General features: G+C 41.6%; 3 protein-coding genes across 3 annotated transcripts in view; all 3 read right to left on the bottom strand.

The window, feature by feature from the left end:
• The window catches only part of LOC144694243 (extracellular calcium-sensing receptor-like), an 11,858-nt gene extending 5,527 nt beyond the window's left edge, over nucleotides 1–6,331 (bottom strand). The window contains exons 1-4 of the mRNA XM_078564587.1: nucleotides 6,126–6,331; nucleotides 4,919–5,210; nucleotides 3,762–4,592; nucleotides 233–460 (exon numbers count right to left, since the gene is read on the bottom strand). Coding sequence (XP_078420713.1) covers nucleotides 233–460; nucleotides 3,762–4,592; nucleotides 4,919–5,210; nucleotides 6,126–6,331 — 1,557 coding nt within the window. The remainder of the gene's footprint in view (nucleotides 1–232; nucleotides 461–3,761; nucleotides 4,593–4,918; nucleotides 5,211–6,125) is intronic.
• A 13,073-nt stretch (nucleotides 6,332–19,404) lies between these two features.
• Nucleotides 19,405–46,725, bottom strand: LOC144694242 (extracellular calcium-sensing receptor-like). The gene is given in 7 exon segments (XM_078564586.1): nucleotides 19,405–20,309; nucleotides 20,404–20,527; nucleotides 43,600–43,827; nucleotides 44,057–44,394; nucleotides 44,397–44,880; nucleotides 46,015–46,303; nucleotides 46,595–46,725. Coding segments are annotated over 7 exon segments (2,445 nt in total). The 5' UTR covers nucleotides 46,672–46,725.
• On the bottom strand, nucleotides 40,538–41,708 carry LOC144694276 (extracellular calcium-sensing receptor-like). The gene is made up of 2 exons (XM_078564614.1): nucleotides 41,549–41,708; nucleotides 40,538–41,451 (listed from the first exon to the last, which is right to left on the bottom strand). The coding sequence occupies exons 1-2, from the start codon at nucleotides 41,706–41,708 to the stop codon at nucleotides 40,538–40,540; spliced, it is 1,074 nt and encodes a 357-aa protein (XP_078420740.1).
• Nucleotides 46,726–72,089: the final 25,364 nt, after the last annotated feature.

The raw sequence follows: 72,089 nt of genomic DNA, 5'->3' as shown, positions 1-72,089 counted from the left end.
TAGCACGGAAGTAAGAGTTTAATTGTACTGGTGCAATTTAGATCCAAGTCGCCAGATAGAAGGCAGAATATTAGCAGGATATTGTGCCAAATACCATAACATTCAACTATATGCTGCATGTTAACAAAATCAACTGTAACTTACATTTTTACGGTTGTTTGTAGCAAACTAGACTTGAATAAGCAGACAGTTACCATTGTGAGGAATGTAGTTATGATGTTGATAAACGTACCTTGTTATTTCCGTCATTCCACACAATAGCTTCTTTATTTAGGGCGATTGACTGGCCGGAAGTTACAGAAGCATCGTAATAGCCAACAGTTACCACAACTGGGTAACCATGGTTATTGACTTGCCAGTTTATCAAGTCATACATAGCAACTGGATCTCCATTAGAATCAAAGTAGATTTTATCGCCAGAACTAGTTGTGAAATTAACTGACTGCATATAATGAAGGAGCTGCAAAACAGAAGGCGGAGGGGCATGTTAGTGGGGTGGTGAAAAAGGCATATGTTGCACTTGCCTTTAACAGTCGAGGCATAGATTACAAAAGTAGGGAGGTCATGTTGGGGTTTTATGGAACCTTGGTGAGGCCACAGCTGGAGTACTGTGTGCATTCTGGTCGCCACATTATAGGAAGGATGTGATTGCACTGGAGGGGGTGCAGAGGAGATTCACCAGAATGTTGCCTGGGATGAAACATTTAAGTTATGAAGAGAGGTTGGATAGACTTGGGTTGTTTTTGTTGGAGCAGAGAAGACTGAGAGGCGACCTGTTCAAGGTGTACAAGATTATGAGGGGCATGGACAGGGTTGATAGGGAGCAGCTGTTCCCCTTCGTTGAAGGGTCAGTCACAATGGGGACACAAGTTCAAGGTGAGGTTCAGGGGGGATGCGAAGAAAAACTTTTTACCCAGAGGATGGTGACGGTCTGGAATGCGCTGCCTGGAAGGGTGGTGGAGGTGGGTTGTCGCCCATCCTTTAAAAAGTACCTGGATGAGAACTTGGCACGTCATAACATTCAAGGCTATGGGCCAAGTGCTGGTAAATGGGATTAGGTAGGTAGGTCAGGTGTTTCTCAAATGTCCGTGCAGACTCGATGGGCCGAAGGGCTTCTTCTGCGCTGTGTGATTCTGTGATTCAGTAGAACATGTATTACTTGATTGAGAATGAGGCACACATTTACATTTTTGTATTGCAAGATAAAAATGCCAAACTTGAGCACTATATCCAGATAAAATATAATAAGGTCGGTGATGTCATTGTACTAACATAAAGTAAAGGGAAATGAGAAAGCCCATCAGAGCCATCAATATTCAAGATAAAATCAATGTACATTAAAAATACTGAGTTGCCATCGACAGGTAACTCTGTTCTAAACTCAATGGGCTCTAGTAGATTTGGCAAGTAGAAATAACTTCTGAAAACATTTCTCTTCTAAATGTTATGTTTCTCTATAAATATCACTATCATCTCTTTCAGGACACTCTCTAGAATTACATAGAAATTATAGCACAGAAACATGAAATTAGTTCCAACTGATCCTGCCGGTATTTATGCTTCATGTGAGCATCATTCCACTTCGCTTTATCTACCCTTAGCAGCATAACTTTCCATTCCGATTTCCAAGGTGGCAAATGGCACCAAATTCGGAAATGCTGTAAAAGGGGATGATGCTATTATCAACCTTCAGGAGAACATAGGCTGGCGAATCACAGAGTGATTGCAGCACGGAAGGAGACCATTCGCCACATTGTGTTCGTGCGGGTCCTCCGCAAGAGCAGCTCAACTAGTCCCACTTTTCTGCCATCTCCCCATAGCCCTGCAGTTTATCTTTCTCTTCACGTGCTTATCCAATCCCCTTTTGCAAGCCCCAAACTCCTTTAGGTACATGCTCTTCGCATTTTGGTTCCCAACACTATTTACCTCCCTCTCCTGTTCTCTGACTCCCGCTGTCATTTCACCTGTTGGTTTGCGGCATTGCTTTTCCTTGGATTCAATCTCCAAAATAGGAAATTTAGCTCTGAGAAGTGTGAGGAGATTAACTTTGCCTGGAAGATGAGGGGAGGCTATCTACATTTCTTGAACGGAGGCCCAACTAGTCTCCACTGGGTTGATACTCAAATACTTACCTTAACCTGAAGTAGGAGGTCAGGAAATCCAGTTCCCGGCGAGCCTCAGGCCTTCCGCGCATTCGCCAGCCGGGAAATTGCCGCGCATGTGCAGCTCCTGTCTATTACGTTCTTTGGGCTGGGAACCAGCCCTTCACGCCTACGCAGAGGAAAAAAAACAATGCGGAAAAACAGGTCTGGAGACCTGATAACGGAGCGCCATTGTGTTAAATGTGTCCCAGGGAGAAGGACACGGAAGGGGAACAGGGAGAGGACTCAGAAGAAAGTGTCAGGCAGGGATAAAGACAGGGATCAGAAAGAGGTCCCAGAAGGCAAGTTGAAAGAAAATAGCAGAGCAATAGACTCCGAGCTAAAGAGAGAGCTGCGAGGAACAGGCTTGAGAGAAGCCCTGGAGATCTGAGGGGGCAACTGAAGGTTGGCGACTCCGTACTGTGGGCTTTTTAGAGCAGCAGGTGTTCTGCTTGGTATACCTGATGGTCTGAAATTGTGCTTGGAAGGTGAAGTTTGAGTGCGCTCAGAGATCCAGGGGAAAGGAATCTCAGAAGGCGGGATTGAAACTGCGTGGTGGGCCACTGTTGCAGCTGTCTGAGTGGGAGTGATGTTTGGAGAGAATTCCAAGGCAAGTTCCTCCAATGTGGAGATTGGACACCCTTGTGAGAAAGACAAAGTTTCATTGAGACTGGTTGGATCACAATGTGACAAACATTTTTTTTGGGGTGGAGGGCGGGGGGAGGGGGGGTGGTGGTTTGTTGAGCTTTGGCCACATCTGTCATTTACTTTGGAGCGTCCTGTGCCTAATCAAAGTTCACCTGTTAATTCACATGTACCTCATACTTACCCTGAACATTAGAGTATATGTTAGATATTGTAAATTGTTTTATCATTCCGAATTTGTATGTGTCAGTAAAGATATTGTTGGGGTGAAGGAATAAGTAATATTTGAATCATCTTTTTGTATTTGTATTGAGATTTTACAACCTTTCCATCTGGCGTAATATAGTTCAATTTCCTTGTTTCATAAATATTTCATTACTTGTGTTAAAAGTTCATCAGTGGACTCCTGTGAATTTGTTCAATAAATTTCCTCAATGGTTTCTAAATAAAAGTTAGGACCATTCAAGCCAGGTTTCACTCTGGGATCGGACTTGCTCAATATTAACATCAGCTGGGAGCATACCACCATCCACTAATACCTCCCTCTGTCTGCTTAAAGTTTCTCTCACATTGACATGTTTTGATAGATTAATGAAGATCATTTTTCTCCAATGGCAGAATTGCCTGCAACCAAACAACAGTTGGAAGGTGATTGACAAAGCGATCAGAAGCGACATTATAGGAAAAGATAAGTGGCAATTCGTTATGATCAGGAATGTATTGTCTGAAAATGTGGCAGAAGCAAAGTCAAAGGCAATTTTTATAAAGGAATCCATAAGGACTTGAAAGGGCGGGGGGGGGGGGGGCGTGGGAGGCAAAATGCAAAATGGCAAAGCAGCGTGATTATAAGAAAGCTCTTTCAAGGAGATGTCACAGGAAAAATGGCCAAACGGTCTACTTCTCTTCTGTATCATTTCACAACTAGAAATGTGAGCAAAAATATTACAGGGCATTTTACATTTGTCATCTTCTTACCTGCCACGGTTCATAAGTAGAAATGTGCGCACACGTGCCATTTGTAAACGGCCCTTTTCCATCTTCACAGGCAAGCATTTCATGCACTGCATGGGCGAAGACGTAGACTGCTTTATATACGTTAGAGGAACTCCCATCCATGGTTATATCAGAATAAGCATTGTTTACTCCGTGTAAAGATTCATGGCCCGTACATTGAGGATTTTCAGGAACAACATCTGATTTAACTTTGTTTCCTGACAGGAGCGTGCACTTGAATGTTGTTTCCCAAAATTCTGCCATCAAACTATTGCCTGGGTAGGTAGATGGGTGAACCTGAAGAAGAAAGTCTCGCAATCCCAACACTTCTGCCACATGGACGGCAGGCCCTATTGTCCCAGTAAGGAATTTGGTACTTTCCCCTGGAGTCAGTAGTTCCGCTGTAACCCAAGCCTCACTTCCTATCCACTGTATACCCGTCACGTTTTGACGTACGATTTCTCTCAGCAAAATCCGCATTTCTCCTGTGGCTGAAAATGCGACTATTACCTTTGTTGTTGACTTTTTGATAACCTGAACAATCTCTGTTACTTTCTCCTGCGGGTCGGTTCTCGAAAACGATACTGAGAAAGCCACGCAAATTCCCAATTTTTCAATGTCTTCCATAAAAGCTTCCATTCCAAAATTACCGTAGTCATTGTTGCTCCTAACGGCTCCGATCCATGTCCATCCAAAAGTTTTAACAAGCTGAGCCAAAAGTTTGGACTGATAGTAATCACTTGGTATTGTTCTATAAAAGGCCGGGTATTCCTGTCTATTACTGAGACACGCACACGTGGAAAAGTAACTAATCTGTTGTATAACAAAATGCCAATAGGTCATACACAATAGAAATCAAGGTAGATACAGATTACTGAATGCAATACTACCTAAACCGACGGTACAAGGTTGAAAATAATTGCGTTGAAATCCTAATCCCATTAGTTCATGAAACCAACATGTATTTATTTAAAATAAAATGTAAACGTTTGTAATATTTAAGACATTCAACGCATGCATTAATGAAACACTTGCCCTGTTGTTTCCCTGTAATAGCATAACGCTAAATATAATTCAATCGGCTATTGCTGTACGATATATGTTTGGCGCGGAATGCCCCCATTAAACTTCGCGCTTACCAATGGCATTCTAAATGGACCAATAGTCCTTGCTATTGCGATGGATTGGGAGGATTCACTGCCCCCAACTATCGCCAAGACATTGGGAAGACCTTTACAATCACTGGCAGAAATCATTTCTTCCATTCCATTCGCAAGAGTCAGGGCTGCCTTGGTAGCGATTGTAGGTGAAGAACAGTCATCGAGAATTTTGTAGCCAATTGTAATATTCGAAAGTAGAGTACGGCTCCTATTTATTTCCTCTATGGCAAAAATCATAGTCTGCACATGGCGAAAGGATCTGAAATTAAAACTATAGAGTGCAAAGTATTAGTTGATACGCATGTACACACGCTTTCTTTCATTATACTATTTCGCATAATCCTAACATTTGCCTAACTATTGGTTGCAATTTACGCCACAACCTCACTAGCTATGAGGTTATTTGAAGTAGTCCACAAAAATCCGGTTTATTAGGTTATATAATAACGACGTTAAGCAATTATATCGGCCATGGTAAGGTGCGGTTTATCGTATATATTAACACTGTATCGCCAAATAGACCGCCTATATTTGTTTATTGCATTCTGATAGAAGTGTGTAAAAAAAAACAACTTCGAAGCACCCAGAGACACAAGAGCAGCAAAATATCGCATGTGCTGTAACGTAGGATTCCTCATTCCTTCAGTTTCATCATCTATTATAGTTCCTGTTATTTCAATAAAATTCTGATTTAAAACGACTGATTTCTATTGCGTTTTTAATTTAGTTTTTTCATCATTGATCTGATTTCTTTTATTCTCTCTTCGAAGCATATCTTACTCCATTCATTCTTACTCCTGATTTAATTTAAGTAGGTTCAAATCCTCATACATGGTGCACCTGTTTTTAGGCTCTCTTCTGTTATCGACTCTGCTATTATGTGTGTTAACTCTCAATTCTTTTCCCAGTTCTGAACAAAGTTTTTTTTTCTCTATCAACATAAACCTGTTTTTCTTCTACATACATAGATGCGAACCTATTCTCGGTCGGTCCGTCGGTAGGTAGGTAGATAATCTATCAATACAGGCAAGTAAATACATCAGATCGGCATTACAATCAAATAAAGCAAATGGTGCGCTCAACGTTCAAAATCAATTTAAATGCTTTTGAGTAGCAACATTAGCAACAATACCGATTTAAATATATGTCGGCAGACACAGGCACATGCAAGAGAAGTTGAACTAACCCTTTGCATCTTGTTTGCTCTGGAGCTTGTTCAAAGTGACGACTACTTTCAAATCTGTGTAAATGAACGTTAAACATTCCGCCAAGGATGATATCCCCGGCTTTACTGATACCTGGCAAGTTAAAGTTTCCTTGTAGTTGGCAGGTTGTTTGGTTAGTCGCTGTTACAGAAGCCGTGAATATGCGCCAGAGCAGGAAGGGATGCATCATGATGCTTTTTAACGGGTAACTTATTCAATTCGCCTCGACATGGAAGCGTTCTTTTACTTGGGAATGTATGTGCACATTTATACGCATCTTGGTTTACCCGCGAGGTTGCTGAGTAATAACGCCTTGGATCAGGCGAAAGAAATGCAAAGGATATGTGTCAACAAATCTCTCCCGAGAATAATGCGTCAACACATGATTTTCCATTATGCCTGAGGAAATCAAAATATCCTTCAATCTGTCTGTTGCTGACACCGGCTCAATGCTTTAATTACGCTCATTGTAAAGGAAAAAATAAAACTGAGTATATAAATTTTTAGATGAGCTCTCCTGGGTACGGGAAGCATTGAATCCTGTTAAATACAACAACATTCAATGATTTTAACCCGCAATCTAATCGGACAAAACAAGAGTTAATAAGTGAAAATTATTCATACCTAAATTTGTATGTTGAAAACACTCAGATACTCCGGATAAAAATCTGGCAGTGATCAGAGAAGGGAAATTCAGGAATCGGTGGAGCAGATTTTGCAGTTATTAGAAAATAAATCAGTACATTAACTAACTTAAGTGATACTGGGTGCGATGCACAACAATTTGTCAAAATATTTGCTTCAAAACAACAGCAGCAAAAAATAATTCCAGATCCAACCTAGGTTCAATATGGACGATCAAAGGGTAAGAATTCATCTCGTTGCTGTGAGCAGGGTGCTAAACATTTTATCAAAGGTTGAACAGTTGGGCCTATACCCATTGGAGTTTAGAAGAACGAGAGGTGATCTTATTGAAATCTATAGGATCCTGAAAGGATTTGATATGGTAGATATTAGGAGGATGTTTCGATTTGTGGGTGAGACTGCAACCAGGGTATATGGTTTAAGAAGAAGAGATCTACCAGTTAAGACGGAGATGAGGAGATATTTTTCTCTTAAATGCCGTTAATATGTGGAATTCTCTTCTCAAGAAAGCAGTGGAGGCTCAGTTATTGATTCCATTCAAGCCAGACTTCGATAGATTTTTATTGGACAACGTAGCCAAGGGTTAGGGGGCTTAGACGGCAAAGTGGAGTTCAGACCACAACCAGGTGAGCCATTATCTTACTGAATGGCAGAGCAGGCTCGAAGGGCTGAATGGCCTACTCCTGCTCCTATGCCCTATGTTCCTGTGTTCCAATGTTACAATTCTGACAGCAGACACTTAACTAACATCCAGTGGTCCTTCGTGTAACTAACATTGGAGATACTGGGGCAGAACTGTGGCCACATTTGCTTGCGTAAGAACAGACATCGCAGTAAATGTATGGGATAAATTCTTCTAGTGGGGTTCTCTCAAAAACCCAACGGAAAAGCCGTTTGTGGCATTTATTTTTATGGGGGGTGGTGGGTGGGGGAGGAGGATTCCCTTGACTCTACAAAGCTCCTTATGCCAAACGAGCAGGAACCCCTCCATGGATAGTCATATTTTTGTTTCATGTTCACCAATCAATATTTGCATTTATTCTCTTACGTTTCTTATACCATTGCGTTGAAAATGTGCACATTCTGATACGCATCAGCAAATTCTGCCGAAAATCCATTAACACTATATCTAATATGTCCAACTTACTACCAATTAATAACTTAATGAAGAAATAAACAAACCCTATTTTGCTGTCCTTACTAACCCATGCATTTCTGAAGGCTAAAAACATGTATTTCAAATTATGAGTTATGACTCTTTGCACACGACTGATGTTAAATTAACTGGTCTTTATTCAGTCATGTTATCTTTTTGACCCTAGTCTTCTGCTCTCCAGTCGATGGTACAATTCACATATTAATGGATCAATTAAAATTGGTCACATCATCTGTTGTTCCCTTTTTGACTTCTGCGAATATCTAACAATTGATCTTACTTCACCTCTGCTATTATTCTAGAACCAATTCCTCTTCTACATTTAGCTCAATCAAGTGATCCGAATTCTCCTCATATTCCCACTTGCGCCATCATTTTTTATATAAAGAGACGGAAGCATTTACATTTGATACTGAACAATTCATTTCTTCGAATGGTCCTACCCACTTATTGCAAATACTTTTACCTTTTGTTTCATTTCAAAATCATTTAGCGTTTCCCTCCATATGATTAGCAAAAGTAGGCCACGCAGCCCCTCAAACCTGCTCAGCCATACTATAAGATCGTGGCTGAGATGATCAGCTAAATCATCCGAACTGTCTCCATGTGCCTTGATTTCCCTAGTATTCGAATGTCTATCGATCGCTGTCTTGAATATATTCAACAACTGATCATCCAGAGTTTGAAGCATAGTGAATTCCAAAGGCTCACAACCTTTGCAATGAAGACATTTCTCTTAACCTCAATCCTACACTGAGACCTCTCATTCTGAGGCCATAGCCCGTGGTTATAGGCTCTGGAGGAAACGTCATTTCGGATCTACCTTGTCAAACCACTAAAGAATTTTAGGTTTTAATAAACTCAACTCTCGTTCTTCTAAAATCCGGCGATTATCAGCCTAAGCTTTCCAATCTGTCCTCAAAGAATGATGCTCCCATCCCAAGAATCAGTACGTGTACATTTGTTGAACTCTCTCTAAGGCAGGTATTTCTTTCTTTAGGTAAGGAAACTAACATGTATACATAACCTCAGCGGACATATTTCTTTTTGCTATCAATTCTTCCTTTTGGTTCCATTTATAAAAGATTTAAGGTTCAGCAATGTACCTAATATTGCGCGCCTTACCTTTATCATATAACTCTATATTTTGACCTGAAAGGATACATTTGTTTTGTTCTTTGTGCATATCATATCTGAGGGTTTCTGCCTGCTAATCTGTTAAGCCTTTGCTATTTTTCATCCGAATAATTTCAGGCTAGGTCCTCTTTTATCTTAATCAGTATAGTCTTTTGCCAGCCAGCATACTTATCCGCTGCTATTATCTATGCTTTCGGTGAAGCATACATTTCTTGCCCATTTTCCTCTTATTGCACTGACATGTCTCTCTGTTCTTGCAGAACTCTTCCTTTACTCTAGCTATACAGTTGGTGATGTAATACAAAATAACATGACACCCAATTAAATAATTCAACTAATAATTCGTTAATGCCCTCAGGAGATATATGCCTCTCATTAACTACCTTTGGATAAAATTCCTGACCACAGTTATTGGTGCAATATTACACAGCATTTTGCGTTTTACACAAAGTGAATTAAAATGAATGAAATGTGCCTGGTACCCCAAGCAACCACCGTTGAAAACAAGCATTTTGATATTCCAGGAGCTGTGTGTTATATCAACGCAATTGCTCACATTACTATTAAATATCATGGCATTTTCGTAAAATGGCTATCTATCTCCTTTACAATGTATTTGGCTGAGATTAAAAGCTGTGCCCTGCTATTCAAGATTTTAATTCTAGGTTCATAAATAGAAAACTGAAGAAGAAAATATTTGTTTATGACATTTTCCAGGACTCCTGCAGCATTTGCACAACGGTTAGACTGAACCAGTAAAAGAACCCGTCTGGAGATTCACGCCTAATTATCTCAATCAAATTAACATTTCGGTCCGTTTGATTAACAGATTGGTCAATAATATTATTATAGAAAAAAAACCCACAATTTACGTATTTTGTGATATTAATTGCACGTTGTTTCCATCCTCATCGATATTCGTTTTAGGAAAGTGATTTAAATGGTAGACCAATTGCTTCATTTCTATAGTTACAGTTCAAAATGGAAGACTTGCCTTTGTATAGCCCCTTTTACCACCACTGGAACTTCCAGAGCGCTTTACGGTCAATGAAGTGCATTTAACGTGTACTCACTGTTGGAATGTGAGAAACACAGCAGCCAATTTATGTACAACAGGCTCCCACACACTGCAATGTGTTATTGACCAGATAATCCATCTTTGGGATGTTGATTGTCGGATAAATATTGATTAGAGCACCAAGGGTAACTCCCCTGCTCTTCTTCCAAAAGGTGTCATGGGATCTTTTACAATGAGGGGGCCTCATCAGAAAACCGGAATCCCTAACAGTTCAATCCTCGTCAGTACTGTACTGGAGTGTCAGCCTGGACTTTTGGGCTCAAGTCCTGGTGTGGGAATTGAACTCAGCCTTGTGACTTAGATTTGAGAGCCCAACCAACTGGGCCATGACTGGCTCTAGAATGGCATCATAGACGGAATCATAGGATGATATGGTACAGGATAAGGCCATTCAGCCCATCGTGTCGATGCTGACTATATTGATTGAGATAAAAGAGGATCGAGCCTGAAATAATCCGGATGAAAAATAGCAAAGTCTGAACAGATCAGTAGTCAGGAATCCTCAGATATGATATGCACAAAGAACAAAACACATGCATCCTTTCAAGTCAAAATATGGAGTCATGTGATAAAGCGGAGGTATCCAATTAGCCCCACACTCCTGCTATTTCCCTACAGTGCTGTAATATATTTTCTGCACCGTATATTTATCCAATTCCTTTTGAAAGTTAGAATTGAACATGCATCCTCCCCTTTTCAAGTAGTGCATTCCAGATCATAACAACTGACCACATAAAAATATCCGCTTTCCAGGCCACTATCGCAGGCTAACCAAATAGCATTCCCTTAGGCTCTGAGTTCAGTTTATGTCCACATATTCTCTCCTTCATCAGTATTGCCTACTTTCACCTCCATGACACTGTCATCCAGAGGTTCCATCATCATCTCGTCTACCGCTGAAACCATCGCCCATTATTTCATCTTCTTCAAACTTGATGATTTCAATGTTGTCCTGGAAGAACTTTCATCCTCCTTCATATATTTCTGCTCCTCAAAACTCTTGTTACCACATTTAATAATGCGCCAAACATTGCTTTGGCTATCAGTTCCCCAGCAAAAAAAAATGTAAATCCTTATCCAAGTGCTATAATCCCCAGTTATCAGATTGTGACATCAGGCAGAGTGTAATGCTGTAATGTGCTCCCGTTTTCGAACTCACCACTCCAATTAACACACTTTCTAAACGCGCATTGTCGAATATGCATTCAGCAGCAGAAAGGGCTCCCTACCAGCTATATTTAAAGACATCATAAAGAACTTGCTGGTCGTTTGCGGATTAATTACTACTGGCTCTGATTAGGTTTGTGGAGTTTTTCCTTCGTTTGCAGAGTTGGCTGAAGTTGGTGGTCAACAGAGAATGATGCTGCACTTGGAGAATCACAGAATCACAGAATTTTAACGGCACAGAAGGAGGCCATTCAGCCCATCGTGACTGCACCGGGTCTCCAAATGAGCATTATGACCTAGCGCCATTGCCCCGCCTTTTCCCCGTGCTCCTCATCTAATGCCCTCTCGAATGCCTCAATTGAACCTGCCTCCACCACACTTCCAGGCAGTGTATTCCAGACCTGAAGCACTGGTTGTGTGAAAAAGTTTTTTTCTCACTTCACATTTGCTTCTTTTGCAAATCACTTTAAATCAGTGCCTTCTCATTCTTGATCCTTTTGTGAGCGCAAACAGCTCCTCCCTATCTACTCTGTCCAGCCCCCTCATGATTTTGAACACCTCTATCACATCTCCTCTTAAGCTCTTCCTTCCAAAGAGAACATTCCCACCCTCTCCAACCTATCCTCATAGCTGAAGCTTCTCATCCCTGGAACCATTCTTGTAAAACTTTTCTACACTCTCTCCAATTTGTTCACACCCTTCCTGTAATATGGTGCCCAGAAGTGTACACAATACTCCAGCTGAGGTCTAACGAATATCTTATATAAATTCAGCATAACCTCCTTGCTCTTGCACTCTATGCTCCGTAGTAATTATGGTTTCATTTAGTGTGTAATATAACTTTGAAAATAATGCTGCTTAAGGAAGATCACATGATCTGTAATAACCAATAGGAGAGTAGTGCGGGCTACCTCAGCAGTTAGCGTAGAGATAGAGTTGGAGTTGAAAGCACATGTTTAGTTGCCAATGAATACAGTATAAATAAACGTAATGTTTCCACCCAAGCACTGTCTGCAGATCAACTCTATCATTAATAATACAACTTGGCCACCCTACAACAAACTGGCAAAAAGGATAAAACAGGATTGAGCAGAAGAAATCAAGTTAGAAAGAAATCAGCATGATTCCTCGTCCAGTGATTGTAAGTAGCAAGTTCCGTTAGAATTGAAGAAGTTATCCACTCTCAAAATGCCACATTTTGGGAGAAGTGATCCTTTTGAACCACCACTGATGATTGGTCTCATTTTATAGAACCCCTCAGGTTCTTTTTTCAAGTGAACGAGATTATGGGGAAGAGAAGAGGTGTGCAATCCTCTTGAGTACTTGCAGGTGCAAAACCTACAGTGTGATTCAAAGTTTTATGGCACTCACTGCCCCAGATTTGAAGAGCCTTGATAAATTGGTGGACCTCATGAAGGGTCGCTTTCATCCAAAGCCGTCAGTCATGATGCAGATGTTCAGGTTTAATTTGCGAAATAGAGCCCTGGGTGAGACAATGTCATGCCACGTGGCAAATTAGAAGCTCAAGGACAATTTTGTGTTTGGTTTGAAAGACAACACTATTCATAAAAGATTATTGTCTGAAGTGAACCTGGATTTCAAGAAGGCGTGAGAGATGGTGCTGACCATGCAAAGTGCAGCAAGAGATTCAAAAGTCATACAGGTTGAGTAAAATGGCACCATCCTCCACATCAGGTGGGAAACCTCAGCCAAAAAGGGTGTGAAAAAGCAAGACTCTGTCGAGAAGCAGGAAACAGTCCCTGCTAGCTCAAAAATAAAGAAAATTAACTCAGCAGAAAAATTGAAAAATTATTTTAATAGAAGTGGAAACAATCAGTCCTTTAGCGATTGGAAGTTTTAACAAATCAAATGCTATTATTGTCACAGAAATGGACACATCATGAAGCAGTGCAAGGAAAGATTCAAGCAGGCTTGTAAACAAAAGAAGAAGCCCAATGAAATCTGCAATGTAAAAGAGCCTGAATCAACAAATTATGACATTTATTCTCTAAGATAAAAGAAAAATACTGCGGATGCTGGAAATCTAGAACAAAAACATGAGACTCGAAACGTTAACTGTGTTCCTGTCATATATACAGTATATATATACAATTATATAATTAACTAGTTGCAGCCACAAGCAGAGCCCGCATGAGCTCTGTTTTAAGGCTGGACTAAAACCCACCTTCTTCCAACCCTAACAGTAACTTTTAATTAATTGCTAAATTAGAGAAAGACTAGACTTTGGATAGAATTCAACCCTTAATTTAACCCTTAAACTCCCTCATTCACCAAATTCCACCTTACGCACTCTTTTGCAGCCCAAAACAGCACTCCAGCATTGTCTTAGAAGCCCTTGGCTTGGCTTCAAAGGCTCTTTCTCAGTCCATTCTGTTCACTCTGACCGGAGACAGGCTGATGAATCATGTCCTTGGCTTTGTCAGGATATTTGGCTACCCCTGGTGTAGAGTGCCATTAAGTGCACAACTGTAACTTTGTAAGTGCTGCTTCTAAATGCTGAGATGTACAAGGGAAAAAGTCACCATTCTTTCAATGTACATTTGGATTGGACCACATGCAGCATGTTATGTTAATAAATGCCTGTAGCAGTTATGATGCTTCCATTCTGGCCTCGTCAGCTGTCCTCTCTGTATTTGAAGCACCACATCAAACCAGAGGGTGGCATCTGTGAGACAAGGTGTGCCTGCTTAACAACTTGTTCATGACTCCTCTCTAAAACCCCAGCACACATGACCAGCATACCAAACGGAGAGCTATGCTGCCATTCTCTGAATCACCGTAGACCAGGTCACTTAAGTGCACAAGCTTTGCTGCTTGGCCTGACCTGAAGGCAATTTCCAGTATTTGCTCGAGCATGTGTCACGATTTGTACTGTCCTTCTGCCTACATCACAAACTGATCATTATGATGCCACAGTTCTTGCAGAAGGGATATGGAAAGCAGCTCAGGAACAGGAGGTGGAGGAAGAAGAGCATGAAAAGGGGTAACAGGAAGAAGAGAAGAGGCAACAAGCATACTTGCCTTTCCAGGCGGATATCCGTGATCGCTTCATTCAGCTACAGTTCTATAGAACCAAAGCACCAAAACACTACTCCGCAACAATTGCACGCCTTACCATTCCTTTGTTATGTACCATCACATTGTAATCATGGCCAAGATCCTGAAATGAAAACCATCACAAAGCAACCACTCTAAAGCAATTTTATCCAACAAACTGTATAATCCACGCAAAAGTCAATTAATAACCCTTCTGCATTCCCCTAGGGCCCAACATGTAATTATCTATGTCTGGGTTAGGATCCTATGAAGTGTTATCTGAGTGGCTGCAGCTTAGACTGCATCTGGACCTGAAGACACACTCGAGCAATTCAGGGACTGAAATTCATGGCTTGGTACTATGGCACAGATGATAGCAGTCTTGCCTGGAAACAGCCAGGATTGTGGTGCAATGGCAGTGGTGAGCGGTCAAATGTTGTCACCATGAGAGAGGGCAACATGTTTGTGTTCCATGGCAGGAATCCTAGCAATCTTCTGGAACACATTGCTGTGAAGCTGTGAAACCCTGCAGCTATAATGGCAGCAGCCTGAGGCAGCACAACAGCAGTTGGGCTTGCATTGCAACAAGATAAGATTTCATGACCCTGGTTGCAAACCAGCCATTGTCAATGATTTGCCACGTCCAGATCTCACCTCAATGCTAACCTCTAAAGTGTGTGCAGTGCAATTATCTCAGCTTGACCAGGGGCATCGTCTTTGGTATTCAAAAAGAGGAGGGGAATTGTGGATTTGGGATAAAGGAATTGGAGTGGGAGGGGAGGGGTAAACAGAGCTGCATGCTGACACCACCTGCAGCGTGTAAAGCACAAGAGATTGTGGGGTTGGGATGTGAGAGGGTGGATTACTTAGGAACTTACTGTCATCCTCTATGGTTTCAGCCAGGCTGCACACCCCAACCTCAGTCATGGCCTTGCCGATGCTGACCAGCACCATCTCCTGCATTCAGATAAGGATACGCAGTCAATCCTGCCTCCAGTAGATAGGTGCTGCTGCCTCTGATTATAGCCACATTGTTCTGAAAGTCAGAAGCAACTGTGTAAGTAAGTGCGATGCAATGGGTTTGGACTACCGGGCATCAATCTAGGGGCTGGAAACAACAACAGCAAACTCAGCCCTGTTGACCTTGCGAAGTCCCCCTTACTAATATCTGGGAGGTGTGCCAAAATTAGGTCAGCTGTCTCACAGACTAGACAAGCAACAGCCTCAGATAGTCACACTCACAGAATCATAAATTACAGAAAATGTCCCAGGCACCACCATCACAGTCACTGGGTATGTCCTGTCCCACCAGCAGGACAGACCCAGCAGATGTAGCAGCACAGTGCTATACAGTCGGGTGGGAATTGCCCTGGGAGTCCTCAACATCGACTCGTAACCCCTGAAAGTACATGGCATCAAGTCATACACGGGCAACGAAACCTACTGTTCATTACCATGTTCTGACTCCCCAACCCCTCCCCCCACCAGCCACCGCTCCCCCCCCACCCCCCCCCCACCCCACCCCCCAAACCCCGTGCTCCCTCTCCCACCAATCCGCAGCTGTTGAATCAGCACTGAGGAAGGACTGAGGGTGGAAAGGGCGCAGAATGTAATCTGGGTGGGGGACTTCAATGTCCAGCACCAAGAGTAGCTCGGTAGCACCACTACTGACAGAACTGGCACGCTCCTAAAGGACATAGCTGCTAGACTGAGTCTGCCGCAGGTAGTGAGGGAATCAACAAGAGGGAAAAACATATTTGACCTCATCCTAACCAACTGCCTGCCACAGATGCATCTGTCCATGGCAGCATCAGGAGCAGTAACCACCACACAGTCGTTGTGGAGACGAAGTCCCGCCTTCACATTGATAATATCTTCCATCATGTTGTGTGGCACGGCCACCATGCTAGATGGGATAGATTTTGACAGATCAATACTGGACAACCATGAGGCGCTGTGGGCCATCAGCAGTAGCAGAATTGCACTCAATCACAATATGTAACCTCCTGGCCCGGCTACCCCCCACTCTACCATTATCACCAAGCCAGTTAATAAACCATGATTCAAAGAAGAGTACAGAGGACATGCCAGGAGCAGCGCCAACCATATCTAAAAATGAGGTGTCGACCTGGTGAAGCTACAAAACAGGGCTACTTACATGCCAAACAGCAAGAGCAGCAAGCAATAGCCAGTGGTAAGCGATCCCACAGCCAATGGATCAGATCTAAGCCCTGCAGTCGTGCCACATCCATTCGTGAATGGTGGTGGACAATTAAACAACTCACTGGACGAGAAAGCTCCACAAATATCCCCATCCTCAATGATGGGGGATGCCAGCAATTCAGTGCAAAATACAAGGCTGAAGCATTTGCTACAATCTTTAGCCAAAAGTGCTGAGTGGATGATACATTTCGGCCTCCTCCTGAGGTCCCCAGAATCACAGGTGCCAATTTTCAACCAATTCCGTTCACTCCATGTGATATCAAGAAATGGCTGAAGGCACTGGGTGCTGCAAATACCATGGGCCCTGACAATATCCTGGCAATATGACTGAAGACGGGTGCTCCAAAACTTGCAACGCGTCTAGCCAAGCTATTCCAGAACGCTACAACACTGGTATCTCTCCAGCATTGTAGAAAATTGCCCATATATCCTGGACTCAAAAAGCAGGACAAATCTAACCTGGGTAATTTCCGCCCGATCAGTCTACTCTCAATCATCAGTAGAGTGATGGAAGGGGTTTTCAACAGTTCTATTAAGCGGCACTTGCTTAGCAATAACCTATTCACTGATGCCAAGTTTGGATTACACCAGGCTCACTCAGCTCCTGACCTCATTACAACCTTGGTTCAAACATGGACAAGAGAGCTGAATTCCAGAGGTGAGGTGAGAGTAACTGCCTTTGACATCAAGGCAGCATTTGACTGACTGTGGCATCACGGAGCTCTATCAAAACTGGAGTCAATGGGACTCAGGGGGGAAACTCTTCGCTGGTTAGAGCCATACCTAGCACAAAGGAAGATGGTTGCGATTGTTGGAGGTCAATCATCTCAGTTCCAGGACATCACCTCAGGAGCTCCTCAGGGTAGTATCCTAGGCCGAACCATCTTCATCAATGGCCTTCTCTCCATCATAAGGTCAGAAGTGGAGGTGTTCGCTGATGATTGCACAATGTTCAGCACAATTTTTGGCTCTTCAGATACTGAAGCAGTCTATGTACAAGTGCAGCATTTGTACATGGACAATATCCAGTCCTGGGCTGACAAGTGGCTAGTAACATTCGTGCCACACAAGTCAAAATCCTGGATCTCCCTCCCTAACAGCACTGTGATGTACCTACACCACAGGGACTGCAGCGGTTCAAGAAGGCAGCTCACTACCACTTTCTCAACAGCAATTTGTAACAGGCGATTGAAGCTGGCCTAGCCAGCGATGCCCACATCCAGTAAATGAATTTTTTTAAAAAGCCAGGCAATGACTATCTGCAATAAGAGGGAATCTAACCATCCACACTTAACAATCAATGGCATTACCATCACTGAATCCCCCACTATCAACATCCTGCAGGTTACCATTGACCAGAAACTGCACTGGATTAACCAAATAAATACTGTGGTTACAAGAGATTGTCAGAGGCTAGGAATCCTGCAGCGAGTAACTCACCCCATGACTCCCCAAACCATGTCCAGCATATTCAAGGAACAAGTCAGGAATGTGATGGAATACTCCCCACGTGCCTGGATGAGTGCAGCTCAAGAAGCTTGACATAATCCAGGACAAAGCAGCTCCCTTGATTGGCACCACATCCACAAACATTCACTCCCTCCACCACCGACATATAGTGGCAGCAGTGTGTACCATCTACAAGATGCACTGCAGGAACTCACCAAGGCTTCTTAGACAGTACCTTCCAAACCTACAACCTCTACCATCTAGAAAGACAAGGGCAGCAGACACATGGGGGTACCACCACCTGCAAGATTCCCTCCAAGCCACTTACCATCATGACTTGGAAATATATCCATGGACTGCAGTGGTTCAAGTGGAGGCTCAGCACCACCTTCTCAAGAGCAATTAGCGATAGGCAATAAATGTTGGCCTAGCAAGAGACTTTCACACCCCATGAATAAATAACAAAAGTGCTGTGCTTCAGAATGTAGTTGAGTAGCTTTCAGTGTGTAAAACTGTCACACGTGATTGTAAGGCTTGCAGCAGTGCTAAATGTGTTAGGATGAGGCAAAGCTAGTTAGTTATGAAACAAAAACAGAAAAGCAGAGATCTCTCCACAGATGCTGTCAGACCTGCTGAGTTTTTCCAGCATTTTCTGTTTTTGTTTCAGATTTCCAGCATCCACAGTATTTTGCTTTTATCATAATGTTAGTTATGAGTCGTGCTTGATATGAGCCATTGCTGCTGACTGAAGGGGTGTGGTGAATAGAGCAGTACGTCAGGCTGGCGATTCATTTGTCATGATTTGGCATTTGAAGTTGCATTGAATGACCACGATCACTTAAGTGAATCATTTAACTTCTTGCAACACTGCATCCAGGCCCACGGAGCTAGCAGGTATGAACTAACCATGGCAGCTATCCGTTTTCACTGCCTTTGTGGTGTTTGTCTGGCGGCTTCCTGGCACCTGCAGGAAGAGGACCTCCCTCCTCCTGTAAACCTTCTGCAGCACGGCTTCTGGTGCTGCATCGAATGGTCTTGGAACATGTTCTCAGGCACCTTGTGCCATTTCTGCTCCTCTTTCTGGTCATAAACTCTCCTTTAACCAGTTCCAGTACTATCATGGGCCAAAATGTACCTAGCAATTAAAAGGTTCAGGTTGTCTTTAAATGGTGCTAGCCTTGCACGAACAGAGGCTTCCTGCTGAGGCGTGCAGCCATTCAGCAGGGTGCTTAGTGCTGGGCTGCACACCAGCATAATGTATAACATCATGAAGTCACAGACAACAGAATGTATGTTAATCGTATTGGAATGTTCAGTAAATTATTCAAACGTTCAACCATTTACAGATTTATGAAGGCACTTTGGACATCACATGCTTTCTCGTATTTGTCTCTGGTTTAAATAGTAAAATGACAGATTTAGGAACGAAAATACAAAGAAGTAAAGCAAAACTGGATGCCAAAATTGCAAACACTTCTACAGCTACAGTATATTTCCCCGGAGAGCTCACGTAGGCTGGAATGAACGCTATCCAAACAACACAGAAGATAAGCATACTAAACGTTACACATTGGGCCTCGTTGAAATTATCGGGCAGTTTCCGGGCTAAAAATGCAAGAACAAAGCAAACGCAGGACAGGATTGCAATATAACCCGACACACAATAAAAGGCTATTGTGGACCCCACATGACATTCCAAAATAATCATTTCCCTGTAATAGCTTGTGTTTTTCATTGGAAATGGTGGCGCTATACTTAGCCATACAGTGCATATGAAAGCTTGAATAAATGTGAGGCCAAATACGCCAAAACGTTGCTGTGTAGGTCCAAACCATCTCATTAGGTTGTTGTTAGGAAGTGTTACTTTAAAGGCCATCAGTACAAGAATAGTCTTTGTCAAAACACAAGAAATACATAAGACAAAAGTAATGCCAAATGATACACGTTGCAGCATACAAGACCAAAATGAAGGTTCGCTAATAAAAGTAAGAGAGCACAGGAAACAAAGAATTAATGCGAAGAGAAGAAGGAAGCTCAGTTCGGAATTGTTGGCCTTCACAATGGGAGTATCCTTATACTGAAGAAAAACTCCAGCTATTGCTATAGTTCCACAGATTCCAACCAACGCGAGTGTCACTAATACGATTCCCAAGGTCTCTTCAAAAGAGAGAAACTCAATTTCTTTTAAGGAGCATTTGTCTTTGTTTGGATTGGGCCAGTATTCCAGTAGACACTTAATGCAGTCTAAAGCATCTAGGATAAATAGTAGCAAACGTAAGTAAATGATTTGAGATATCTGAATGAAAGACTTGGAAAGATAATCATGACATTCAAGGTTTAAGCATACCTGTGGTATTACTGATTTCACTGTCAGCGCATTCAGTGCAGTCAAAACAACAGACCGATTGCCCCTTTCTGGAGACTTTCCATGTCCCTGGGATACAGCCCTCGGAGCAAATTGCACGTGGAACCTGAAGAAAATGCAATAACAACGCTTATATGACGATATAATGTAATATTGCATCAAACGCAAAACACATTTCATACATTCTAATTTCATGTTTTGGTATTTGGAAAGTAGTGTTGACGGAACATCATCCATCTTTTTGACAGCTTATCACGTGTTGTTTAACAAAGGATTTAAAATGCAAGCGAAGAAAAATATGTAGCAAAGTTGAGGCATCTAAATCTGAAGTATGTATTGTGAAGGGAGTGGTGGGTTTGAACATAGTATTAAACGTGCTCAGGTTATTATCACAAATATTTTATATTTACCCTCACAACTCCAACAAATTAAAGAAAAGACTCCCCAGAATTAATAATATATTACCATTTCTGATCAATGATGTACAACATAATTAACTACATATTCCCGAATGGCACTGGACAAATTGAAATTGTTATTAATTGCTAACGAAATAGTGGAGTGGAATTACGGACAAACTATTGGCATGAATACTGAATTGGTTATGCTCTAAGAGACAGAAAGTCGGAGTAAAGTGTGTACCCAAATGGGAAGGAAGGGACTTCTGGTATCCCCCAGACTCAGCAACACCTCAGAATATTTATTACTGTCTAAAATGAATGAATAAGGGGCCAGATATAAAAGATTGCTGACAAGGCTAAATTAGATGGCACAGTAATTAATGTAGATTGGAGCGAAAAGTTCCAAAGGGACAGTGACAGATTAAGTAAGTGGGCAAAACAATCGTAGATCGAGTGTGAAGTGAAAAAGAAATGCAAGTTCGTTTATTTTGGACCTGAGAAAGATAAATCAAGAGAGTGTTTAATAAATGGAAAGAAAGAAGGTACAGTGAATGGACAGAGAGATTTACAAGTTCGTGTACACGAATCATTTAAACCTAGTGAACATCTACAAAAATTATATTTAAAAGACTAAAGTAATGTTTGCGTTTTCACAAGTGGGCTGGAATACGAAGGGTGGAAGTGACGTTTCGCTGTTCCGAGCACTGGTTGCACCCCAGCTGGAGTACTACATTCAGTTTTAGCACCGTACATCACCAAAGAAACGCTTCTTTTTTTACCAACAACCGAAGCTCAGGTGTAGGTAGCAGCAATAAAAACTTTGCCAATGGTACAAAACATGGCAAAATAATAGACAGTAATGAGCAGAGTTACGGAAATTTGGGCGATATGGAGGGGATGGTAAAATAGGAAAATAGGAGCTAGAGCTCAATGTGGAGGGGTGCGAAGTAATAAACTTTGAAATGACCAATATGAAAAGATAGTATACAATATAAGCATGTTGTGAAAAATGTAGGTGAACAGGAAGACCATGGTGTCCCCAAAAACAAACTCTAATAAGGACAGGGAAAGGAATGGGAAAAATGATATGGGTACTTGAATTTATAAATAGAGAAATACAAGGTAAAAACAAAGACAGCACGCTAGAACTTTATAAATCAGAAGGCTTCAACTGGAGTATTGTGCACCATTCTGGGCACCACACATCAGGAAAGATGTAAGATAAAAACAAAAAGCTAAAAGCTACTGCGGATGCTGGAAATCCAAAACAAAACAAAAACAGAATTACCTGGAAAAACTCAGCAAGTCTGGCAGCATCGGCGGAGAAGAAATCAGTTAACGTTTCGAGCCTTCATGGCCCTTCGGCAGAACTGCACCATAGTTTCAACAAGGGACTTTTACCCACCTCCAATATTCTCCCTCCACTTGGACCCCTCCCTCTGGATTCTTACCTTCGCTTGATCTTTTCATTGAGAACTGTTGGCGTGACATTAGCCGTCTCAATTTCTCTGCTCCTCTCACCCATTCTAATCTGTCTCTCTCTGAACTCACTGCATTCCGTTCTCTCAGGTCCAACCCCAACATTGTCATCAAACCCGCAGACAAGGGTGGTACTGTTGTTGTCTGGCGCATTGACCTCTACCTCGCGGAGGCTAAGCGTCAACTCGCAGACGTTTCCTCCTACCTCTCCCTGGACCATGACCCCACCACGGAACATCAAGCCATTGTTTCCAGGACTGTCACTGACCTCATCTCCTCTGGAGATCTTCCTCCCACAGCTTCCAACTTGATAGTCGCCCAACCTCGGACGGCCCGCTTCTACCTCCTACCCAAAATCCACAAACAGAACTGTCCTGGCAGACCGATCGTGTCAGCCTGTTCCTGCCCCACGGAACTCATTTCTCGTTATCATGACTCCCTTCTCTCTCCCCTTGTCCAGTCCCTTCCCACCTACATCCGTGATTCCTCTGACACCTTACGTCACATCAACAATTTCCAGTTCCCTGGCCCCAACCGCTTCCTCTTCACCATGGATGTCCAATCCCTCTACACCTCCATCCCCCACCAGGATGGTCTGAGGGCCCTTAGCTTCTTCCTTGAACAGAGGCCCCAACAATCCCCATCCACCACTACTCTCCTCTGTCTGGCTGAACTTGTTCTCACACTGAACAATTTCTCCTTTAACTCCTCTCACTTCCTCCAAATAAAAGGTGTGGCTATGGGTACCCGCATGGGCCCCAGCTATGCCTGTCTCTTTATGGGGTATGTGGAACATTCCTTGTTCCAGTTCTACTCCGGCCCCCTCCCACAACTCTTTCTCCGGTACATCGATGATTACTTCGGTGCGGCTTCATGCTCTCGTCGGGACCTGGAAAAATTTATTAATTTTGTTTCCAATCTCCACCCCTCCATCATCTTCACATGGTCCATCTCTGACACTTCTCTTCCCTTCCTTGACCTCTCTGTCTCAATTTCTGATGATAGACTGTCCACCAATATCCATTACAAGCCTACCGACTCCCACAGCTACCTCGACTACAGCTCCTCACACCCCGCTTCCTGTAAAGACTCCATCCCATTCTCTCAGTTCCTTCACCTCCGTCGCATCTGTTCTGATGACGCTACCTTCAAAAACAGCTCCTCTGACATGTCCTCCTTCTTCCTTAACCGAGGTTTTCCATCCACGGTCGTTGACAGGGCCCTCAACCGTGTCTGGCCCATATCCCGCGCATCCTCCCTCACGCCTTCTCCTCCTTCCCAGAAACATGATAGGGTCCCCCTTGTCCTCACTTATCACCCCACCAGCCTCCGCATTCAAAGGATCATCCTCCGCCATTTCCGCCAACTCCAGCATGATGCCACCACCAAACACATCTTCCCTTCACCCCCCTTGACGGCATTCCGTAGGGATCGTTCCCTCCGGGACACCCTGGTCCACTCCTCCATCACCCCCTACTCCTCAACCCCCACTTATGGCACCTCCCCATGCCCAAGCAGAAGATGCAACACCTGCCCCTTCACTTCCTCTCTCCTCACCGTCCAAGGGCCCAAACACTCCTTTCAAGTGAAGCAGCATTTCACTTGCATTTCCCCTAACTTAGTCTACTGCATTCGTTGCTCCCAATGCGGTCTCCTCTACATTGGAGAGACCAAACGCAAACTGGGCGACCGTTTTGTGGAACACCTGCGGTCTGTCCGCAAGAAAGACCCAAACCTCCCTGTCGCTTGCCATTTTAACACTCCACCCTGTTCTCTTGCCAACATGTCTGTCCTTGGCTTGCTGCATTGTTCCAGTGAAGCCCAACGCAAACTGGAGGAACAGCACCTCATCTTCCGACTAGGCACTTTACAGCCCTCTGGGCTGAATATTGAATTCAACAACTTTAGATCTTAAACTCCCCCTCCCCCCATCCCCACCCCGTTTCTTTTCCCCCCCCCCACCCGCTTTTTTTTTCAATAATTTATATAGATTCTTCTTTCCCCACCTATTTCCATTATTTTTAAATCTAAAACTAAAACCTTTAGTCTTTCCACCCCACCCCCACTAGAGCTGTACTTTAAATATCCTGTTTCCCATTCTTAATTAGCACTTTTCTCAGACAAAGACCACCACCTTCAACACCTCTTTGACCCTTTTGTCTGTGACATCTCTTGATTATCTGCTCACACCACACCCTCAATGTGTCTCTTCACCCCCCCCCCCACCCCAACCCACCTTAAACCAATTTATATTTCTCCCTTGTTGAAAGATGTAAGATCGGCTATAGAATGGGTTCAGAGGAGGGTTACCAGGATTCTATTAGGGCTGAGGAACTTAGTTGTGAGGAGCGGTTAGAAAATTTAGGGCTGTTCTCCTTGAAACAGGGAATGTTAACAGATGAGCTAATAAAGGTTTTAACGATGCTCTGCGGTTTTGATAGAGTAGATAAAACTATTTCCTTTGGTGAGCGGGCCAATAAACATAGGTGATAAATTTAAAATCATTAGCAAAAGATCTAGAGGAGTGACGAAGTTGAGTTTTTACTGTCATTTGCCAAGATTTGTATAGCTTCGTCTGTAAAGTTGTTGCAAGCTGATTCCATAGGTTGGTTTAGTCTAATAGTTAGAGCCAAACCTCTCAACAGTGAAATTAGGAAACACTCCTACACATAATATGGCAGAAGTTTAGAACGTTCTTCCATAAAGGAAAATTGATGCTAGATCAACTGTTAACTTTTAAAATCTGACACTGATAGACATTTGTTTTCAAAAAATATTAATGGATATGGCGCAAAGATAAATTGAGCTCGGTCGCAGATCAGCCATTGTCTCATTGAATGGCAGCAACACGCATGACGGGATAAATGGCCTACTCCTTTACCTATATTCCATAAGTAATTTTAAAAGTGAGTTGGAGAGGTTCTTGGGCATGAGAAACTTACAGGGCTATGGACCAAAAAAAACTGGGTGTGGGATGGAGCACAACTGCCTATTCAAAAAGTCAGTCCAGGCACAACGGACCGAATGGCCTCCGACTGTGCTGTATATTTCTATGATTCGACTTTGGACACACCTTGCTTTTCCCGCTATCCCACACAATAGCTTCTTTCTTTAGAACGATTGGCTGCCCGGAAGGTGAAGAAGCATCGTAACAGCCAACATTCACAATCTCTGGGAAACCATTTTTATTGACTTGCCAGTTCATCAAGTCATATACAGCCACTGGATCCCCGCTGGACTCAAAGTAGACCGTTTCACTAGATGTGGTTGTAAAATTAACTGCCTGCATGTAACAAAGTAGCTGCAAAACAGAAGAACATGGGTAATTTAGTTGACAATGAGGCAGACATTTGCGTTTTTCCATATACAATATATACATGTTAATAGTAAAATCGTCAAAAAAGGTCGTCCATATTTTTTTATTGAACGTTTCATGTTAAGATTTTATATAAAAACTGCATTCGATAGGTCTTCTACATAAGTAAAACACAAAGACACTAGAACAAAAGTTCCACATGCTGTAAAGTCTAACACTTTCAGTCAGGGCATCTATTACAGTTACTAGCATTTCAATAAATTTCTGATTTAAAAATGACCGACTTCTCTTCTATTTTCCACTTTGCTGACTTACCTTTTCTTCTTCAAACTGAAAGTTATTTTAGGGAATTACTAATTTAACAAACTGCTTATCCAACATTCCATACAGGATGAGCAGACATTTGCTCATTTTAAGAATTGGGAAGATCAAAGCCATTGTCTTCAGTCACCACTACAAATTCCGTTCCCTAAACTCTTGCATGTTTGACTCCATTTATTAATCCGCTATATTTTAGTTTGGTGTAATGTGTTTCATTTTCTATTTGAATACTGAATACATACATAGAAATAGGAGCTTAGTCATAAAAGTGTTTTCTTTTCATTCTTGTAATTAACCCTTTTCGTTGGTACTGCAAGTGATCTTGTAAACATTTCCTGCTTTAGCTTAAGCCTCTGGTTGTGAACTACGATGTACCCTTAATTATCCGAAGAGTTAAGTTTCTCATCAGGGTAGAACTTATTCTCCTTAAGAAATAGAATTTGGTTGAGTTGACTTGTTTTTTTCTCTCAAAACAAGCAAGGTGCGTGCTCCTCAACATTTTAAATTCATCTCACTTTTTTCTCTCTATTACCTATTTAAGATGATAGTTTCTGTTAGTGAAATATCTCTCCTGTTTTTCCTTCAAGCAGTTTGCAAATTCTCCAACAAATTGGCTTCTTGATGTACGCGGAGGTGTCCGTGTCCACCACTCGTTTCTTAATCTGTTATAATGCGTGCTCGCTTTCAAATCTTGTCTAGTTCTAAAGAAGAACCATGCTACAAAAACAGACCTGTGCTTTTCCTCCAAAGATGCTAACTGTTCTGCATGTTTTTTCTTTTATAGTGATAGAGTGGCAGAGAGATAGAGAGGCAGCTGGATAGGCATCTTAGTGCCTGGATAATTAGATACAGAAACAGAAATATACATTGTCATTAACCGACATAAATTCATGTAAGAAACTGCCTAAGTGAACTTCAGAATGCTCTGTGTTTTTAACGAGTATAAAGATACGTCCAAATAGCTGATTGCACCGGAGCCAAGTACTGAAATAGAAAAAACACATTAACTCTAGGGAGCAAAATAATTAGCCGCTATTACCTTCAGTAAGAGGTCTTGTGCTGCATTGGGTAGCTGCTTTGCCCCTGAATCAGCAGCTCCGGGATCAAGTCCTCCTCCAGGACATGATGGTCCAACGAAGCTGTGTTCATAACAGGGTGCGATCAAACAAGTTGAGTATTAACTTGTTAATCCTTCCAACATACGCCAATTGCAGGCGGTCAGAGCGGGAGGGATTCCTGGTCAGCCACATGATGGAATGAAATTGGGATCTGTACTATCACTACACATTGTTCCGGGCTGCAACATGCATGTAAAATCGGTAGCAATAGCATGGAGTTTGATTCTCCTTCTGGCTCGGGTGGGTTTGGACCTACATCCTCGCCCTACTTGCGGTGGATGGGGCGCTGTGGTTTGGACCTGCGAACTGAAGACGTTTCATTTTTTCCATGTCTTTCATTTTTATATTATATGAGGGGTTCACAAAAACAAAAGTTGGATGTCGAGTTTTTCTACGCTAAATTGTAGGGTATCCCGAAGTCATTTAATGTTCTGTGCCCTCAATATCTTGGAAGAAATCTATTAGTGAGCACTTCTGCAGTTTACCATTCACAATTTACATGCGCGCATTTTTATATTTCACAATGAAAAAGATATAAGAAATACTGCCAATACGGCGTGTAGCTGATAGCTTAGCCTACTCGTTGCATCGCATTTTATTCGCTTATTTCCTGAAAGTACAAACCCTCTTCAGGTAACCTTCCACTTTCAAGAGCAGCGCTCCAATATCTGCTGCCAATATTATTTCTTCATGTGGTTACCAAGACATTGAATCTTGCCAGGTAGCTGGGACAATCACATAGAAGCAGAATTTGATTCTCATCCTACACCCACACACTGCAACATTGCACCAAGGAGACTAGTCAACATCTATCAATGGTAGTGTAAGTGGCTCGTTATCCATCCCTATCTCAAGGATTCCCAGAGTTAATTATAACGCTGTGAGCGACGTTCTTCTTAGAATCAGCAAACCCAACTCAAAACGGCCATGTATCCTCGGAACCTGTGGCCTATCCTGTTATTTGCTTTTTTTTTTAATGTGTAGGTTTGAAAGCATTAAATTTTCGGGTGCTGTGACAAGATCAAGAGAAATAAAACCAGGTAAATAAATAGTTTAAAATAAGATATAAAATCAGGAAATGCTGGGAAATCTCAGCAAGTCAGGATCTGCGGAGAGAGAAACACATTTTACGTCCCAGGTCGATGACCTAAAGGCATTTCTGATTTGGAGCATCGGCAGTATTCAACTTTTCTTAAAAATAAAATGCCTGATTCAGGACTTTGCAATCAAATAAAGTTAATAACATGCAGCGTCCACCATCTACAAGGTACAAATCAGGTGTGTGATAGAACCCTCGCCAATTGCCTGGATGAGTGCAGCTCCAACAACACTCAAGAGCCTCGACACCATCGGTACAAAACAGCCCGCTTATTGGCTCTCCATCCACCACCTTAAACATTCAATCACTCCACAAAGTGCGCTATGGCAGAGTTTGCACCATCTATAAGATGGACTGCAAGCCTCTTTCGACAGTACTTTCCAAACCCGTGATTGTACCATCTAGGAGATCAACATCCTAGAGGTTACCATTGACCTGAACTAGGCTGGACTAGTCATATAAATGTTGTGACTGCAAGAGCAGGTCAGAGCCTAGGAATCCTGCTGCGAGTATCTCACCTCCTGACTCCCTAAAAATTGCCTACCATCGACAAGACACAAGTCAGGAGTGTAATGGAATACTCCTCACTTGCCTGGATGCGTGTAGCTCCAATAACACTCAAGAAGCTTGACATCATCCAGGACAAAGCAGCCCACTTGATTGGCACCCCATCCACAAACATTCACTCCCTCCACCTTCAAACTCAATCTTAAGGCAGATGGTTTTAATCATCACAATTAACGACAAAATCGGTTTAAATATATAATAGCAAGCAGTCACACACGAGAGGTTGCATTTGGTTTGCCCTGGAGATTGTTCAAAGTGCCGAATCCTTTCAAGTCTCTGCGAATGAACATAAAACATTCCGCCAAGGATCACATCCCCGATTTTATTGATACCTGGTAAGTCAAAGTTTCCTTGAAGTTGGCAGCTTGGTTTGTTAGTTGCTGTTACAACAGCAAATATAAAACAAAGCAAAATATGATGCATTGCAATGTTTTTTAATGGGTAACATTAAATTCTCCTCACCATGGAAGTCTTCTTCAACTCAGGGATAATTGTAGGCCTTTATGCACTTTTCAGTTCACCGTTGGGAGTGCTGGGTAATAAGCCGTACATGAAACAAAATGAATGTAAACAATATGTGTGGATAAAATCCCTCCAGAGAATAATGCATCATTTTTTTCCCATTTTTGCCTGAGGAAAGCTAAATAGAACTCTGGCTTTTGGCACGATGCCAACAACTTCAATTTTAATATTAAACTTTGAACCTGCACATACATTTTCCATGATGAGTTCTCTTCAGGTATGTGTATCATTTGTTCCTGCTAAATATAGCGATATCAAATGATTTTATCCAGAACCCAATCCTACAAATCAAAGTTAATGCTGCAAAACAATTCATGTCTAAATGTCCATGTTGACATCGCTCATTAAACTAATTTAAACTTCTTTGAGTGTGTTTATCAGTGTTAGGGTAAAGCAGCTGAAGTAGATTACATATCTGCACAGCATTTTAGTGATATGTGAATCTAATAAGTACATTTATTGAAGAATGGGGAATCTAGATGATAAAAGTCCTTTGATACAGATTCAATCAGAAAGGTGAATGACACAGGTGAAACAGTTGTAGAATGTGTTGCATGCAAACTATTTGCTTCAGGTTTATATGTGACTACATCTCATACACATTGGTTCATTATCCTTCCCTCAGAGGAGAGGCGGTGGTATTGTCACTGGACCAGTATGCCAGAGACCCGGGGCAATGCTCTGGGGATCCAGACTCAAATCCCACCACGGCAAATCGTGGAATTTGAATTCAATAAAAGTCTGGAGTTAGAAGTCTAATGATGACGATGAAACCATTGCTGATTGTTTGGTTCACTAATGCCCTTTAGGGAAGAAAATCTGCTGTCCTTACCAGGTCTGGCCTACATGTGACTCCAGACCAACAGCAATGTGGTTGGCTCGTAAATGCCCTCTGAACAAGGGCACTTAGGGATGGGCAATAAATGCTGGCCTAGCCAGCGATACCACATCCCATGAACGAATAAAAAAATTATAAAGCGAGGTTTTGCCTATGCTCAAGGGTGAACATGGCAGATACTCTGACACAATTCAAAGGCTGTCCTGGCTAACATTTACTCCGCAGTCAACACTCAAGAACAGCTCATCTGGTTATTATCACATCATTGTTTGTGAACCCTGGGCATCAATTGCCATTTTCCTACATTACAACACCTCAGAAGTGCTTCACTGGCTGTAAAGCACTTTGGGGCCCACTGCAGTCATGAAAGGCTATATATATATATATATTTATATAAAATGTTTGTATGTATTATATATATAATATAGAAATGATATCGTCAAAGGAACATTAGTCTTCTCAGAAATTGGCCTCTTTCTTCTTTGCCAAAAAGAATGCCCTTTCAATGCTCATTTCACTGGGAAACTATTGCTAAAGTAACATATTTATTACCTTAAACAACGCAAGGCTAATCAAAATATATGATTTCTTGAAAGGCAAGTAGATCCAATGAATGTTGGAATTTTAGATCGCTTTTGTTATTCTTCCCATGTGAATGAACTAAAGTGCTACCTTCCAAAATGCAAGAATATAATTTGCTAGATCGTGTGAGACATTTGAGTTGCACACATTTGTTGACGACCTCCAGGACAACCCATAAACTATCTTTACTTGGGTGATAATGATTCCAGATGAATGAAGGCGCTTCACGTCTGAGCTGTGGGTAGGTGTGATAACATGCTTATGTTCACCTGTGGAATGAGAATACATCTATGATTACAATCATAATTACATAATTAAAGGTGGATGACTCATATGTGTGAGATATAGTAATGGGTTAAAACATGCAAGTAGCCCTTAGACTGAGAGAAGTAATAAGCAACTGTAACAGTTATCAAATATACATAGTGAAAATGTGGTAAAAAGAGGGGTGGGTCAGATTAGCAACCTTCGGGAATGTACACATGGAGGAAAGGGTTTGACTTTACCAAGGCAATGGTGTTGACCAAGTCAAAGTGAAAATGGAGGTACAGACAATCATATAAATTAGGAGCAGGAGTGGGTCACTCGGCCCCTCATGTATTCTCTACCATTCAATATGATCATAGCTGATCTAATTGCACCCTCCCTACCCCCAATAACCTCTCACCCCCTTGTTTATCAAGAATCTGTCCACCTCTGCTTTAAAGATATTCAAAGACTCTGCTTCCACTGTCTTTTGAGGAAGGGAATTCCAAAGACTCACGAGCCTCTGAGGGGAAAAATTCTCCTTGACTCTGTTAAATGGGCGACCCCTTAGTTTTAAACAGTGACCCCTAGTCCTATATTCTCCCCCAAGAGGAAATATCCTCTCCACATCCACCCTGTCAAGACACCTCAGGATCTTAAAGGTTTCAATCAAATCAACTCCTTCTCTTCTAAACTCCAGTGGATACAAAATTAACTTGTCCAACCTTTCCTCATTATGCAACCCACCGATTCCTGGTATTAGCATAGTCAACCTTCTCTAAACTGCTTTCTAATGCATTTACATCCTTCTTAAATAAGGAGACCAATACTGTACACAGCACTCCAGATGTGGTCTCACCAGTACAACTGAAGCATAACCTCCCTACTTTTGTATACAATTCCCCTCGCAATAAACAATAGCATCCGACTAGCTTTCCTAATTACTGGCTGTTCCTGCATACTAGCTTTTCATGATTCATGCACTGGGACCCCCAGATCCCTCTGCATCTCAGAGCTCTGCAGTGCCTCACCATTTAGATAAGCTTCTTCTTATTCTTCCTTCTAAAATAGTCAATTTCACATTTGCCCACATTATACTCCATTTGCCAAATCATTGCACACTCACTTAACCTATCCATGTCCCTTTGTAGTCTCCTTACGTCCTCTTTACAACTTACTTTCCTACCTATCTATGCACGATCAGCAAATTTAGTAACCATACCTTCAATCGCTTCATCCAAGTCATTTATATAAATTGTAAAAAGTTGAAGCCCAAGCACTGATCCCTGTGGCACACCACTCGTTACATCCTACCAACCAGAAAAAGACCCAGTTATTTCTACTCTCTGTTTCCTGTTGGCTAGCTAATCTTCTATCCATGCCAATATGTTCCCCCCTACACCATGAGCTTTTATTTTCCACAATAACCTTTAACGTGACATCTTATCAAATTCCTTCTGGAAATCTAAGTACAGTACATCCACCCATTCCCCTTTATCCACAGAACATGTGACTCCTTCAAAGAACTCCAATAAATTGGTTAAACATGATTTCTCTTTCACAAAACCATGCTAACTCAGCCTGTTTTAACTTTTCATTTCGCAGCTCCAACAATTTCCTAAGTACCACTTCCCTGATGATTGTAATTTTCTTGATTTCCTCCCTCCCTTCTAATTACTGATTTACAACAATTTTTGGGATGTTACTTGTATCCTCTATAGTGAAGACCAATGCAAAGACCTTATTTTCCATTATTGTTCCCCCAAACTCACATTCTACAGGACCAATGACTATTTTTTAACTCTTTTCCTTTTTAAATATCTATAGAAACAATTACTATCTATCTTTCTATTCCTAAATAGCATTCTCTCACACTCTATTTCCCCTTCTTATTAATCTTTTAGTCATTCTTTCCTGTTCTCTATATTCTGCCAAATCTTCTGACCTGCCACCTGTCTTTGAGCAATGATATATTTTTTTAAGTTTGATACTATCTTTAACTTTTTTAATTAACCACAGAAGGTGGATACTCCCCTTGGAATTTTTCTTTCTCATTGAAATGTATTCTGTAATATGCAGTTAAATGTCTGCCACTGCATCTCTATTGACCTATCCCTTAACCTCATTTGCCAGCTCACTTTAGCTAGCTCTACTTTCATGCCCTCATAATTGTCCTTATTTAAGTTTCAAATACCAGACGAGGGCCCACTCTTCTCTCCCTCAAAATGAATATAAAATTCAATCTATTATGATTGCTGCTACGAAGGGGTGCCTTCACTATGAGATAATCAATTAATCCTGTCTTGTTGCACAATACCAGGTCTAGTATAGCCTGCTCTCCAGTTGGCTCCAGAACGTACTGTTCTGAGAAACATTCCCAAAAACATTTTATGAAATCTTCATCTATGATACCTTTGCCCATACGATTTTTCCAGTCTATATGTAGATTAAAATCCACCATGATTATTGCCGTACATGCCTGACAAGCTCCCATTATCTCTTCCTTTATACACTGTCCTACCATGTAGCTACGATTAAGGGGTCTGTACACCACTCCCACAAGTGACATCTTGTCTTTATCATTTCTAACCTCAACCCATACCACTTCTATATCGTGGTTTCCTGAACTTAGGCCATCCTCTCTACTGTGCTAATGCCACCATTAATTAACAGAGCCACCCCGCCACCTTTTCCTAGCTTCCTGCCCTTCCTAAATGTCATGTACCCTTCAATATTCAGGTTCCAATCTATGTCATCCTGTAGCCATGTCTCAGTAATGACTATCAGATTGCACTTATTTATTTCTATTTGCACTAGAATTTCATCTGTTTTGTTCAGCATGCTGCATGCATTCAAATACAGAGCCTTTACTTTTGTCAATTTATTATTTTTGTAACATCTAGCCTTATCTGTTGGTTTACTCATAGATTTGTATGCTCTGCCCCTTCCTCTCATGGCCTGTTTATCATTTCCCATTTTCATACCTTCGTGATAGTTGAGATACCCAAAGGTTAGAGATCGACACAGTGGAGTTATTAGATAGGCTGGTTGAACTTAAAGTTGATACATCAACAGGACCAGATGAGGGAAATAAGGCTGGTCATTGTGGAGGCACTGGCCACTATCTTCCAATCTTCTTTAGAAACAGGGCTGGTGTCAGAGGATTGGAGAATTGCAAATGTTACACCCTTGTTCAAAATTTGCTCTAAGGATAAACTTAGCAATGATAACCCAGTCAGCATAACCTCGGTGGTGGAAATCCTTTTAATTAAAACTCGGAACAAAAATAGAAGTCACTTGGAAAATGAAGATGGAAATATAGCAAGAATTTGTTAAAGACAAATCATTTGAACTAACTTTGTCAAGTTTGTTGATGATGTAACAGAAAGGGTGGAAGAGGGCCTGCAATTGATGTGGTGTATTTGATAAAGTGCCATTTAACTGGCATGTCAGCAAAGTTGCCACCCAAGGAATAAAAGGGACAGCGCAGCATGGATAGGAATTGGCTGAATTACAGATAATAGAGAGTAGTGTAGAGTAGCTACTTTTGGTCTGGAAGACGGCATATAATGGGGTTCCCCAGGGGTACGTATTAGGGCCGTGCCGTTTCCTGCTATATATTAATCAGCTCGATTTTCATGTATTGGGCACAGTTACAAAATGTGATGATGGCACAAAACTTGGAAGCCTTCTCAATTGCGAAGAGGAAAATTATAAACTTCAAAAAGATATTGACAGGTTGGCAGAATAGGTAGACAAATGGCAGATGAAATTTAATGCAGAGAATTGTGAATTGATACAATTGGTAGGAAAAATGACGAGAGGCCATAGAAGCTAAAGAATACAATTCTAAAGGTGATGCTCGAGCAGAGGGACCTGGGGTTATACTTGTTTCGTAAAATAGAAAATCAATAAATTAAACTAAAATCAATAAATGAGTGGGGTGACAGACCCTGGTGGGGCACTGTAAATAAAACAAAAATATGAAAGAAAACGTAACTAATTAAACCAAAAATTCATTACCGAGGGTGATGACGCACCCGATCTGGGGTTTTTTTGAGCACAAGGCTGAAGCATGCGCAACAATCTTCAGCCAGAAGTGCCGAGTGGATGACCCATCCTGGCCTCCTCTGGAGGTCCCCATCATCACAGATGCCATTCTTCAGACAATTCAATTCACTCCATGTGATATCAAGAAATGGCTGAAGGCAGTAGATACTGCAAAGGCCCTGACAATATTCCGGCAAGAGTGCTGAAGACTTGCACTTCAGAACTTGCTGCGCCTCTCGCCAAGCTGTTCCAGTACAGCTACGACATTGGCTTCTACCCAGCTGTGTGGGAAATTGCCCAGGTATGTCCTGTACACAAAAAGGACAAATCCAACCCGACCAATTACCACCCCATCAGTCTACTCTGGATCATTAGTAAAGTAATGGAAGTGGTCATCAACAGTGCTATCAAGCGGCACTTGCTTAGCAATAACCTGCTCACTGATGCCCAGTTTGGGTTCCACCAGGGCTATTCAGCTCCTGACCTCATTACAGCCTTGGTTCAAACATGGACAAAAGAGCTGAACTCCCGGGGTGAGGTGAGAGTGACTGCCCTTGACATCAAGGCAGCATTTGATCGAGTGTGGCATCAAGGAGCTCTAGCAAAACTGGACTCAATGGAAATCAGGGCGAAAAATCTCCACTGGTTGGAGTCATACATAGCACAAAGGAAAATGGTCCTGCCTGGATGAGTGCAGCTCCCACAACACTCAAGAAGCTTGAGGCCATCCAGGACAAAGCAGCCCACTTGATTGGCGCCCCAACCACAAACACTCACTCTCTCCACCACCGATGCACAGTAACAGCAGTGTGTACCATCTACAAGCTTAACTGCAGGAATTCATCAAGGCTCCTTCAACAGCACCTTCCAAACCCACGACCACTACCATCTAGAAGGACAAGGGGAGCAGATAGATGGGAATACCACCACCTGGAAGTTCCCCTCTAAGCCACTCACCATCCTGACTTGGAAATATATTGCCGCTCCTTCACTGTCACTGGGTCAAAATCCTGGAACTCCCTTCCTAACAACACTGTGGGTGTACCTCCACCACATGGACTGCAGTGGTTCAAGAAGGCAGCTCATCACCACCTTCTCAAGGGCAACTATGGTTGAGCAGTAAATGCTGGCCCAGCCAGCGAAGCCCATATCCCATGAATGAGTTAAGAAAAATCATTTAACGTGGTAGAGCTTGCTGAGAAAGTGGTTAATAAAGCTTATGGCAACTGGGGTTTTACAAATAGCGGCATATAGCACAAAAGCTATGAAGTTATGATAAACCTGTATAAAACATTGGTTCACCCTCAACTGCAATATTGTGTTCCGTTTTGGGCACTACACTTTAGGAAAGATGCAAAAGCATTAGAGAAGGTGCAGAAAAGAATAAAGAGAATGGTTACATGGATGAAAAACTTCAGTTATATGGATAGATTGGAGAATCTGGGATTGTTCTCTTTGAAGAAGAGAAAATTAAGAGGAGATCAGGTAGACGGTTCAGACAGAATAGATAGGGGGAAACACTTTCCCTTGGTAGGTGGATTGAAAAACAGAGGATACCGATTCAAAGTGATAGCAAAACTTCAAGGATGTTTTTTTCCTTGTAAGCAGCGAGAGTTTAGAGTCTGGAATGCACTGCTTGAGAGTATGGTGGAGACAGATTCAATCATGACTTTCAAAAGGGAATTAGAAAATTAGCTGAAGGAAAAAAACCGCAGGGCCAGAATCTTACCTTCAGTGTGTGGGCATGTGCCTGACACGCCGGAAAGTAATATGACACGCGATGATGTCACCGACATCACCGCGCACTCGCACGATATTTCATTCAGGAGTCAGCTGCATGTCTGCCGTTTATTGAAAAGCCTATTAAGGCCATTAAGGACCTAAATAACTTGAAATGTATGCTGCCCGTCCAGCCTAACGGTTGGCGGGCAGGCGAAAAGGCCAAGCAGCCTATACATTTTTTAGGAAACCTCATCCACGAGCCGGGTGAGGTTTCCTAAATCTATTACAAATTAAATAATAATGTTGGGCAGGTTTTCCCATTGGCGTGTGGGGGCGGGCCCGACATGCCAACGTGTAAAAGGATGCGTGATGACTTCGGGCGTGTGTCCGGACATCATCGCGCGCCATTATGATGTTAAGGCCATTAAGAAAGCAGTTACTGTCTTTAGTGATGCTGCCCGTCCATCCTTCAGGTTGGCGGGCAGGCAGAAAGCCCAAGCGGCCTTCGCATTTTTCATGAAACTTTATCCACGAGCGGGAAGAGGTTTCCTGAAGCTTTTATTAAATAATTAAATTAATTTTCATAAATATAAAAACATGTCCCATCCCATGTGACACAGTCACATGAGGGGACGTTTCATTCAATTGTTGATGTCTTTGTTTATTTGTTTAAGCGCTCCAATCTCTCTGAAGCAGCTCTGTGCCTAAGGGAGATTGAAGCGCTCTCTGCGCGAACTGAGCGCTAGACCCAACTCCTTCTCCTCTCGCCATCCTCACAGGCAGCGCTGAGCACTAGCGCTCACGATCCACGCAGGGCGGGCCTTAATTGGCTCGTCTGCATGAAATCGCAGCTCCCTGACAACCCCCCGGCAGCTCCCACCGAGCCGGCCCGACGCAGGAAAAATTCAGGCCCGGGAGTACAGGGAAAAGGTGGGAGAATGAGACCAGGCCGGATTTTTTGGCGGGAAGGTAAGATCAAACTGCCGTAAAATTCCACCCCAGGTGAGTTGCGCTTGCGGTGAGCTGACACAGGCACGATGAGACAAATAGCTTCCTCCTGTGCTGTATCTTTTCTATGAGCCTGTGGTCCTATGACATGGAGCATGTAATCATAGATTGGCGGAGGAAACAACAGGTTTGGGTGGTGAATCGTAAAAACTAAAAGGGGATGACTATAAGGGTTATGACCTAGGTCCTTTGGTGTCTCAGATGATAAACTCACTGTCCAACCCTGCTGAACCCTATAGACAGAAGGAAACAGGGGTTGCAGCTTTAGCACAGACTGGGAGACAGTTGTCGAGGTATGAGGCTCTTAAAGGGGTCGCTGATGCTCCTCAGAAATGAATCGACGAAGGTTCAGGCACGAGTACAACCATTGTGATATGGCCTATCGAATATATGGAGTGTGTTGAGGCTCAAAAGCCCGTTCCTCTTGCTCCCCAGGCCTTAGTGGTGAATGTGGCATTTTTTTTCCAGCTCGGCACTAACGGGTGAATCAACTTTGAATATTTAAAAACTCAATACTTCAGGGGAACATAGAGATTGGGGGGGGAGGCGGTGCAGTTGGGCAAATGGTTTCGAAGACCATCCCTTCCGTTCAAAGCAGTGGTGCTGATGGTAGGAGGAGGTAAGCATTTAAAAAGATTAGAAGGAACAAGAAGGAAAAGATCAGTCGGTCACATTGGAGAGGAGTGAGGATGAAAATGGAGAATAATTTTTAAAATCCCATCATCAATTGAGTGTGAGAGGGAGTTATGATTGAGGGAAGGGTGACTTATGAGACAAACAGCTTTTTGGTTTCAAGGAGAGGGTAGAGAAACCCACCACCATTTCGTAATGTATATAACTTTTGGCATAGCATCTTTTTATATACAGATGTTTATATTGGGGTCAGGAATTGGCATAAAATTTAGATTTCTTTTTTATATTCATTCATGGGATGTGGGCGTTGCTAACCAGGTCAACATTTATTGCCCATCCCTAATTGCCCTTGAGAAGATGGTGGTGAGCTGACTTTTTGAACCACTGCAGGCCATGTGGTGTAGGTACACCCACAGTGCTGTTAGGGGGTGGGGGGGAGTTCCAGGATTTTGATCGAATGGCAGTGAAGGAACGGCGAAATAGTCAGGATAGTGAGTGGCTTGGAGGGGAACTTCCAGATGGTGATGTTCCCATGTATTTGCTGCCCTGTCCTTCTAGATGGTAGCAGTCGTGAGTTTGGTAGGTGCTGTCTGAGGAGCCTTGGTGAATTCCTGCAGTGCATCTTGTAGATGGTACACACTGCTGCCACTGTGCATCGGCGGTGGAGGGAGTGAATGTTTGTGGATGGGGTGCCAATCAAGTGGGCTGCTTTGTCCTGGATGGTGTCCAGCTTCTTGAATGTTGTGGGAGTTGCACTCATCCAGGCAAGTGGGGAGTATTCCATCACACTCCTGACCCGTGCCTTGTAGATGGTGGACACAGTTTGAGGAGTCACGAGTCAGTTACTAGTAGATGTAGTTTTAATAATGGAGCAGGAGTAGAAGGTGTTTGTGACAAAATTGAAGCAATTTTTGCCCTTAGTATTGCCTCTTTAATTATGTCATTGTGCACAATCGGTTAAAACACATTAGCTTGCAAAAATAATTACCATGCCTAAGCTATCAAAACCATTGCAAAATTAGCGCAGTTGTCTGCAAAGAAGTGTTCTAAGAAGGATCCAAGCCATCAAATTGAATAGTTGAATGTAATTGATTGGCATGTTTTTGAATGACACTGGCAGCTCTTTCTAAAAAAAAAAGTGTAATTTCTGCTCGGTAATAGTCAGGATTTCTAATGTTTTGTCAGCATGTCTTAATTTTTCTCCAAAACTAATCTTTCTAGAATGTCCTAAGAGCGCTAGTCCTCCAAAATAACCTGGCTCGTTGCAACAACGAAAGACTAAGTATAATGTCAATTATATACCAATCCAGCACGAGTTGTGACTATGTCCGAAAGTAGAAATAGACAGAAGCCCTTGTTGCGATTTCTCTTGCTTACCAATAAATTTATTTGGCAGTTAATTGCACAGATAAACTCGTCTAAAGCGTTATTTTGTCAATTTACAAAGGCATGAACTGTCCATGAAGACAATGCATTGCACTCACAGCAAAAGTTACTACCTGTCGTGCAGTGCAGTATTGCTTAGATGTCAAGAAAAGTGAAAACACTCCCAAAGTCACAGGTCCCTTGGGATCAGCTCAGATAATAGGTCACACGTAAAGCAAATCAATATTCAGAGTGAAAAAAAAGTTGTGAATCCCAAATGTCGTTCTCTTGAGGTCCTCTGAGGTCAGGAGAGTTAGCCCGATGAAGAATGCAATTAAATTAAAATAGGAAACTATGGGGATAACAGTTATTCTTCAAGTTTGACCTAAATTGACCCAAAAGAATGAGAATGTTTATTACGTCTGCACAATCTGTAATAATTATCATGTTTGTTTTCGCTGGTGAAGCAGTAACGTATCATAGCCGACTGTTATTCATTGATCATTATATTTTGTTTACCTTTTTTCAGTATTTATTTGCGTCGGGAAGGAATATGAGTAAATACTGTTAAACTTAATTACATAATAGCCAACTATGTCGTGGGTAAGCTGCTATTAATATTACAGGAATAATAATATGACCTTTAATAAACAAAGGTTCGTACAATAGTTTAATAATAAAAAAATGTCAATAATTGAAAAACTTGCTCTCTTCTAATTCTTCTCTGTCAATAGCTATTAACACAACGACTACTTTACTAAAACCTTTAACCGCTTATTATGAGAATGATGATTTTCTGCTCTCACAAATACAAAATGAAAATCACACCAACACCAGCAGTGAATTTGGTTACAGTTTCTTTGAAGGTTCTTTTCCCATCAAAAACTTTTTTGTATCATTTTCTGGTTTCAACAAGACAACGTAACATTTTGGAACAAAAATACAAAACAGTAGTCCAAAATCAGATGTCAAAATTGCAAAAACTTCTGAAGCGGCCGTATATTTTCCAGGAGAGCTTACGTAAGCCGGGATAAAAGCTATCCAGACCGCACAAAACGTAAGCATGCTAAAAGTTATAAATTTAGCTTCATTGAAATTATCAGGTAGTTTTCTCGCTAAAAACGCAAGTACAAAGCAGACGCAAGAAAGGGTGCCAATGTAAGCAGAAACTAAATAAAAGGCAGTCGCAGAGCCCACGTCGCATTCTAAAATGATTATATCTTTATAATGTCTGGTGTTTTTCATGGGAAACGGGGGTGCAATAACCAACCACAGAGCACTTATTACACCTTGAATGAATGTGAGAACAAAAACGCTTAAACGTTGCTGTGTGGGGCCAAAATGTTTCATCATGCTATTGTTTGGAACTCTCGTCTTAAAAACCACGAGCACAATAATCGTTTTAACCAAAATACAGGAAATGCATAGAACAAAGGAAATACCAAACGCGGTGCGGCGTAACATACATGACCACAGTGATGGTTGCCCAATAAATGTAAGGGAACACAAAAAGCAAAGCGCTATTGCAGAAAGCAGCAGGAAGCTTAGCTCCGAGTTGTTTGCTTTCACGATAGGAGTGTCTTTATACTTTAAGAAAATAATTGCTATTGCCATAACTATGCAGATTCCAACCAATGCAACTGTTGTTAATACAGTTCCCAAGGTTTCGGTATAACACAGAAACTCAATTCCTTTTGGCACGCATTTATCTCTCGACAAGTTGGGCCAGTATTCCACGGGGCACTTGACACAGTCAATCGAATCTAAGAGAAACCAATTTAAATGCCAAGTTGAACACTTAATGATTTGCCAGTCTCCTTGCTATATATTTAACGAAGTATCATTCATGTTTAAACGCACCTGTGGTATTACTGATTTCCCCCTCAGAACATGACGTACAATCAAAGCAGCAAATGGGTTGTCCTTTCCTAACAAACTTTCTTGTACCAAGTGGGCAACTTTCAGCACAAACTGCAAGAGGAACCTGGCGATCAGGAAAAAAATAAAAACAACCTGTCATGGCATTGATACATATAATATTATATGTATACATATATAAAGGAAGCATACTCAGATACTGAATTTAATTGTACATAGGAAAACATCATATAAAGTCAACATATTGTTATGTTTGAGCCTGGACCTTGTTCAACAAATATAGCTGGACGAGAAACAGACGATAGGAGATTAGCCGCCAATTTTACATTGATTGAAATAAAGAAAATCAGGCGTAGTGTGTAACGGCTAGCCTGTGATATCCGTTTAACACCATGGCTGAAACCTACATTTACTCATTGCCAGTCGTGAAGACTGGGTTGACTTCTGACTGGCACACCTCTCTCAGCTAAGGGGAGGGAAGCAAACAACAGTAACAACAAAAACGTTAACAATTTGAGTTTACATATCTCCTTTAACAGAGTAAAGTGTCCAAAGGGACTTCTCAGCAGTGATCATTAAACAAAAGTTGACAACGAGAAACACAAGGAGACATTAGGATAACTGAGCTGATGATAAAGCATCGCTGCAGAAGTTCATCGGGGCAATTCCTAGGACCGTTCAATTTCGGCTGCCTCTTCAGTGACTTTCCCTCCATCATAAGGTTAGAAGAGGGGATGTTCGCTGATGATTGCACAACGATCAGTTCCATTCACTACCCCTCAGATAAACAATGAGTCCATGCCCACATGCAGCACGACGCGGACAATGTTCAGGCTTGGGCTTATAAGTGACAAGCATCATACAATGGCAATGGCCAGGCAATGACCAAGCAATTTCACCTCCCTTTGTCATTCAATGTCATTGTCACCGTCGAATCAGCATCCGGAGGGTCACGATTGACCAGAAGCTTAACTGGACCAGCCACATAAACATTGTGACTCCAAAACTACGTCAGAAGCTGGGTATACGGTGGTGAGTGACTCACCTCCTGACTCCCCAAAACCTTTACAAGGCACAAGATGGGAGTGTGATGAAATGCTCTCCACCTGGCTGGATGAGTGCAGTCCCACCTGCCCTCTCAGGTAGATGCAAAGGATATCAGTGCACTCTTTTGAATAACGGTAAGGAAGTTATCACCGGGCCCTGGCCAATATTTGTCCATCAATGAACATCGTATCCTAGAGTGACTACACTTCATTGGCTGTAAAGCGCTTTGGGGTGTCCTGTGGACGTGAAAGGTGATATACAAATGAAAGTATTTCTTTAATATGAAAGCTATTGAGAGGGAAGGTAGCTACTTTTTCCACTGATTAGCGAACCCGTAACAGAGGAAAACGGTCAAGATTATCACCAGGGAGAGGGGAGGAGAAGTTAGAAGAAATTTGTTCTCACATAAGTAGCTAATTATAACATGAATACTATACATCAAATAATTATTCAACTCGAAGTAAAGGAACATTTTAAACAACTATTATGCAAGGAAAGGAGGATTAAAACAGGATAGGAGCGGCCTAGGAGATAGGATCTGGTGAAGCGAATCAACCAGACGAAGGGGTCCTGTGTGTTAGTTTTCTGTAACATTCCGTTAGTAGCTCTGGACCTTTTTGGAAACAAACGACAGAACAAGTGCAGCCAAAAATGCAATTAACTCCGGCCATAAAATTCAGTGAGAGGAGGATTGTTGTATCGGTGAGTCACCACGCCCCTCTTTCGCCATTTTATCCCGTCCCCGTTTGGATACAATAAGCTTGATTTGCAAAACTGTTCTAATTAATGAGGTGATAGAAGTTGCGCTTGGTGCAAGGAGATCATTGCCGCACGTATGTTTTAAAAGCGTTTAGAAGACGAGAATGTAGTGAAGCACTAACGAAGTAAAGGTTAAATCGTTGTTGGCGGGAATTATATAACGAATATGATAAATACGTCCGGTATTGCTGTAGAACCGAAGTTTCTAGTTATCTTCATAAGCATACCTTATCTTGGCCTCCACGCCAGACTATAGATTTTCCATTTAGTACAACTTCTTGTCCGGGAGGCGCGGAACCATCGTAATGGCCAATAGTCTGAATGTGTGCAATCCGTTTGGAATTAGTTTTCCAGTTTACTAAATCGTATGTACCGACTGAGTCTCCATTCTCATCAAAATAAACGTTGTCGCCGCTCTTTGTTCTGAAATTCACTGATTGCATGTAATGTAATACCTTGTGCAGAAGAGAAAGGACAATTGGACAACATTAGGCTGCGCACATCCAAATAGAAATGCCAACATCGACATGTAGCTCCTAAAACATTGCTTTGATAGCTTGTGATATCGGAAGTTGCGTAATCAAAAGGAACTGCATATGAATTCTGACTTAGTTAATCTCTAAAAGTGCGTTTTTCGTTCATGTAAACGCATCACTTCTGAGTGGAGTTGATGAGTCTTCTTACCTGCCACGGTTCGAAATTGGGAACGTGCACGCAAGTGTTATTTACAAATGGCCCTCTACCAGTTTCGCATGCAAACATATTGTGAAAGGCGTGGGCTAAAGCATACACTGCTTTATATACATTGTAGGTAGACCCGTCTACCTCTAGGTCAGAATATGCATTCTGTAGCTCTTCTAAATGTTCTTTTCCTGTACATCGCCGCATTTCAGCCGAACTGTTTGCGTGACTTGTTAGGTTTCCTGAATTCAAACTACATTGGAATGCCGTTTCCCAAAACTCTTTCACTAAACCGTTACCGGGAACCTGAAAGGGGTTAACTTTAAGTAGAAAGTCTCTCAGCCTGGTATTTCTAACCGACGGATTTCCGGTCCTATTGTTCCCACTAGAATTTTAACATTCTCTTCTGGAGCAAGGAGATCTGACGTAACCCAGGCTTCACTTCCGATCCACTGAATGTCAGTGACGTTTTGACGTAAAAGTTCCTTCAACAAAATGTGCATTTCCCGCGTGGCAGAAAAGGCAACTATAACTTTTGTGCTTGCTTTCTTAATGACCTCTACAATTTTAATGATTTTCTCCCTGGAGTCAGTCCTATAAAAAGATTCGGACCAGACTCCCATCTTCTCGACAGTTTCTATGAATGCTTGCATTCCAAAATTTCCATAGTCGTTGTTGATTCTAATCGTTCCAATCCAAGTCCATCCAAACTTCTTAACAATTTGAACTAAAAATTTGGACTGATGGTAGTCACTCCGTATCGTCCTATAAAACGTCGGAAATTCTTCTTTGTTACTGAGACACGCACAGGTGGAAAAGTAACTAACCTGCAATACAGTTAAACAGATATTGCATTATATGGACTATGGTGATAACTCCAACAGACTTTGCAGTCAGAGAAGCAGGCCCTTTAAACGGGGCCTATGAACATTCCTTACAAGTTGTTCTATATTAGAGATTTCGGTTTTCTACATGTATATACATTGTCATTCACGCCCTTCAATTGCCGTCCTAATCAAATATTAGAAGCCTTGGTCCAAAATAACATGCATCATCTTAATCATGGTTTGCAAGCTCTCCATTTTTATCTGCGCCCTTAAAGGAAATGCTAAGGCACGAGTTAACAGAAGGGGAGAGCTATTCCGTACGCGTTTGTGCTAACGCAAATCGTTTTGCCAAATGTCTTACCCGATCATGCAGTGCGTTAACATAGTGCACCATCGTTATTTAATTGTTCCTTGTTGCAACTGGCTTCATACAATATATTATCATTGTACAGTTTGCTTTTCGGGGGCTAATCAAATATGTAATTTGTAATGAGCCTTAAAGACAACTTGAGAAAATTACACTCAACGGCACCAATTCAAGTCTGAGGTTCAGTTAACAGGCATTATAGAATTATATCTGCGTGACAGCATCAACTTTAGATCAGCTGATGCTGAGTTTAGCATTATTATGTTCTGGATGTTTTTCAGAGGAGCCAGGACCGCAGTCTCAAATTAGTTCAGTCGGGATGACTCCTGCAAGCAGATCGCAGGCTCCTTAGTCTCGGTTGAGCTCCAACTCCGGGTCCAGCAGCGACATAATAACATTCGGTGTCATTTCGATTTCATACATTGGTGAACAAGAATTCCAAATTAAGCATAATGGAACATTATAGACTCTGTTATTTAGGTGAGACCTATAATGTAATATTAAATGCATTTAAGGGGAAGCTTGGTAAGTACATAAGGGAGATAGGCATAAAAGGTTATGTTGGTGCAGTACAGTGGAGAAGACTCATATGGTCATAAACACCGCGATAGACGTCACGTGACCTATTTATGTGCTGTAAATTCTATATAATTTTATGTAGGTGGCTTACATAGGTTTTTCTTCTGGATTTACATGAAACATATCTACATCTGTTGAACACAGAAAATATATCTAAAATACTATATTGCACCAACAAACATCCTTACCAATGGAATTCTGAAAGGACCAATTTATCTCGTTACTGCTATCGACTCTGAAGATGAGCCTCCACCAATTAGAGCTGAAATCATTGGACTTCCTCCGCATTTTCTATCAACAGACTGGCCCTTGCCGTTGATAAGAGCTAAGGCTGCTTTCGTCGCAATGGTGGGCGAAGAACAATCATCATAAATTGTGTAGCCTAGCGAAACATCGGGAAGCAGGTCCGGGTTCTTATTTATTTCTTCGATGGCAAAAATCATCGTTTGCACAAGGCGAAAAGCTCTGAAATCAAACCTGGGATAAGCAAGTGACTTCAGGTTGTGAAATAGATAACGTTCCTCACATAATTTTGTTCCAGTACACCGTTATGATTTGCTTAAGAAAGCATCTAGATATAGATAATTTTATACAGTAGACAATGGGAGAGATGGAACTCTATGGGAGAGATTGGTTCTAACCCTGAACTCGACCTAATAATGCCTTCCATCAGCAGCCTGTATCTGTGCAATATTTAGTAAACGTGTGTAATTATTGAACCGGACAATGGATACTTGAAGTGATATTTTTCATACTGCCTGAACTCACCTTTTGCATTGTGTTTCCTGTGGTACATTTGTGAAGGAATTAGTTCGTTCGAGCCTGTCGGAGTGCACGTTAAACATTCCGCCTAAGATGACTTCGCCGTCCTCAGTCGTGTCGCTCAGGCCAAACTTTCCTTGAAGCTTACATATTTGTTCGTAAGCAGAGAAAACAGGAAAAGCAAACGTTAAGCCCCAAAAGAAAACCTTCATTGTGATATTCATGTTTAACTGTTGCTCCATCAACTGTGGGAATATTTTGTCAATAGGGCATGATATATATCATTGAAGAGAGAGAGCGCGATGGGTAATTTCGGGTTCAACGCACTTTCATGTTCAGCAACTCCCAAAGAAAAAAATATCTGCCTGCGGAAATGAAATAGTTTCCTCAGCCCCTACGGTTATTGTTGTAATTCTCTCCTGGCAGAAAGCCATTCCTGATCCCAAATGACTCTTTACCAGTGTAAACAAAAACAGTCATCGATGCCATTTAGCACTGGTGCCTTTTTAAATTTTTGCATGGAATCTTAAACCGACACAATGTAAATTGGTAAAGGCAAAATACTGCGGATGCTGGAAATCTGAAACAAAAACAAAAAATGCTGGGAAAACTCAGCATGTCTACAGCACCTGTGGAGAGAAAGAGTTAACGTTTTGAATCCGTATGACTTCTTCAAAGCTTCTTCTTCAGCTCTGAAGAAGTCATACTGACACGAAACGTTAACCCTGTCTTTCTCGCCACACAATTTAAAATGGTTTTTTTTTCGCTCTGTAAGATTAGGTATTGTGTGGGAATAACCAAAAGCACCTCATGTAGGACGTTTTTCCTATTATAGATCAGCGAACAGGGCCAGCCAAGGTACTATAAAACTTTTCTACTTCTAATAATTTCAGCAGGCTTCCCATTCACAGAATATATCTGACAGTCCTAAATTGTCAAGTAAAAATAGAACTCCAGTCAAAAACGTTAAACGTTGAATCAAAGGGCCATCGAAAAATATTTATACACCAAGAAATAAAACACTTGCATTTATAACGCGGGCTGAACGTAATAAAACGACCCGATACGCTTCAAAGGAGCATTATAAAACAAAATTTGACATGGAGCCACATAAGGCGATATTAGGGCATGTGGCAAATGGCTTGGTCAAAGAGGCAGTTTTTATGGTGCATCTCTAAAGAGCAAAGAGAGGCAGAGAAGCGGGAAGTTTGGGGAGGAACTTCCGAGAGCTTGTGGCGGAGACAACTGAAGATACGGCCACAAATTTAAAATTGGTGATGTTCAAGGGGCCAAAATTACATGAATTAAATGATGGCAGGTATCTAGCACAATTTTTAAATCGAGTTGTTGCTTGACCGCGAGCCAAGGTAAATCAGCGAGCACAGGGAGTGCGGCGTGAACTCGACGTGGCGTGAGTAGGGATATGGGCAGCAGAGCTTTTGATGAACCGATGTTTACAGAGTGTGGACTGTGGGAGGTCGAGCAGAAGTGCATTGGAACAGTGAGGTCTAGAGGTAACAAAGGCAGGTTTGGAGAGCAGATTAGCTGAGGCAGGGCAGAATCAGCTGATGTTACGCAGATGGAAATAGGTGATCTTAGTGATGGTGCAGATATATGGGTCAGAAGCTCATCTTGCAGTCCAATAAATCGCCAAGGTTGCAAACAGTAAGATCAAACTCAGAAAATTGCCAGGGAGAGGAATGGAGTCAATAACTAGGAAGCAGAGGTCACAGAATCACAGAGTTGTTACAGCGCGGAAGGAAGCTATTCGGCCCATCGTGCCTGCACCGGCCTCCCAAATGAGCATTTCACCTAGTGACATTCTCCTGCCTTCTCCCCGTAACCCTGCACATTGTTTCTTTTCAAATAATCATCTAATTCCCTCTTGAATGCCTTGATTGAACCTGCCCCCCCACCACACTCTCAGGCCGTGAAATCCAGAGCCTAACCATTTGATCTGTGTAAAAGTTTTTTCTCCTTTCGCTTTTGCTTCTTTTACTAATTACTTTAAATCTTTGCTCTCTAGTTCTCGATCCTTCCGCCAATGAGAACAGTTTCCTCATCTACTTTATCGAGACCCCTCATTATCCTGAATATTTCCATCAAATCTCATCTCAGCAATCTTTTCTCCGAGGAAAAGAGTTCCAACTTCTCCAATCTATCTTCATAATTGAAGTTTCTCATCCCGAAATCATTCCCATAAACTTCTTCTGCACTCTCTCTAATGTCTTCGTATCCTTCTGAAATGAAGTAACCAGAATTGGGCAGTACTCTAGCTGAGGCCTAACTACTGTCTTAAACAAGCTCAACATAACTTTCACACTCTTGTATTCTATGCCTCCACTAACAAAGCCTAGGATGCTGTGTGCAATATTATCTGCTCTCTCAACTTTTCCTGCCACATTTAATGACTTATGCACATAAAAACCCAGGTCTTTCTGCTCCCACACCCCATTAGAGTAGTACTCTTTATTTTGTACTGTCTCTCCATGTCATTCTTGCCAACGTGTATCACCTCACATTTCTCCACATTGAACTTCATCTGCCACATATCTGCCAACTTCACCAATTGTCTATGTCCTTTTGAAGTTCTACACTGTTCTCCTCACAGTTTACAATACTTCCAAGTTTTGTATCATCTGCAAATTTCGGAATTGTTCCCTGGACATCAAGGTCTAAATCATTAATACATATCAGGAAAAGCAGGAGTCCTGATAGGGAATTCCACTACAAAATGCCCTCCAGCCCAAAAAAACATCTATTAACCATTACTCTCTGTTTTCTATCACTCAGCCAATTTTGTATCTATGTTGCTACTGTCCCAATTATTTCATGAACTATACATTTTCTCACAAGTTTGTTGTGCTACACTGTATCAAATGTCTTTTGGAAGTCAATTGTTATGGCACAGCAGTTGATAAAGGCTGAGTTATTTAAATTTCCAGAGGGAAACTTCAAACAACCATCATAACCTAAATTTTCAATTGGTATGTTTGAGATTCAGCTCTGAATTCAAGAATAAAAACCGCAAAGCCTCTAGGAGCTTTTATGTAAATTAAATTAAACATTTATTAATTTAACAATAAATGTAAACACATACACATGTCTACAAATTACTACCATAATAACTTTTAAACAAATCCCCAAATTAACCACTCCTAGGTAAATCTTCACCAAGGCATCAATAACCCATAGACTTAAACAGACACCAGGCAAAGCACATCTTATCTTACAAATTCAAAGCGAGGTCCCTTTCAATTTGTTTCCTTTGCAGACAGTTGTAAGGCTTACAGGCTGCTTAGATATTACATGCCTCTGACCCACACACACAAAACTCTTTTCTGTATATACCTAGCCTTCCCTTTGAATGTAAATTCTCATTGTAACACCAGGCCCTTTGAACTCCACCCCTTCTAAAGATAAAACCCCTCTCATAGTACCAATTTTATTAGTAATATAAACATATTGTTTGGTGTTTCCTAGTTAGCTGCAAGATTTCACCCGCAGTCTTTGAATGGTTTATTCAACAAAATGTAAATCTACCCTTTACCTTACCGTTTAACATCTCAAAACTACTATACATCAAAGCATCCAGACTAGCTGGCTTTAATCCAGTTAAGACACACACAGAAACACCCACAGACACAGACCCTACTACAAGCCCAATTTAAAATAATTTCCAATAACAAACACATTAATATCTTCATGACATTCATGTACATCACATCAACAACATTGTCCTCATCAACCATCTCTGTTACCTCTTCGAAAAACTCTGGCCGGCTAGTTCAACGTGATTTTCCTTTAAGAAATTCATGCTTGTTTCCCTTAATTAATCTACATTTGTCTATATGACTATAAATTCTGTCCAGAATCATAAGTTGTCACGATAAACTAAGACAACGAATTCAGTTATTAGTACTGGCTGGCACTTTTGAAAAGCATGAGGTGACACTAAATATATTCTGAAATGATCTTGGTTATATTTCTCTGTTTATTGTTGTACAGCACATGCCGAGGCATTTGGCTTATCACACTTGTGCCAGGTCTTTGGAATAGCTAACCAATTACTCATATTTAACTGCTCTTTTCTCATCGTCCTGACTTTTGTTTCCTTTTGAAATATTTATTCAATTCCCTTTTGAAACTCACTGAACCTTTTTTACTGCTGAAAGAAAAGACATGACTAAGCTTTTCGTCTTGCACTCGTCAGGACACTCGCAAAAATATCAATCTTTCATGGGATGTGGGCGTTGCTGGCAAGGCTAGCATTTGTTGACCACCATTAATTGCTCTTAAGGAGGTGGTGCTAAGCTGCCTTATTGAACTGCTGCCGTCACCTGATGCAGGCACATCCACAATGCCGTTAGGAAGGGAGTTCCTGGATTTTGAACCCATGACAGTGAAGGAAGGGCGATCTAGTTCCAAATCAGGATGGTGTGTGGTTTGGAGGGGAATTTGCAGGTGATGGCGTTCCCATACGTCTGCTGCCCTTGTTCCTCTACATGATAGAGGTAGCGAATTTGGAAGGTGCTGTTGCAGGAGCATTCATGATTGGCTGCAGTGCATCCAGTATATAGTACATACTGCTGCTACTGTGCACTGATGGTGGAGAGAGTGAATGTTTAAGTAGGTGGATGGGGTGCCGGTCAAGAGAACTGCTTTATATTGGATGATATCGAGATCCTTGAATGTAAACCCCTTTCTTTCTCTATTCCCCCTTTTTTTAATTGTGCGAGTGAAAAGGGAGGTTACGTTGTGACCCCTCTGGTGTTTGAGCCTGTGAAAATAAGCTACCCTTCTGAGTTTACCCTATTTCGATTTTGCTGTGGAGCTGTTATTAGAAATTGGGCCACACCAAAACTGAGGGGGTTGGGAAAATACGTCACCATCTATAATGGCGGAAATTAAAATCAAAACACCTTTCTGTTTATGGACGGGTGATGAGAGTAAAAATCAGGGCAGTTCAAATTAATCCCCCACCCTCCCCCGGTCCGTAACAGAACACTCAGAGCACTTCATTGTATCAAGCTTACAAGGAAATGCTATCAAATGAAATGTAAAAATTTGTTCACTATTACCAAACCAAATTCATCTCTTTGCATTTCATTCAATGCAGTTCAAGCCAATGCAATACTGTAAGGTGTGCAGCAGCTACTGGATCCCTGAAGAACCTAAAGTTTTGTTGAGTGCCAGGGACTGGGACAATATTACAAAGTCTCTACCCAGCATCCATCCTTGTTGTTTCCACAGCATTTCTTATATCTTGTCCTTTAACAACGTTTGGAAATGCTCTAAGACTTACATACTCGGGCACACGCATTCCAAAGAGGGACAACCTCCTGTCTAGTGAGATGAATGCCTGACAAAGGACTCCGTTTGGGAAGGTTCTTGATTTGCCATTCAGAAAATAAAATCTTCAGAGCAAACCAAATCCTGACTCTTATAAGTTCACCCCATGATCTGCACTTGTCACATTCAACACAGGCCGTTACAAGAGATAGCTCCTTAAAGCTGATCCTGAATCCCTTCAGTATTTTAGCCTCTTTCATGTTGCCTGCAAATATGAACTCCTCATCATTTTAATAGATTAGCGCGGACAAACCTACAACTGTACAGGTTAATAATTTTCTAACGGATAAGGTTTGGTAGGCTTTAAAATCAAAGGATTCCAGATATGTGATAAGTTAACTATAGGAAATGACTTGGCTTCCTTGAGAATCTCCAGCAGCTGCTTCTTGTTAATTGCTTCTTCTGTTGTGTTTCCAGTGCATAAGTCGACAATCGAATGTTCAAAATACAGAGCTACTTTGGAGAAAGCTCTCAGTTGAATTGCGTACAAAATATAAAGGTTGTTCAACCTTCTTGGACCTTCTCCTTTTGTTTCAGTCCGCTGAAATTTAGTTCCCATCTAGTTCTTCCCCACCCATCGCCAAGGAGATCCTTTGCTCTGATATGTTGATTGATGGAGTCCAGAAATCAACCCGTAAAATGCTACCGTCTAAAACACTCGCCATCGTCCTTTCCGCTATTAGGTGCTAGTGGATTCAGAGGACAATATACAGAACGAGGCTTGGAGCAGTTTTCTTCATAGATTCATGCAACAGCATCCATGGAGTTACTGTTGCAGTCCCAAAAAGATAACATCAAAAATAAAGTGAATCGCGACCATATTTTTCAAGTTACTATTTATTCCATTACAGGGTAAGAATTATTGCCACGCGCCTTGATATGAGTGTTCTTTCCGCAATTTTAACAACGGCGCTAAATGTTTCACCATCAAAATAGATAATTTTATCCAGAGACAGAGACATGCCAGTCCGCTGGGAGTAATTGAAGTAGGGTTGCCAACAGTAATTTCTAGACCTGTGTGCACGTGCGCAAATCAAGAAATATGTATGGACACGAGGGTAGTTTTAACTTTGGGCGATAGAGTAAAACGAATTTGCCGCCCGTTAAATTCCATTGAAATAGGAGGGATGTAAAAGGGACTTTTCACCGTTTTACACAGTAGCAAAATATCAATGAATGGCGGGGGGTGGGTGTGAACTTCTTACCCTTCAGTCTCACACAAGTAAATTATATTGCGCCGTAGACTACAATAAACACAGAAGAATGATTAAAGGATATATTGGTTAATATGTATTTTTATGTCCAACAAATCATGTTATTTATTATGAACCACAGGTCCCATTTTCAACTGCATTTTCTATGTTGCTAAGTAAACATCAGTTCATTATGCCCATGAATTCGTCAACACTGACTCTAGGATTTGGAAAAGGAAAATATTTTTTTATTTCAAGTCCAAAAGTTAAGTGTCTTCAATTATTCAAGCAACTCTTCACATTATGTGGCATGTGAGGCGTCCCTCACAAATGTGTGAATGCAAATATGAAATCAGAATTAAATAATCAGTCATCATAATTTCAACCTCAATTACTTTAGCTTCTGTAGACTGGGGCGGTGAAGTTAGATTTAAAACCCGCTACAGCTCACTCTCCACAAAGTACTGAACTCCAGATCGTCCAAGTCTGGGGCGCAGTGCTAGAAAGTGCGGAGCCTAAAATCATATTTATAATGTCAAATGCTTAGGTGTGAAATACTTGAATGCGGAATTAAATTAAAAGTTTACAAATTAAGTTGAAGTAAAATATGTTTAATGATTAAATATTGAAATTTAATTCCATACACTCGATGGTTCCCGCAAAATAGAGTAGAACAGAGGAATTATATTAAAATATGTACTTGAGATTAATAAATGAATCGATCTGTAGCATTTGAGCTAATTGTTGTAGAAAGTTTTCGAAATAGAAAAGGTGCCAGCAATATGCATGCTAACGAGTTTTTATAGATTTCTAAAGTTTATTTTCAATCACTTTGCTCATTGGGTTATTTGTGTTTTTCTCTGGAGTTATAACAGTTATAACATTTCGGAGCAAAATGCAAATGAGTAAGCCGAAGCTCGAAGCCAGATTCGCAAACACTTCCACCGCCACGGCGCATTTCCCAGGAAAACTCACAGAAGCTGGAAAAATGTTTCCAAACCGCACAAAAGATAAGCATGCGGAAAGTTAGACGCTTAGCTTCGTTTAAATTATTTGGCAGCTTCCGGGCGAGAAATGCCAGGATAAAACACACGCACAGTAACAAAGCGATACAACCTGCTACAGAGTAGAAGGCTGCAGAAGAACCAGCATGGCATTCTAAAATAATAACTTCACTGTAAAAACTTGTGTCCCTCGTGGGAAATGATGGCACAATGATAAACCCAAGGGTAAGAATTAAACCCTGAATCAATGTTAGGAGGAAAACACTTCGACGCTGCTGTTTTTGACTAAACCATTTCATCTTACTGCTGCTGGGATGCGCGGCACGAAGAGAGAGCAAAATACCTCTTCTGAAGAAGAGTCGTACGGACTCTGTTTCTCTCTCCACAGACCTGCTGAGATCTTCCAGTGTTTTCTGTTTTTATTACGAGAATGTCCGTCGCATGTCCCGATTGTGTGAAACATTAACCGTGAAGTGATATTTGCTTAAACCAGCTTGCGGACTTTGAATGAATGAATTGCATGTCCGCATGTCTGAGCGAGTAGGGGTTCATTGTGGTAAAATAGCAACATAAGGAAAAGGAAATAAGGATGGAAGACTATAGCTGACAACCGCAAACATGCTGCTCCCATTACTTAAACCAATGCATACATTTGATCAGCCGTCAATTAGAGTATTTCTGCAATGCGCGCCATGTTCTGAGCAAGACCATGATTAGCTTAACTTCTTCTATGAACAACATTTGGCTTAGCCCAAATCGGCTTTCAGCAGACAGCCTGATTTCAAAATCTTAATCATCATGGAATCACACAATGATAGGATGGCACAGCGCAGAAAGAGGCCATTTGGCCATCGGATCTGCTGTGACTCTTTCGAAGAGCAATTCAATTCGCCCCACTCTTTCCCTATATCTCGGCATATTTTTCTTCTTTATGTATTTATCCAGTTCCCTTTTGAAAGCTACTATCGAATCTGCATCCGCCATCCTATGAGACAGTGTGTTCAAAAATGCTCAAAAACGTTTTTCTCCTGTTTCGGAGAATGACGAAATCACAGTGCAGAAGAGGCCCTTCGGCCCGTCGAGTCTGCACCGGTACGTGATAAACACCTGACCTACCTACCTAATCCCATTTACCAGCACTTGGCCCACAGCCTTGAATGTTATGGCGTGTCAAGTGTCCATCCAGGTACTTTTTAAAGGATGTGAGGCAACCCGCCTCCACCACCCTTCCAGGCAGTGCATTCCAGACCATCACCACCCTCTGGGTAAAAAAGTTTTTCCTCACATCCCCCAAACGTCCTGCCCCTCACCTTGAACTAATGCCCCCTTGTGACTGACCCTTCAACTAAGGGGAACAGCTGCTCCCTATCCACCCTGTCCATGCCCCTCATAATCTTGTATACCTCGATCAGGTCACCCCTCAATCTTCTCTGCTCCAACGAAAACAACCCAAGTCTATCCAACCTCTCTTCATAACTTAAATATTTCATCCCAGGCAGCATCCTGGTGAATCTCTTCTGCACCCCCTCCAGTGCAATCACATCCTTTCTTTAATGTGGCGACCAGAACTGCACACAGTACTCCAGCTGTGGCCAAGGTTCTATACAACTCCAACATGACCTCCCTACTTTTGTAATCTATGCCTCAATTGATAAAGGCAAGTGTCCCATATGCCTTTTTCACCACCCCACTAATGTACCCCCCTGCCTTCAGAGATCTATGGACACACACACCAAGGTCCCTTTGTTCCTCAGAACTTCCTAGTGTCATGCCATTCATTGAATACTTCCTTGTCAAATTACTCCTTCCAAAGTGTATCACCTCACACTTTTCAGGGTTAAATTCCATCTGCCACTTATCTGCCCATTTGACCATCCCGTCTATATCTTCTTTGGCCAAAATCCGTGCTGCCTGGTTATCAACTCTTCAGCTACTGGAAACTGTTTCCGTGTACTTACCCTACTTAAACCAGTTAAGCTTTTGAACGCTTAAATTAAATCTCCTCTTGAAAAATCCCAACTTTCCACTCTGCCCACGTTAATTCCTCATCTCTCGAAGCATTCCAGTAAATCTCTTCGAGAAATGCAGGAGGAAGCTACTGAGGGTACTTCTAACTTCTCTCACCTGGCTACAAACTGATAGGATTGGGTCGAAAGGCAGTTTTATACCCGTCACATATAACCCTCCATTGGCGTCACCCTTTGAACAAGACCACGGAGCCATCACTAGGTGTTTCCTAATATCTGTGCCGCAATCAATATCTCTAAAAGCAGATTAACTATCATCTACCCCAGTCAGTATTTGTATGAACTTGCTGTGTGCAAAGTATTTGTACTCCAACAGTAGTTGCCGTTCAAAAGCAATTATTTTACTGCTCAGAGCGTTAGAAAGTGCACCGTGTTATATCACTGAACTAATTATTTTACTTTGTTTCGATTGGACTGCATTTGGCACGTGGTTGTCCACGCCCCTAATCTGTTCTCTTGCAAGACTCCGACATTCCCCCCGAGTCTGTGTTTTTCATTAATTTGAATCTTACCATCAAGTGCTGCTATTAGCCCAGGACCTCCGGCTTCTGCACTCCACAGCCAATTATAGTGGAGGAGATCCGCGGAAAACAAGGCACACATCCTTGGAATACGCCCTTAATCATACCTTGCCAATCAATCAGAACAATGAAATCCATTCACTCCAATTCTCTAATATAAATTAAGCACAGATAATGTAGGAAATGTTCTGCAGACCCCACGCATCTAGGGAGAAGGAAACACTTTTTGACGAAAGGTCAACGACCTGAAACGCGAATTCTGTTTCTCTCTCCACAAATTTTGTCAGACCTGCTGAGTATTTCCAGCACTTTCAGTTTTTATTTCGGATTTCAAGCATCCGGCGGTATTTCGTTTTTGGATTACTGCAATACTTTGTTTTCTATTTTTCAACCCTGCTTTCCACCATGTTAACAATTCGTCTTTAATATCGTGATTCGTAACATTTCCAACAGTGTCTATTGTGGGATTTTATCAAACATTGCTTGGAAAGATTGCTATATCAAATGCTGAATATTGGCTTTGCAACCCGCCGGGTGTTATGCTGCATCCGCACGACCATCCGCCTACGCGGTGAGTTAGGTTAAAGTGCCCCTCTACCCAATTGTTTAAGTCTAGTTCATTTCCAGTAGAACGTAACTGATTAGAGGTTTTAGTAATTATCCGCTGCGATGATATCCACAAATATAATGATCAGACACTAATAATTATAACACGCAGTAAAATGAGTCATTTTGAATTGGCAGACATGTGTCCAGCCCAGCTCCACGCCGGGTAACGTGCTTCGAATTCAATACCGGTTCTTTCCCCGGAGATGCAGACCGGATATTATAATGTCCAACTATCTCAAGTTCAATGCCGCCGTTTGCATTCAGATTCATGCCGGGCTATCATCAAAATAAACCTTCTCGCCAGTCGTCGTTGTGAAATGTAGGGAATTCATGTAATGGAGAAGCTTCAGAAATCAACGGGACACATTTTATTTACAATCTAAAAGAGGGTTATTTATACATTAGGTTGGTCGACCAATCTTTTCAAAACGACAGTGCGCGGACTTTTTATTTTGAACGCCTTATTTTACAATTGAAATTACTGAAATTAGATAGGGGGCATTACCTCCGATAAAGGCAAAATAATGCATATGCTGGACTTCTGAAAATGAAAAGAGAAATGCTGGAAATACTCAGCAGGTCTGGTAGTATCTGCGGAGAGAGGAACGGGGTTAACATTTCAGTCTTTCATCACAACGTACATGTATATGCCCAACCTGGAAATTTGAAACGTACGCACGTGTTATTTTTAAAAGGCCCATTTTCACAGGAAAACGTTTTGTGAAATGCGTGTGCGAAACTATAAACGGCTTTATATACATTGTAGGAAATGCCGTCCAGATTTAGGTCAGTATACACGTCATGTATTTCAAAGTTTCATTGCCGGTGCACTTAGGGAGCTGTGCAGAAGAACTGCGTTGTAATGTTATGTAACATGAGAGAGCATCTGAGGGTCATTTCCCGAAATTACCTTCCGAAACTAACACCAGAAAACTTAGAAGGGTGGACCCTGAGCAGGAAGTTCCGCAATAAAACCAGAAAACGCTGGAAATACTCAGCGGTTCTGACAGCTTCTGTGGAGAGAGGAACAGAGTTAAAGTTTCGAGTCTGTTTGGCTCTTCTTCAGAGCTCTGAAACGTTAATTCTGTTTCTCTCTCCACAGAAGCTGTCAGACCCGCTGTGTTTTTCCAGCGTTTTCTGTTTTAACTTCAGATTTCCAGCATCCGCAGTATTTTGCTTTTATCTCAGGAAGTTCCGCAGTCGTGAAACTTCTAACGCACGCACCGTCCCTCCGATTGCTCCGGTCAGGAACCTTGAGCTTTTATCTGGAGCAGTAACATCTGCTGTAATCCAGGCTTCGCCTCCTGTCCACTAAAATTCCAGTGAGATCTTGTCTTAAAATCTCGTCAATTAAAACGCGCATAGCTCCCGATGCAGCACGACTTTTGTAGATGAAGCTTTTATCACTTGCGCAATTTTCGAAATCTTTTCTACAGTTTGGGCTCTGCAAAACGAATCGGAGAAGGCAATGCGAATGCCGAAATTCACAGCAGGTTCTAGAAATGCTTTCATTCCCGAGTTGCCAAAATCATTGCTGCTGCTAATGGTTCCGATCCAAGTCCACCCAAATTTCTGAACAATCACTTGGTATTCTATAAAATGTCGGATATTCATTCCTATTACTGCGGCAAACACACGCGGAGAAGTAACTAACCCGCAATCAAACAACATGAAAACAACTGAAGCAGATCATTGGTTAAGCGCTTTAAGTGAGCAGCTTTCACGCTTTCAAATATTCTAATCCATTGGGATCAGAAATAAGAGTTATTAATCAATTATAAATACACGTCTAAGGTGAATTGCGAAGATGTGCCTATATTCTGTAAGATTGCTGCCATAATTAATAGCCCCTGGACAATCAGGAGCCTATTGCGAAATTTAGTGATAAAACCAGAACAAATTTCCCCTTGTTAACCTCAAGGAATTGACATGAAGAAGCAGGGGTGAAAAACAAAAGACTGAACTTGCCTTTCTCTATTACCTTTTACGACATCGGAGAAACTCCAACGCACTTCGCAGCCAGGTAAGTGCTTTTGAATTGTTGTCACTGCGGACCAATTTGTGCGCAGCAAAGTTTTGCAAACAGCAATGTGATAGTGGCCAGGTAACTTATTTTCTTTATTAATATCGATTGAATGATAAAATTAGTTACTACACCAACTCCCCTGTCCTTCTTCAATAGTGTCACGGGATTCATCAGATCCACCTCAGAGAGTATAGATCTTTTAACATCTTATCCAAACCACAGGACTTCCAGATGTGCAACATTTCTCCAGCACTGCCTCAATTGTCAGTCCAGATTTTGTCCTCAAGTTTCTGAAGTAGGACTTGAAACCTCAAACTTCCGACTCAGAGGAGAAAGTGTTCCCACTCTATCAGGCTGACACCCAAATATCCACTTAATATATACCTAGCCGTTTGGTCGTACAGAACTTGAGTATTGCTGAAAGAAGACATTTTGTCAAAGCTTTTCACTGTGCACTCATCCGGACAATCGCAAGTTTACCAATGTCAGGGGAAGGAACAACTGGTGCATTTTCCATGGCAATGCCTTGACCATCAAGGTCCACTTGCCAACCAACCAATCAGCACTCTCCTCTCATACAGTATAAAGTTGTTACTTCCCCTGACATTGGTATTCTTGCAATTGCCCTGATGAGTGCAAGACAAAAAACTTTGACAAAAATGAGTTCTCAGCAATAATATATATCCATTTGTTATTTTATCCAGGTATATGATAGTGCCTGAGATTGACCTCCAACAACCACAGCCATTTTCCTTTGTGCTAGGCATGACTCCTGCCAGTGGAGAGTTTTTCCTCTGATTCCCGTTGAATTCTGTTTTGCTAGGGCTGCTTGATGCCACACTTGGTCAGATGCAGCCTTGATGTCAAGGGCAGCCACTCTCACTTCACCATGTTAGATTGAGGGACAAAAGTGGATATTTATGTTTTGTTAAGGGTCATTTTAAGAGATTAAGTCCTGCTGAAGTTTAATCTCAATAAATATCATTGAAACAAGGCCAGCTGAAGTTGTTTAAGAAAGTGCTGGATGTCCTGTGGAAGCTTTATTGAGAACAGTGATCCATTAATAATCTAACTTCTAAAGGCTATTTCAAAAAACACCGTACGGTGCTTGCCTGTACAAATTAGAAGTGAGCATGTGTGCTAAAACATGAATGTGAACTGTTAAGTGTTAAAGAGAAGGAAACAGAAGGAATCTAAGTAAGCTGCAGTAGCAATCTGGGTTCTGTCAGGACCACTCAGCTCCTGATCTCATTACAGCCTTGGTCATGGACAAAACAGCTGAGCTCCAGAGGTGAAGTGCGAGTGGCTGCCCTTGACATCAAGGCTGCATCTGACGAGTGTGGCATCAAGCAGCGCTAGCAAAACAGAAGGTCAATGGGAATCAGAGGGAAAGCACTCCACTGGCTGGAGTCATGCCTAGCACAAAGGAAAATGGCTGTGGTTGTTGGAAGTCAATCATCCCAGTCCCTGGACATTGCTGCAGAAGTTCCTGAGGATAGTGTCCTAGGCCCAACCATCTTTAGCTGTTTCATCAATGACCTTTCTTCTATCATAAGGCCAGAAGTGGGTTGTTTGCTGATGATTGCACAATGTTTAGCACCATTCCCAACTCTTCAGATATTGAAGCAGCCTGTGTCCATACAGTAAGACCTGGACAATATTCAGGCTTGGGCTGATAAGTGGCAAGTATTAGTTGCATCACACAAGTGCCAGGCAATGATCATCTCCAACAAGAGAAATTCTTGGCATTCAACACTGAATGCCCCACTATCAATATTCTGTGGGGCACCATTGAACAGAAACTGAACTGGTCCTGCCAAATAAGTACTGCAGCTATAAGAGCAGGTCAGAGGCTGGGAATTTTGCAGTGAGTAACTCACCTCCCGACTCCCCAAAGCTTGTCTACCATCACAAGCCAGGGTTGTGATGGAATGCTGTCTACTCGCTTGGAAGGCTGCAGCTTCAACAACGCTCAAGAAGCTCGACACCATCCAGATGGCATCCCATCTGCCACCTTCAACATTCACTGCCTCCACCAACAGCCCACAGTGGCAGCACTGTGTGCCATCTATAAGATGCACAGCAGCAATTTGTCAAGCCTCCTTTGACAGCACCATCCAAACCTGGGACCTCAACTGCCTAGAACGGCAGCGGCAACAGATGCATGGGAACACCTTGATCTGCAAATTCCCACCCTTTTACTGCAAGCCAGACACCATTCTGACTTGGAACCATGTCGCTGTTCCTTCACTGTCACTGGGCCAAAACATGGAACTCCCTTCCTAACAGCACTGTGGGTGTACCTATACCACACAGACTGCAGCAGTTAAAGAAGGTGGCTCACCACCACCTTCTCAATGGTAATTAGGGATGGTCAACAAATGCAGGCCTTGCCAGTGAAGCTCACATCCCATGACCAAATAAAACATGGATGCCAGGACATTGGGCCAGGTTGTGCGTCCCCTGCTCATCTTCAAATTGTGTCACAGGATAATTTAAATCCATTTCAGATAACATTCATTTAAGATCTCATCAAAAATATGGCAACTTCAAAAATGCTGCACTCCTTTAGCATTGAACTGGGGATATCAACTTAGATTGAGTGTTCAATTTTCTAGGGTGGGGTTTGAATCAACCACATTTGATATAAGGGGAGTGAACCACCATTGAGCTTGGCTTGACACCTAAATGGACATCCAGCTATGTAACTAGTATAGTTATTTGGTTCCATTTGTATGCTGGTAGCCAAAGTAATTTAATCAAATCTCACCATTGGTATTTTCAAAAAGACCAATTGTTCTTGCCACTGCTATGGATTCTGAGGATCCATCACCAACAACAATACCAGCCTCAAAGAGTTACAAACACATTGAGACCCATTACAGATTTGACCCACATATGTTTATTCTTGCCCATTAACAAGAGCCAAAGAGACTGTTGTTGCAAACTGGGGGGACCCGCAGACATTGTGAATCCTCTAACCCAAAGTAATGTTCGGGAGCAGTGTCTCGTCCTTATATATTTCCTCTGTCGCAAAAATCATGGTATGTGTAAGGAGAAACCACCTTCAGTTAAAACTGTGGAACAAACACAATTGATGTCAGGAGATGATAGTTCAGTTTTCTTCTATACGTCTTAACATCATGGAATATTTGCAAAATAAAGATCATTAACGTGCACAGTGTATTTTTTAAGCTATTTATTTGTGCAACTGACGCCACAGGAACCAGGACTTTCTTAATACTATCGTGGAACACCACCACCTGCAAGTTCCCTTCCAAGCCACTCGCCATCCTGAGTTGGTAATATATCGCCGTTCCTTCGCTGTCCTGGATCAAAATCTTGGAATTCCCTTCCTTACAGCACTGTGGGTGTGCCTACACCACATGGACTGCAGAGGTTCCAGAAGGCAGCTCACTGCCACCTTCTCAAGGGCAATTAAGGATGGGCAATATATGCTGGCCTAGCCAGCGATGCTCACATCCCATGAATGAATAATAAAAAAAAGAATAATACGGTTTAATTTTACTTTCATTTACTTATACTGTAAAACGTTGACAAAATATTACTTTTATGGTTCAAGTAGTTCTGCACTTTGAAACACCTTGACACTCATGGCATCCCATCAGTTCATGTCACAGGTCAGCGATGGCATGTGTATGCATGAGAACATGCTGGAAATAGAGAGAAACAGAGTTAACGTTTCAGGTCGATGATGGTTACCAGAACTCAGTTCCTCTTCCCACAGTTGCTGTTTGACCTGCTGAGTAATACCAACATTTACTATTTTCGTTTCAGATTTCCAGCATCCACAGTGTTTTATTTTTGTATCACGGTTCCGTAGGTACTTTCAGCAGTTAAACCGCACATCCTTTGCTACGGTTTCAATCTTACAATTTAACACCAAATCAAACATAGTTTTTGACCGATTTTTATATCTAATATCACAATACCAAGCTTAATTAGTAAATTTCGTGCAGAAACCTGATCAAATCCTTCCCATGACAAAACGTACAATTAACGGTTTATATGTGTAGAAAGCATCTGATAAATGGATTTTTTTTTCCAACTGGTGTTTGAAAGGAGCAGCAATGGTCAAAAGTAGTTATGTGTTGCTACTTTTGCGATTCTCCTACTCTTCAGTCGTAATTCCGGCGTAAAAGAAGCAAAAAAAAAAAATCCGGGAAGATATCAGAGGTTTTTTTTTAACAGGTTACCGTGGCTTTTCGGCTGGATTTAGGGCGGATGAACTGCAAGACCAAGGCGGAAATTCACTTCGCATTTCAGGTGAAATTACTAAATCTACTGCAAAGTCATCTTCCCAGGAGAGCGGCTGCTGTGAATCGACACTAGCATGAAACAAAATGATTACTTGTTGATTGCGATGACGGCGATGATGACTATTATTATGGCTAAATATAAAAGATAACGTGGTAATTCACTGATCACAGGTAAACCCATGAAGAATTAACAGGACATTTCACACAAAAAACGCCACATTTCTTCTATTTTATTTCACGATTATACACTTAATATCTTAGCGAAATGTTGCGCTCTTTTTAATAGACCTTCAGTGGTTTTCAGCATTGTCATCATAATAGTGTGCAGGAGGACGAATAATTCATAAATTCCATAAAATGCACCACACAGAAATAAACTATTGGTCCCAAATGCTCCAGAACATTTTTATGGTTTGGCATTAACTTGCCCCGCCCCCTCCCCCTCCACTTAACCGCTTCAGCATCGCCTTTTTTATGTTTATCTGGCTCCCTCTCAAAAGCATCGATGCGATTCGCCTTAACTGCGCCTTGCGCTAGCAAGTTGTCTAACCAGTCCCGTGGGTACGTAAGTTTCTATTAAATTCACCACTGGATTTATTAGGGACTATCTTACATTAATGACTCCTGATCTGGTCTCCCCACATGTTTGCGCAGTTCCAACTGCTTTGTAGAGATCAAAGCCTACCATCATAACAAATGTTCAACGATTTAGCAATTTGTTGTAGTTGCAAATTATCACCCTGAGTATAAAAGGAACGCGTCTAGCAAAATGTCAGTTCTGACAGGACGCATGTATGAGCACCTACACATAAGGGCTTTTATTTAAACTTACTCCAAACTCCGAACGGTCACACCAGAACTGAACTAACCTTCTACATCTGGTTTCATCCGGTGGTGTTGTGAATAAATTGAGCCCCTCGAACCTGTTCGAGTGCATGTTAAATAATCCTCCCAAGCGCGATGTTTAATTAATCTTTAGATATGTTACACAGATTGAATCTTTCCCAAAGTGTGTAGGCTAACACGCCTGACCCCCGTGCAAAAAACACCGTAATCAAAAGCTGCAACATCGCAGTATTGAAGGTTACCTTACAACAGAACATGAATTCTGTTTATGCTCCCTTCGAAGGTAGATTGCAGGAGCGCTGGATTTCAAATTTCAGGGAAGATAACCTATAGATGAAACCTTCACCATTTGCCATTATGTCTGCTTCCGGGAAATTAATTAATATCCTAAGCGAAAACATATGCCTTTGTGACGAATAAATACCCCATGATATTTCTCCTATGTGCCATTTCTACGTGATCAGTGATTGGTTCATTTGCCAATGAAGCCTAAAGCCAAAAACAGGAAAATAAGAATTATGTGATTGTACGTAATTATGATAATAGACATATGTCTATCATCATAAATTCAGAAAAAAACAATGTAAATAAAAGTGATTCCAAATTAAAATATTAGGGAGATAAATATTTACAAAGCCTGCAGGAAGAAGAATGGGTTTGAGGTTGAACAATTACAAAAGCAAAGTCAAAAATAGTTTGTTGGTGCCAAGAGAAGAAGAGAAGTAAAGACACCAACATGTATATTTAGATTTTCAGAAAGCTTTGGATAAGATCCCACACAAGGGGTTAGTAAACAAAATTAGAGCACACCGGGTTAGAGGTAATATACTGGCATGGACTGAGAACATAACATAAGAACATAAGAACTAGGAGCAGGAGTAGGCAATTCAGCCCCTCAAGCCTATGTCGCCATTTATTACGATCATGGCTGATCTGATGTCGGCCTCAACTCCAATTTCCCACCCACTCCCCATAACCTTTCAACCCATTACTAATTAAAAATCTGTCTATCTCCTCCTTAAATTTATTCAGCGCCCCGGCATCCACTGCACTCTGAGGTAGTGAATTCCACAGATTCACGACTCTTTGAGAAAAGTAATTCCTCCTCATCTCTGATTTAAATCTTACCCCTTAGCCTAAAACTATGGTCCATCATTCTAGAATGCCCCAGAAGGGGAAATATCTGCTCCATGTCTACTTTGTCTATCCCCTTTAGCATCTTACCATACCTCAATTAGATCTCCTTTCATCCTTCTAAACTCTAGTGAGTATAGGCCTAAACTGCTCAATCTCTCCTCATAAGACAAGCCCTGCATGTCTGGAGTCAATCTAGTGAACCTCCTCTGAACCGCCTCCAGTGCAACTACATCCTTCCTCAAGTAAGGGGACCAAAACTGTGCACAGTACCCCAGGTGTGGTCTCACTAACAACATTTCCCTATTTTTATACTCTGAGAACTGGTTAATGGACAGAAAACAGAGTAGGAATAAATGGGTTATTTTCAGGTCGGCAGGCTTTGACTAGTGGGGGGTCTAAAAATGGGGGACACTAACTGAATGAGGGGCAAGCCATTTAAGACTGAGCTGAGGAGGAATTTCTTCACTCGGAGAGTGGCAAATATTTGGACTTCTGTGCCCCTGAGGACTGTGGAGGCTCCGTCTTTGAGTATGTTCAAGACCAAGAGCAATAGATTTCTACATATAAAAAATCCCAAGGGATAGGGGGATAGTGCAGGAAAATGGTGTTGAAGTAGAAGATCAGCCATGACCTCACTAAATGGCTGAGCAGGCTTGAAGGACTGAATGGTGTACTCTTATTCCTGGTTCTTATGTCCTTATGTCCTTAATGTGCACAAAACATAACCCCAAATATTCTTCCATTGCTAACAAAATCAAATGACTAGTCATGGATGGTTTAATGTCTTAATGCACTGTATCAAGGTGAACATGCAGATGAACATACGTTAATTAAGTACTGGATTTCCATTGTCGAGTGAGAGGGAGTGAGGTGTTTGTGAAATATCTCCCTTATAGGAACAGTGAGTGCTTCATGATAATATTACTGGATGTTTTATAGATTAAGAGTCTTTAGGGACTGTTGTCTGGAAAATGGTGTTTATCTGTGAGTCTAGCTAAATAGAAATCATTTGGCAATTGTTATAAGACTAACTTTAACTGCGTAACTATAATCTGTGTTGTTTAAGGTTTCTTTCCTTTTGTTAATAAATGTTTTAATTTAATGTTTAAGATCTCCAAAAGTGGTAGAAGAATCTTTACTTCTGACTTCAGTACACACACCTTCTTGCAATCAAATAGAAATTGCAAATTGTTGTGATAGCTTGGCCAAGTATCCTTTTGGGATTTGGTGAGCCTAGCAATTAGCACCTGCCATATCATAACAACATATACTTATACATTTTAAACAGCAGAACAATTCCCCGTGACACAATTTTTCTGGCAATACAATGCCCTTACTGCTCTATTCCAAGTTGTACAATACACTAGCAAGACAATGCTCTGATCTGTCAGAAATTAATGGTCATACCTCGATGTGGCCAATTTTAGACTTTCCTCCCAATGCTCTGTTGGGCTCCCTTGAGACCCCCTTCCACCAAGCTGTGAGACTCTTCTTTACTCAGCTGCAGTTCTGAATTTAAAAGTCACTGTCTTTTATACAGTTAAAGTCCCTCCCAGGAATTTTCTATTCTGCCCAAAACTGCCAGTAGGCAAAACTATGGGCAGAATCTTCTGTCCAGCGTGCGGGGGCAAGAAAATCTTCCCCTATGAGATTTTGCCCTCTTATCTGCACCTGTCTTCATCACTTGTTGTGATATCTTTAAATGCTCCTTAGCTATCTCACATGCTCTGTTCAATCTTTCTCTGAATTTTGTCATATAATCCAGGAGAGTAGATTCTGAACTTTGATCCACTAGTTTCTCCTGAATCAACTTAAGTGGTCCCCTTACTTCATAACCATAGACTAATTCAAAAGGACTAAACCCCATTGATTCATTAGGGGCATCCCGAATGGCACATAACAAGGATGGAGTCCCTCGATCCCAGTCCTGTCGGTAGTATTGACTATATGCTCTCATCATAGTTTTTAAAGTTTGATGCCATCTCTCTAAAGCACCTTGTGATTCAGGGTGATAAGCTGATGACTTAAACTGCTTTATTTCTATGCTGCTCATTACTTCCTTAAACAGCTGTGGCATGAAATTTGAACCCTGATCCAACTGTATTTCTTTTGGTAACCCATATCTTGTGAAGAAATTGGTCAACTCCTATACAATCCTCTTTGTAATATTTTGTAAAGGTATCATTTCCCAAAATCTAGCGGACACATCCATGATTGTCAGAAAGTACTGATTTCCACTTTTGGTCTTAGAGAGAGGCCCTATACAACCAATCAGGACCCTGGTAAAAGGTTCCTCAAATGCTGAATTGGAATTAAAGGTGCAGGTTTAATTGCTGCTTGAGATTTCCCTATCACCTGACATGTGCGACATGTTTGACATAATTTGACTACATCTTTATGCAGTCAAGGTCAATAGAAATGTTTTTGTATTTTAGCTTGAGTTTTCCTAATTTCTAAATGTCCGGCTATTGCAATTTCATGAGCCACTCTTAGTTATTCATTTCTATATCCAGTTAGTATTACTATTTGATGCCCTACTGCCCACTTTTCATCTGCTGGAACATGAGGAGGTGTCTATTTCCTCATTAACACATTATCTTTATGATAATAACACTCTGGAATACAGCCTGCCTCTGTTTCAGAATAAGCTGTCTGGTATAACTGCTTTATTTGTGGATCTTTCTGCTGTAACTCTAATAATTTCACTGAGCTAAACAGTTCAGCCTCTCTCTCTCTAACCTTCTCTTCTTGAACAATCTTTTCAAAGATCAATCCAGCTAACTGGATGTCAGCATCCTTCCCCTGTCTTTTAGAATCTTCTTGTTCCTATTTCACAAACTCCTGTGAGTTTGTGATCTCATTACTACACAATCTGGAAACAATCCATGATGCCCTTTCTGCAACATCCCTGTTGATTGCATCTCCGCAGGCTGCTCAACTGCAGTAGACACCACCAACATCTGTGATCTAGCTATCTCATTTCCTAGGACAAACTGAACTCCTGCAATGGGCAATTTTTCCACTACCCCAACAATCGCCTCACCTGTTTTCAACCTACTTTTTAAATTTACCTTACACAATGGAATATGTTCAGTATCTCCATGAATCCTACTTATTAAAACTCTTTTCTGCAATACCCCCTCTGAACAACAAATAGTGCAATCCCATAACATTAAGGATTAACTAGCCCTGTGCCCCTCAAAGTTTTGATATCTTTGCCTGCTCCACCCTGTACACATGGATAGATTTTCCCTTCACATATAAAATCTTTAAATTTTTCTGTAATCTGCCCTTCAGAGCTCCCTTGGGTAAGTTCTGAATACATTCCCACTTCTGTACCTACCACTGATTCTTCCAGCTCCACCTGTACATGAACCATTGTTTTTTCTTGCCTCTGGATCTCCAAACCCACAGTACTCTTATATACAGAACTTTGTGTTCTAATTACTGCAATAGGTATTCCCTGTAGCCTCCAACACATTGACTTTGTGTGCCCAACCTTATTACAATGGAAACATTTAAGTTTTCGACTGTCATTTCTACCCTCAGCACCTCCCTTTCTGGTCTGAGCAGAAATTTCCTGAGTTCCCAGCTGTCCCTTCTCTTCCCTGACTACCTGCCTTCTTTTCACCTTTCCACTTTCTATACTTGGGTTTGAAAGGTTGAGGAAAATAGGTTTTGATCCATGAACTAGCTCATAATCATCAGCTATCTCTGCTGCTTGCCTAGTCATTTTAACCCTCTGTTCTTCCATATGGGTTCTAAATACTGAGGGAAGTAAATCTTTAAATTCTTCCAAAAGAATTACTTCTCTAAGAGCTGCATATGTTGTTTCTAGCTTTAATGCCCATATCCAATGGTCAACATTACATTGCTTTACTCTCTCAAACTCATTATAAGTCTGTCCAGGCTGTTTCCTTACATTCCGAAATTTCTGCCTGCATGCCTCAGGAACCAACACATCAGCATTCAGAATAGCCCTTTATACTGCATCATAATCCACAGATGCTTCTTCTGACAGTGATGTGTATATCTCATGACTCTACCTACCAACCTAGTCTGTAAAAGCAATGTCCAGATTTCTTGTGGCCATTTCATTTGCTTAACTATCTTTCCAAATGAAATAAAGAATGCCTCTACATACCTTTCCTCAAACTCTGGAAGAACTTGTACACATTTAAACATCTCCCCACTGGGTTTTGATCTGGAAATAAGTTCTTCCTCACCTTATGGTGCCTCTATTTTAACTGCCAGCCTTTTAAATTAGTATTCCCTTTCTCCTTTTCTCTTTTTTTGCTAACTTCTCTAGTTTCAATTCCTTTTAGTGCCTCCTTTCTCTCTCCTGCCTTTCCTTTTCTTCCCTGTCTCTTTCTTTTTCTTTTGCCTCCAATTCAAGTCTTTTTTGTTCCATTGCTTGTTCAAGTTCAAGCTTCTTCATTTGCAACTGAAGTCTTACTACTTCCAGCTGTGACTCATTAGTTTCAGGTATCACTTCCAATTTCAAATGCTGCACTATTACTTCAATTATGTCTGTTTTCCTCACCCCTGTGGTTAATCCTAACTGCAACATATCTGCTAATTAAGTTAATTTAGCCTTAGTTACTTTTTGTAAACCAGTCGGGATTACATCTTCCACTCCCAGGAAAGTCTTAGCAATTGCTAAAGCCATGTTCGCAATCTAACCACTTCAAAATCCCTCAATGCCAACTCCTGAGTTTAGTGTTCTTCTTGTCCTCACACCCTTGCGATTCACCAACTCCAAGCCACTCAAGGAATTTTCTTTAAGATCCTGGACGAGTCCCCAATTTTGTTATGATATGGCAGGTGGTAGCTGCCGAGCTGACCAATTCCCAATGGGAAGCCTGGCCAAGCTATCACAACAATTTGCAATTTCTATTTGATTATGAGAAGGTATGTCAGAAGTAAAGATTTCACTACCACTTTTGGAGATCTTAAACATTAAATTAAATTTAAAAATTTATTAACAGAAGAAAAGAAACCTTAAACATGCAAGATTGCAGTTACACAGTTAAAGTTAATCTTTATAACATTCCCCAAAAGATTTCTACTTAGCTAGACTCACAAATAAACACCTTTTTCCAGGCAACAGTCCCTATAAATTTTTAATCTATAAAACATCCAGTTATATTACCACAAGGCACCCACTGTTGCTACAAGAGAGTTACTTCACAAATATCTCTCTCCCTCTCACTCAACAATGGAAATCCATGGCTTGTAACAAACCCTGCTTTCTGGAACAAGCACCTGCTCCTCTGGGGTGGCTAGTGGCTACTTTTTCACAGGTCTGTCTTCATGCAGCCCACCCTTAAAAATCTCACATGGCCACACCTCATACAGCTTTCAACCTTTCCTTAAATATATTTTCTCCCCTTTCATCTTTAAACCCATTGGGCAGAATTTTACCCTTGGTGGGTGTGCGGGCCCCACTGACTCGGCGGTGGGTGGACAGCCGACTGCCGCCACCGAAACGGGGCCTGCCGCCATTTTGAGTGGGCGGGCCAACAGGAAGCTCTATGAGCTTCCTGTGCAGGGGGGGGGGGGGGGGATGCGGGAGGGAATCAACAGCTGTCAAAGTGCGCTCTTTCGCACATGCACGCGAAGGAGCGCACTGCTCCCTGAGACACAGTGCTGTCTCAGGGAGATTACTGACAGTGCAAAAAACTTTAAAAATAGAAAAATCAAAACATTATTAATATGTCCCCGCTCATGTGACAATATCACACGAGATGGGACATGTTAATAAAAAGGACATAAACTTTATTACACTTTTTAAAAACGGACATGAAACCTCATCCCGCCGGTGGCTAAGGTTTCATGCATTATCAGGAGCCCTCTGGGGCTCCTGGCCTGCCCGGCAGCCTTAAGGTTGGACGGGCAGGTCTTTAATTATCTTAATTAGCCTGTCAATGGCCTCAATTGGCCATTGACAGGTCAGCGAGCAGACAGCTGATTTTGCTGTCCGTCCGCCTTCCTAAAAATTTAAAGGGACCGGGATGACGTTGGGGGTTCCTCTCAATGTCATCCCGCGTCATTTTCCCATCAGCAAGCAGGCCCTGCCCTCAAATCGCTGATGGGAAAATTCAGGTAATTGTTTTTTAAAATTACCTTTCCCAGAATCTAAAATTCTTTAATGTTATCAGTATGGCTAGCACTTTCAGGAAAAATAAACTTAATAACTTTGCTTTATTTATTTATGATCTTTGCCAGTTGTAAAACTTCCCTTGTCTCTTTGAAATTCAACAGCTAAAAATTCACTCCTCATTCATCCCCTAATGCAAATTCCTATTCATGTTGTATTTACTAGTATCCCATCTTATCTTGTCCATCTCCACTTCAAAATGCCTGCTTTTACGCCTAACCCTTTGATGCTCTTTAACCCTTTAAACCTTGTAGCCTGACTGTCTTCAGTCTAATTAAATTAGCCACACACACTGAACATATACACAGTCCCCACAAGCCTGCTTCACAGTACCCCATTGTAATAT

This window comes from Cetorhinus maximus, chromosome 19 (genome assembly GCF_964194155.1).
Source record: "Cetorhinus maximus chromosome 19, sCetMax3.hap1.1, whole genome shotgun sequence".
Lineage (NCBI taxonomy): Eukaryota > Metazoa > Chordata > Chondrichthyes > Lamniformes > Cetorhinidae > Cetorhinus > Cetorhinus maximus.
This window is presented reverse-complemented; position numbering and strand designations above follow the sequence as displayed.

What these genes read in the sequence shown, in the direction of transcription:
- LOC144694276 (XM_078564614.1), bottom strand. Translation starts at nt 41,708, where the DNA reads ATGACAGGTTGTTTTTATTTTTTTCCTGATCGCCAGGTTCCTCTTGCA. An exon ending in GGAAATCAGTAATACCACAG is followed by an intron (nt 41,452 to 41,548) that starts GTGCGTTTAAAC and finishes GGTTTCTCTTAG; the next exon opens with ATTCGATTGACTGTGTCAAG.